This window comes from Arachis hypogaea, chromosome 16 (assembly GCF_003086295.3).
Source record: "Arachis hypogaea cultivar Tifrunner chromosome 16, arahy.Tifrunner.gnm2.J5K5, whole genome shotgun sequence".
Classification (NCBI taxonomy): Eukaryota; Viridiplantae; Streptophyta; class Magnoliopsida; order Fabales; family Fabaceae; genus Arachis; species Arachis hypogaea.
The window spans coordinates 14,342,084-14,404,616 of NC_092051.1; the positions used below are offsets into that span (position 1 = coordinate 14,342,084).

A 62,533-nucleotide genomic window follows, 5' to 3' on the forward strand; every position below is an offset into this window, starting at 1 on the left:
GTACTTTTGTCATACAGAAGGCATTTTACGTGGGTACAAGTTTAATTTCGATCTAGTGTGGGTACATATGTCAGCGTTTTCATCTTTTATGGGTACAAATAGTCATTTATTCTATTTTTAATTTATAAAAAATATTTAATTAATTTTAATATTTTTTATATTAAAAAAAAACTTAATTATAATGTTATATGTACTAATCAAACTAACCCATTTATATATACCACATGGTTATAGATTTATAGCTGATGAATATCCAAGAAGCTAAGGGAGTAGCTAGTGATCAGAGATTCTGAGAATGACACTGAATAACGCGGCGAGGTGCAATGATAAAAATTAAAATTGTCTTCAACGATTAATAATTAATCAATATATGGAGTGAGTGTAAAGTTTTGAGCTACACAGAAAATAATAGGGCCCAAGAAGAAGGGCGACACATCAATCTTTATCAATATCTACAAGTGCAACTGTGTAATTACATCAACATCTTCCATCCTTAAATTAATTTATGCAACCATCAGTTTATTTACTGTTGTTGATAATCTTATATTCATATACCACTATTTTTCTTACTTATGGTTTGTGTCAATCTGGATAATGTATGTTACCAATAATTGAAATAATTTAGTTTCTAAATATTATTATATACTATATATATTGCACAAAGCAAAGCCAAATAAATGGATACCAAGATTTCGATTATAGCCCCACGTGCTATAATATATGCTATATATATATGTGACGTTGGTCTTGTATGCTAAATATTATATCTATTTCCTATTTTTGCGGAAAAATATTTCACCTTATGTATATACGATATTGAAAGGTCTATTAAAATAAAAGAAAAGTATTGCTAACTAATAATTTTTAACCTATAAAATAGTGGTAATTTATAATAAAAAACATTTAAAATTAGAAATAATAAAACATCCAAAATCTAGGATTTAATATCCAAAATCTAGGAATAAGAGGATATTTTAGAATAAAAACAGAAATGTAAAAGAAATCATCAACATATCCATATTTAACTGCGACGACTGGCAAAGTGTCTCTTCGTGTTGTTGATGGTTATGCCGGATATGACATTGAGAGATTTTTTCTTTGGTGTTTTTTTAGGAGTTGTTTGTCTGCTTTGGATATCTTTTTATATTTGCTCAATTCTACTGTGTTGAGTTTTTTTGTTTTAGAAAAAATATATCTAAAATTTAAGATTTAGAATTTAAAATTTATGATTAATTAGTATTAGAATTTAGTGTTTAGAATTAGATTAATATTTAGAATTTAAAATTTAAAATTTATAATTATTAATAATTTAAGATTTAAAATTTAGAGTGGACTCGGATGACTAAAAAAGGTCATGGAGGTATTGCTGATGGCCCCAGTGGCAGTAATAATGGCCAACAATAACAATGGTGAGTAGTGGTGAAAATAAGTGACTTGTAATAGTAGGTAAAATTGAGATGTTAGAAGAAATTTAAAACAAAATATAAATAAATATTAGATTCTTTAAGATTATTGACTGATGTTGATTGTTTTTTTTTTTTTGTTATCTATCTTAACCGTAAAATAAATAGGATGGAAGAAACCAAAATAAATGGCCATGAGGTATTTTATCTGTGCTCTCATACTATTTAGAATAATCATCCGAGTACTAGCGATAATAAATATCTTTCTAAAAACTTAAACTGATTTTAGAGTTCACTAAGACTCGAACTCTTGACCTTTCAAATCTAGAGCTCTAATACCATGCATGATATCACTCATCCCAAAAGTTTTGGGAAAAGCTAACACTAATGATTATATCTCTAATACTCTCTAAACTTCTATTATACACATTGTATAAATATTTCATTGACTCCTCATACTTTCCCATTTTTAAAATGTCAAATGTAAAATATCCCCCGGTCATGATTGCGGGGAAGTACGTACTTACGTACTAGTGAGTATTGACAGAGGACTAATAGTAGAACCTAAATAAATAAAATACGTATATTTTGATCAATACAATTAGGAATGATAATGAGTAAGGTAAAGACATAAAGTAGTGTTTGAATTTAACTTTAATTTTAATTCTATTATAGTTAACACGTGAGTAGGGGTGGCAAAACAGACTGGCCCGCCCCGCCCCGCCAAAGCCCGCCCAAATATGGGGCGGGCTGGCCCGCCCGCCAAACTGATATGGGCTCAACTTGCTAACCCGCCCCGCCAAAGGGCGGACTGGCGGGCCGGCCCGCCTCTTTTTTTTTTTAACCAAATTTTTTTTATGATAAAATTAAATTTAACGCACTAAGAACTAACAATTATTTTATTTTATAATAAAATTATTTCATCGAATTAGTTTTTTAATATATAGAGTAATATTCTAAATTAATTATTAATCCATAAAAAATTATAATTAAGCATAATAATTTTTTTTATTGAAATTAACAATAATAAAAATAACCTAACAAATAATAAGTCTCAACTCTCAAAGTCTCAAACTGTCAAACATAAGTGCATAATAATAACAAAACAAACATATAATCCACACATAAATCTTACTATAATTCAAACAAAACACAACATAATTCATAAATCAACAAGATACCCAAAAAAACTTTAAATCAACACACATAAATCAATTATCAACTTCTAAATCAACAAAATTTGAATCTGATCCAGAAGTTGAAACACCGCCTCGCCTAGCACCTTGAGGATTCACATCTTCACCTTCGCCTTCACCTACAATTAGAAGAATACCCGAATTTAGAACAAGATATAAATACTTAAATGTCATATAAATATTAAATTAGTAACTAACAATGTAATTACCATCAACAAATCCTTTATTCCAATTGCGAGTACAAATCACAGCCTCAACATTTTCTGACAACATTCGACTTCTATATTTGTTAATGACATGAGCTCCAATACTAAAGGCAGATTCCGATGCAACCGTAGTAATTGGAATACTCAATAAGTCACGTGCCATGATTGATAACTTCGGATAACGACTCTCATATAATTTTCACCATTCCAAAACATCTAAATCTTCAAAGCAATCCTTTGACAAAAGTGGCTCCTCCAAGTATGTATCAAGTGGATTCTTTCCACTAGAGACCTCAGCTTGATGGTTTCGTTTCATCAATTTCTATCAAAATAGAAATAATCACATCTTGTTAGGATAGAATAATGACAATTAATAAGAGAATTTAAATATGTTAGACATTAGTACATTACTTACGCCAACAATCGCAAGTCGCTTCTTGCTTGCACTTTCAGGGGTATGGGCCATGGATGAATATTGATTACTAGGTCTTTGTGCTTGAACAGTTGGAAGAGAATTTTTGTCATATTTTTCAAAAAGCTTATATAATTTCTTTTTCACATGTTCCACCTTCCCTTTTGCAGTCTCAACATCAATCTCTTCATACATAAGCTCTAAAGTAGAAATCTTAAGTCTAGGATCAAGAATAGCACCAAATGCAAGAATGACACTATACTTTTCCCAATACTTCTTAAATTTGTTCATCATCTTTTCTCCCATGCTCCTTAGAAGCTCATCTTCACTTCTCAAACTTCCCATCAAAACACATTGAATATGATAGACTTGTAGAAAATACAAATTTGAAGTAGAGTAAGATGTGCCAGAAATCAAATTAGTAATTTCATAAAAGGGGTATAAAAATTCACATATCTTTTCAGCTCTCCCCCATTCATCAACCGAAGGACAATACTTATAAGCAGGCACGGACCCACCTTCATGAATGGGGGGGCACTTGCCCCCAGTGACATTTGATATTTTTAAACTCAAAAAAAAAAAAAAAAATATATATATATATATATAATATGCCCCCACTTTAAATTTTAAATGACCCCACTACAAATAAACTAAGCCCAATTATTAAAAGTCTAAGCCCATTTTATTTTTTTATGATTTTGACTATTAGTTAACCTAATTAAATTTAGTCTTCTTCTGTTTTTAAATCCTAGCCGTCACTCATTTATTCTCTTAAACCCTTTTCTTAGTTTCATATTTTCAATCTTCTTTTTCTATTCCTTGTCTAGTGGTCATCTTCTCTTCATCAAAAGGTAAATTTTAAATTCTCTATTTTATTTTATATAGCTCTCTATGACTCTATGTATCTTTCAATTTCATTGTTTCTCTTTTTGATATTTTCAATTGCAAATTTTAATTCAAACAATTATAGTTTAAGTATTAATCTATTTTTTATTCTTTTCATGAATTTATATATTTTATTTTATTCTCAATTTAGTGATCCTTATTATTTATTTGTTTATCTTTCGTTCTATTCTATTATATGTAATTAGATTGCATATAAATTTTTAAAGTGAATTGATCAATTTACTAATTTAGAATATATATTTTTATTTTTAGAAATAGTAATGGAGAAATATTTCAAAAGAAAGCTACCACTAGAATCTGAAGTCACTCCATTAGTCTCTTCTAATAAAAAGAAGTTCTTAGAATTCAATGTGGAAAGTCTGGTAGCTGATCCTGGACAACGACCCAAAATTTCAAATTATGATCCAAATGACAGAGATGAAGTTAGACGAGCTTATTTGCAAAAAGGTCCTTGTCAACCAAGAGAACATGATTTTGCACAAACATATTTTGGAACTTCTCTCCGTAGATTTAATGCTGATTGGTTTGATGAATTTGGCAATTGGTTGGAATATAGTATTTCAAAAGATGCTGTATTTTGTCTTTGTTGCTATCTTATGAAACCTGATGGTGCGAGTGGTGATGCTTTTGTAAAAGAGGGCTTTTCAAATTGGAAAAAGAAGGAGCGATTACAAACACATGTTGGAAATCATGATAGTGCTCATAATCAAGCTCGAAGAAAATGCGAAGCACTCATGAAGCAAAAACAACATATTGAAGTTGTTTTTCAAAAGCATTCAGACCAAGCTAAAAGAGATTACCGAACTCACTTAACAGCAACAATTGAGTGCATTAGGTTCTTATTGCGACAAGGATTGGCCTTTCGTGGTGATGATGAATCGCACAATTCAAATAATCAAGGTAATTTTTTGGAGCTTCTTGACTTTCTTGCTCAACATAATACAGAGATTGATCGTGTTTTCAAAAATGCTCGTGGAAACCTTAAGCTAGTAGCACCTAAAATTCAAAAAGATATTGTTAGAGCTGCTGCAAGTGAAACTACTAAAGTTATTATTGATGATCTTGGAGATGATTTATTTGCTGTTTTAGTTGATGAAGCTCGAGACATCTCTGTTAAAGAGCAAATGGCTGTTTGTTTGCGGTATGTGAACAAAGAAGGGATTGTAATGGAGCGATTTCTTGGCCTTGTCCATGTTTCTAGCACAAATGCGTTGTCATTAAAAGTAGCTTTGGAATCTTTATTAACAAAGCATAATTTAAGTTTAGCAAGAATACGTGGACAAGGTTACGATGGAGCTACTAATATGCAGGGAGAATTTAATGGCTTAAAAAGTTTGATCTTGAAAGAAAATGCTTGTGCTTTTTATGTTCATTGTTTTGCTCACCAACTTCAATTAGCACTTGTGGTTGTTGCAAAGAAACAGGTCGAAATTGCACTACTTTTTAATTTGCTTGCTAGTTTGTGCAATATTGTTGGAGCTTCTTGTAAACGTAAAGACATGCTTCGTGAAAGTCAAATGCAAAAGACAATTGTTGCATTACAAAATGGAGATGTTTCTAGTGGGCGTGGCTTAAATCAAGAAACAACATTGAAAAGGGCAGGTGATACTCGATGGGGCTCACATTATGGTACAATACTTAGCTTGATTTCTATTTTTTCTTCCGTGGTAGAAGTTCTTGAAGTTATTGAGGAAGATGGAAATAATCCTGAACAAAGAGCTGAAGCATGCCAATTATTGAATCATATTCAATCTTTTGAATTTGTATTCAATTTACATTTGATGAAAAGTATATTAGGAGTTACTAATGAGTTGTCTCAAGCTCTACAAAGAAGTGATCAAGACATTATAAATGCTATGACATTGGTTAAAGTGTCCAAGCAACGATTGCAAAGTATAAGAGACGATGGTTGGTCCTCTTTGCTCAACGAAGTTTTACTATTTTGTGATAGTCACAATATTCTTGCTCCAAATATGAATGATATATTTGTAACACAAGGAAGATCAAGGCGCAAAATCCAAAAGGTCTCAAACTTGCATCATTTTCAAGTTGAATTATTTTATCAAGTGATTGATAGACAACTTCAAGAGCTTAACAATCGTTTTACAGAGGTAAATACTGAGCTACTTCTTTGTATAGCTTGTTTGAATCCAAGTGACTCATTTTTTGCATTTGATAAGGAGAAGTTGCTTCGTTTAGCTGAATTTTATCCACATGAATTCTCTTCTACTCAAATTTTGGCACTTGATAGTCAACTTGAGAATTTTATATTGGATATGCGTCTTGATGATCAATTCTCAAATATAAATGGAATCAGTGGACTATCTCAAAAGTTAGTTGAGACAAAAAAGCATATTGTTTATCCATTGGTATTTCTTCTGTTGAAATTAGCTTTGATTCTACCTGTGGCAACAGCATCAGTTGAAAGAACATTTTCTGCTATGAATATCATAAAGAGTCGACTTCGTAATCGAATGGGAGATGAGTGGTTGAATGATTGTTTGGTTACATATATAGAAAGAGAGACATTCAATCAAGTTGATAATGAAACAATTATTCAACATTTTCAAAATATGAAAACAAGAAGAGAAGTACCTTCAAGATTTGAAGCGAAGAAAGTTAGCAGCTAATGTAATTTTTGGTTTTTTTTGTATTCGAATAATTAATGTGCACTTTTATATTTTTAAATTTAAATTAATATATATTTTGATAATAATGTGTATTATTTTTGCCCCCCCACCATAAATTTTCTGGGTCCGTCACTGCTTATAAGCATGGTCGGTTGCCTTCAAATACTCAAAGGCCTTCCGATACTTGATAGCACTTTCGAGCATAATGTACGTAGAATTCCATCGAGTAGTAACATCTAGATGCAACCCACTTGTAAAAGTCAAACCCTGAATCGCTGAAACACATTCTTTAAACCTTATCATTCTACTCTCCGATCCCCTTACATATTTCACACTTTTCCTAATCTTATCCAATGCATCATGAGCAATTTTTAATCCATCTTGCACAATAAGATTCAAGATATGAGTAGAACAACGAATATGAAAGAACTCCCCATCACACAACAACCAATCATGCATATTTAATGTACTTTTCAAATGATCTTGGCATGTATCATTAGCAGATGCGTTATCTAGTGTAAGAGTCATAATCTTCTTTTCAATTCCCCATTCATTTAAAAGCTCAAAAATCTTGGAAGACAATTCAAATCCCGTGTGAGGAGGAGGCATATGACAAAAACTCAAAATTTTACTTTGCGATTTCCAATTCAAATCAACAAAGTGAGCAGTTAGGCATAAATAACCCTCTGTAGTGATGGATGTCCACAAATCAGAAGTCAAACAAACTCTATTAGGAATGGCTAATAAAGTACTTTTAAGCTTATCTTTTTCCCTTAAGTAAATTTTCAGCACATCCTCCTTAAGAGTATTTCTAGTAATTAGGCCTAGAGTTGGACTGATGTATTTTACCCAATTCCTAAATTTCTGATTATCAACAATAGAAAAGGGAACATCACAATCAATCACAAAGGCAGCAAATATCTCACGCGATACATGATTATCTATCTTGAGAGCCCCCATTTTATTTTGCATTTCTATCAAAGTTTGACCAATATCCTCGAAGTCTATTTTCACGCACCTGTCCAAATGACGCTTAAGTGTCGATGTCCCATATTGTTTACCACCAGCCTTAAACTTCTGTTTGCATCCATCACATTGAGCACGATCTATTCCATCATCACCAGGTCCAAGCTTTGTGAAATATCTCCACACATCAGATGTTGTTGCCTTCGTCTTTTTCTTTTTAATATCTTCAGTCGTTTCAGATCTTTCCATATTTTCAGGATTTTGTGTTGCATTCCCACCATCAACTTCCATAGAGACAGAATTATCCATTGCAGAATCAACAGCTCAATCTAAATAATCTCAATACATAAAAATATTTAAATCAGTCAAAAATATTCAAACAATAATCAAACATAATCAATAAGTAATTCAGTACTAACTAAATAATACCCAGTTGCAGAAACATAATCAAATCAGGCTGAAAAATAATATTCAAACATAATCAAACAATAATACCCAGTTGCAGAAAACTCAAATCAGGCTGAAAAACAATATTCAAACATAATCAAACAATAATACCCAGTTGCAGAAAACTCAAATCAGGCAGAAAAACAATATTCAAACATAATCAAACAATAATACCCAGTTGCAGAAAACTCAAATCAGGCTGAACAAATTGACATGGAAAAATAATAACAATAATAAGTAATAACAGTAACTGATCTTGACTCTTGAGAATGACGATGTGAGGAATCAGAAAATCATTTTTGCTAAGATAAACATCATCATCAGATTTGTCACATACATATTCACTTATTCAGCAACTGTAAAATGTAAATCACTTACTAATAGTAATGGCAGAGCCGTCGAGCAGAAAGAGGAGGAGAGAGGAGCGATTCCAGGAGTCCGCCAGTCACAGAACCGCCGAGCAGAGGCGCCGACGAGACAAAGCTGCCGACGACAACAGGAGGAGAGAAAGGAAGGCGAAAGGCAGAGGCGCCAGAGAGGAGCGAGTGAGGAGGGAGCCGGGCTGCTGAGGAGTGAGGAGGAGCGAGTGAGGAGGGAGTGGGTCAGCGAACGCCAAAAGGGATGAAGGTTAAAGGTCTGGCTGTCTGGGGTGTGGGTGTGGCTGAGCTGAGTGACCGGCGTTACTGCATTAAGTCGGGTGTGGCCGTGTGGGTGTGGCTGAGCAGGAGGCACCGAGGCGAGGCAGTTCCGCAGTCCGCAGTAGCACCGTGTGGGTGTGGGTGTCACGGGTCTGGGTCTACCGAGGAGTGAGAACAGACGAGGGAGCTAAGCTGTTGAAGGATGAAGCCGGGGGTCAGGGTCCGTCGGTCTGAGGTCTCGCCATCTCTGGCATCTCAGGGAGTCAGGGTCAGCCGGTCAGGGAAGCTGGGAAGGAGGAGAAGGGACGAAGGGTTAGGGGGGCTAGGGCCGGCTGTTTGTGGGAAGGAGGAGAAGGAAAACCTAATTTTCCTATTTATATATCACTTGCAAATTTACGGAATTACCCTTAAAAAAAAATATGTCAGCCCGCCCCGCCCCGCCTTGGCCCGCGGTTTTGGCGGTGCGGTTTTGGCGAGTTCAAAATCTCGCCCCGACCCGCCGTTTTTGGCGGCTTGACCCGACAGATTCGGCCCGTTTCGCCACCCCTACACGTGAGAGTTCGATTTTATCTGTGAAATTTTATAAATATGTAATATTATTATATAATTTAATGAGTATGTAAATTAAAAATTTAATACAAATAATATAATTATTTTATAAAATAATACAATCGTCTCATAAATAATATAATTATTAAATGTTTAAGTTTATATAAAAGTTTTTATTTAAATTAATAATACAAATATAAATAAAATATTATATTGATATATCACTAAAATAGAATTAATTTTTATATAAATAAAAGTATTAAATTAATAATTAATGACTTTGGCTCAATAGTAAATAGCTTTTATACTAAATGAGAGGTTTTTGGTTTAACATCTATTTATAGAGATGTTCAAATTCAAACCGATACAATTAAATCGCTTATCTAATTCAATTCAAACCGAAAATTTAAATTTGATTGGATTCTATTTTTTGCAAACCGTATGGATCAAATCGGATTTCAGATCTACTTCGCAAAACCGATCCAATCCAATTTAAACCACATAATGTGCTATAATATTATTATTTTATTATTATATTTACAATTTTACTTATAATATACTTAGTTTGTTATATATTTTTATATTATTCATGTATTATTATTATTATTATTCAATAAATATTTTATAATCAAAATAATTTTTATTTTTTTTATTTTAACTAACTTATACTTCTATTTTTATTATTATATTATTGTTAGTTTTTTAAAATATTGTTGAGACTTATTATATTATTTTTAATTATTTAAAATTTGATGTTGAGACTTGTTATATATATTTAATTTTTGGGTAAAGTATATTTTTTGTCCCTGAAGTTTTAGAAAAGTTTCAAAAATACCCCCAAGTTTTATTTTGTTTCAATTTTGTTCCAAAAATTTTCGATTTGCATCAGATATACCCCTAACGGCTAATTTTACAAAAAATTTAAGACCAATTCAACAACAATTTCATAAGAACAACCCTTAATACAAGCAAATCAAACATAATTTTCATGCATTATTGTTAGAACGGTCTTAATTTTTTTTGAAAATTTAGCCGTCGAGGGTATATTTGATGCAAATCAAAAACTTCTGGGACAAAATTGAAACAAAATAAAACTTAGGGATATTTTTGAAACTTTTATTAAACTTTAGGAATAAAAAGTATACTTTACCCTTAATTTTTTTAATTTATAAAACATCAAATCAAATCCAATCAAAACCACTTGAAATTGGATCGGATTATTTTTTAAATCATCTAATCTAAATCGTACCGCAAGTAAAATTAGTGTTCAAATCAAATGAGTTTTTGACTTAAAACCGATCCAAACCATACCACGAACACTCCTAGTTGCTACCCCTAAATACAATACAATTGATGGAATATGTTATGAGAGAGTTATTATTCATGGGTGACCAGGGGCGGAGCCTCGTACATTTCAAGGGGACAATGCCCTTTGCCTTTAAAATTTTTTATGTATATAGTCTTTTAATTTTTACATTGCCTCTTTTTAATTTTATTTTTCTCCCTTTTAAAGTTATATTTTTTTAGAGTAAATGCCGAAAACGATCACTGAATTTTAAATCGCTATCCAATTTGGTCTTCCACTTTAATAAGTGACTAACTAAATCCTTGAAACTCCAAAATATGCATCTCTATTAGTCCCTTAGAGAAGTGCTGTCTAAACGTCGATGACATGGAACGTGAAGTGGCAGATGGGCATTGGATGAAACAACGTTGTTGAGAGAGGGACGCCCTAAGCATGTGAGAATAACATCGTTTCAACATCTTCTCCTCTTAGAATAAATTATTCACACTGGTCCCCCCATTATCAACGTTTCTCCACCTTCCTCCGCGCACATGGCGTACATAAACTCACTCAAGGAAATCGGCCACTCTTTCCACCTCTTTATTCAGCAAGACAGGGAATTAGCGGTAGGAGGCGACGCTGCCTCTCCTCTGCCTTCTCCTCCGGTAAAGGCTCACCTAACGAAACACGCTTCTCCTCTGTCTTCTCTGCCTACTCCAATTCTGGCTCCCACCTCCACTTCCACTCCAACGAAGAATACGATGATGGCGAAAATCCTCATGCTCTCCACGACCACGACTTGTTCGGTCATTCTTCCCCTCTCCATGCGGATCTCCTGCCATTCGAGGAGGGAGATCATGAGCTTCCATGGATCGGGATGGGGATAGAAAGCATGCAGATGAATTTCATGAAGAAGCAACCAACAGCTTTAATTGTGTACCAACAGAGGCCAAAAATCATGAAATCGTATATATAGGTGAATCATCTTCTTCGTATCAACTCTATCCGCAGCTCTACGATCCATATGGTGCTCTTTCACCCTCCGCCTATGATGGATCTTATCTGCCATAACATTCCCACCACCTTTCTCCGCTAAGCCGTTACTGCCACCACCTTCCCCTCCAAGAGCTTTCCTGTGGAATTTTCTCAACTTCTTCGACGATGACGGCAATGAAAAGTACTATCCTCAAACACAGTACACTCCATTCGTGACTCCAGGGAGGTTCGAAAGGAGGAGGAAATCTCGATTTGGAAGATGAAGATTACTAGCACGAGGTCATCAAGAAAGTCCATGGCGATCACAAGTTCATTGACGCTCCTGCTTCTGTATCTGAATCTGCAGCTTGAGCAAGAGCTTAACAATTGGACTTTCCAATTCTCTAGTTGGATAAGTGCTCAGAAAGATTATGTGAGAGCATTGAATAATTGACTGATGAAATGTCTACTGTATAAACAAGAAGAAACATCTGATGGCATAGTTCCCTTTTTGTTATATGTAACCGGTGGTCGAAGAAGAGAAGACAAGAATTTGGAGATAAGAATTTTATAATGGAGGATGGACTGATTTGGATATTATTAAGTAATTTTGGGTACCAATTTGAATCACATTCAATCTTCGTACACATCTGCATACAGCTAAACGTTCCATGTCATTGACATTTAAATGATACTTCTCTAAGGGACTAATAGAGATATACGTTTTGGAGTTTTAGAGATTTAATTGGTTATTTATTAAAGTGGGGAACTAAATTGAGTAGTAATTTAAAATTTATAGACCATTTTGGATATTTATTCTATATTTTTATAGAGAAATTCTCCACATACAAGCGTTTTCCCATACAAGTCATTTATTTCTTTTTCTTTTTCTTTTTCCATGCCTCCTCTTTTTCTTCTCCTTCTTCTTCTTTTTCCGTGCCTCTTCTTCTTCTTCGTTTTTGAAGTGTTTCATCTTCATTGTCGTGTTTCTTCTCGTTCTTCTTTTGATTTTGCAACATTATGTATTTTTTTCTTTGTTTGATTTTTTCCTCCCAAAAAGAATTATGAGAATATGAAATAAGAAAATGAAGAAGAAGAAGCAGCAGAAGATGAGGAGGAGAAAGAGGAAGAGTTCTGAATTATGCATAAGGCGTACTTCAACGAATTTTGGGTGTATTTTAAATCCTTTGGGTGTATTTTTGTAATCCTTTGGGTGTATTTTTGTAATCCTTTGGGTGTATTTCTATAATCATTTGGGTGAATTCCTGTAACCGTTTGAGTGTATTTCTGTAACTATTTGGGTGTATTTATGTAATCGGTTGGGTGTATTTCTGTAATCGTTTGGGTGTATTTCTGAAGTTCCATTATCTTCAAAACGATTTCAAAGATTGATTTCAGAAACCATGAAAATCGAGAAAAAAACGAAGCAAGAATACCAGCGATAAACGCAGATAAAACAACAAATGAAAAGGCAAAGAGAGAACGCACGAAGGAGATCAAATTTGGCAAGAAACTCATTTTCATGGAGGAAGAAGAAGAAGAGTAGGAGAAGGAGAAGAAGAAGGAAGAGGAGGAGGAGAAGGAGGAACGCGAAGCACGCCATGAAAATCGTATATGGGTCAGCGTGCTTTTTGTTAAGTTTCTCCCAACTTATATGACTTGTAAACCAAATGACTTGTATGTGTAGCACTCCTCATTTTTATATTAGCCTCCCTGTAGAAACTAATCTAACTCCTATCCTATTGGTGACACCATTATATTATTGCACCAACTTCATCATGCGATGAACAGAAGCAACAGATCAAAGTTAACACTTAAGAATCAAGACTCAAATTTGAATATTGATCGAGACTTTGAAATGTATAAGAGCATTATGATTATAATTAATCACTAATTCACACACACAAAAAATATGAGGAGACTTTAATTAATTAACATGTGCTAGAGTATATGTTAGGTTATCATTTGAGTTTTTTTATGAAAATATGTAAAGTTTAAGTTTCTAACATATATGTTATGTATTTATTAAAATAAAAAATTTAAAATTTTTTTACAAATAATAAGCTTAATATGTGTTCTAAGACACATTTTAGTTATTGTCTAAAAATAATAAAGATAATAAAGATAAAAAAATGTTATAATATGTATTGTAAAACATAAAAGATACAATTACCTAATTCAAATATAATTTTACTTCAAATTAAAATCATTTCAGCAATAACACCACTATCACTACTATTATTATTATCGATTTTTAACTTGGCTTAAATCATTAAAATTAACAACTCCAATTCAATTATCAGTTACACAATTCAAATTATAAAAAATGAACAATTTTTTTATATAAAAAATGAAAGTAAGAGGAAGGTTGAAGATTGAAGCAATGGAGAGAATAGAGTAGGCGCAATTTAGAAAAAAAAATGACGATTCCATAATGAAGGAAAGATAGAGGCGAGGAAGGCAACACAATAGAAGTGAGAAGATGAAGAAAGACAAAGGCAAGTTAGACAACAATGGGGATGGTAATGGCGAAAGACAAGACAGAGCAGAAGAGACGAAGAGGAAAAATATTCTGAAAGAGGAGTAAGGGAAGAGGAAGACAAACTTATAAGGTGACGTGAAGAAGAGGAAGACATATTGGTGAAGACAAAAGGAAGGAGAAGAGGGCGACAATGGCGCAGTAAGTGGTAACAAAGGAAAAGGACAATGGTGAAGTAAGAAACAAAAAATAGAGAAGGAGAAAAGAGGGATTAGAGTTATAGATAAATTTGACATTTAAAAAAAATTAGAGTAAAAATATAAAAAATATTGTCTAATAAATTGTTCATCTATGTATGTCTCAACACTTTGGTAGAATGCTAAATACATGTATTTAATATTTATTTGTATATCATTATGTCTATCAGAATTTATATCTCAACAACTAAGTTTTTAATATTTTACAGTAATATCTTAATTTGTTTATAACATCTTAACTTGTCATTATAAGATTAAATTATATCAATAGTGCATATTTTCATTACAAAACATATTAATCTTTTATCGTCACATTCGATATTGTTGTATCAAATATATCCGTGACTACAATATTGTTGAGGTATAATATTCTCTCTTTGACAATGACTATATTTTTTTTCCAAAAACAAAGACTTTTAGTTTCATCATAGAAAAAATACAGCTATCCAAAATTAAGGACAAAAAGTTAAAAAAGGTGGTGGTTACCCAATTAACTTACTAAAGAATAGTAAAGTAGTAATAAAAAACAACTCAAATAGGAAGATGGGTAAAAGGCATGAATCTAGGGCAGAAATCCAAACAAATGTGATAGAGCTGCTGCAGCAGATTTATGGATGCGCAAATAACCTCCTCTGGCAACTAGTTCCTACTCTCAAAAACCCATAGGTTTCTTGCTTTCCATGAGTTCTAGCAAATAATCGCTGCAAGGTTCAGCAATCGATCCGCTTCAGCCTGTCTCTCAAGCTTTTTCGTCAATTCCTGCCACCATTGGAAGAAATGGTCACTGATTAGATTAAGAAGAAGCCGGTAAAGTGGACTTCTTCTCCAAATCTCTTGCACTTTGTTGCATTCAATTAAACAGTGAGTGATGGATTTTGATTGCATGTGACATAGAGGACATCTTAGATTGGTGTTTGGGAATCTGCTATGTGTAAGCTCCAGGACTAGGATACGATCATAGAGGCACTTTCAAAGAAAAATATGTGCACTGAGCGAGATCTTCATCTTCCATAGCTACTGCCACACCTGCTTTTGCTGCATATGGTTTGGGCAATGCTCTAAAAGAGGGTGAAAGAAGAGGTAAGTAACGTTGTAGCCTGAAAATGTGTCATACACCTTAGATTTATTGAGGCTCCATTGAATAAAATCTTCTCCATCTCTAGGTTGAATTAAGCATATTCTTCTTTCGATTTCGGGGGGGAAATATTTACCACCAAGTGGTGGTTCCATGATTTATTTGGCCTCATCAGATCTTTAACCCATAAAATATGGCTCAATGATTCTATGGATTGTGACAGGAGGATACGATAGGGATATGGTGGAGGCAACCAAAGATCTTCAAAAACTCGGATGGAGCTATCAGAGCCAACTCTCTAATTCAAGCATTTTTCAACAACCGTGCGACCTTTTATGATGCTATGCCATCCCCAAGAAAGTAGATTACCTATTTCTGCATTCATCACATCTCCATACTTGAAGTATTTACCTTTCAGTATTTTAGTTAGGATAGAATTAGTCTGATTAGCGATCCGTCAACACTGTTTTCCTAATTAGGCTAGGTTCTGCGTCCTCAAGTCTTTAAGGCCCAACCCCCTCCTTCTTAGGTCTTGACGTTTTGTCCCAACCAACCCAAACCATTCATTGCTCTGTTCCTCTTTGTCCCCACCAATACTGAGTAAGGATTCTATGAATATCCGTAATGAGTGAGTCTGGTAATCTAAAGCAAGAGGGATTGTATATTGAAACTGCTTTCCCAACTGCCCTTAGTAAAATATTTCTGCTCCCATTTGATATTAGATTATTCTGCCATCCTTGAATCTTTTTCTAAACCTTTTCCTTAATTAAGCTGAAAGTGGCCTTTTTCGATTTATTAACTAAGGAATGAAGGCCCAGGTACTTGTCCTGCGCTTCGATGTGCCCAATATTGAGGTTGGCTGCCAGCTGGGTTCGGACATGATTTGCGGTATTGTTACTGAAAAAAATTGAGGATTTATTAAGGTTTACCTTTTGTCCACTAACTCTCTCATAGTCATTTAGAATGTTTAGGATATGCTCATAAGAATACTCTGTAGCCTAGGAAAATAGAATTGAGTCATCATAAAAAAAAGGTGGCTAATAGTAGGGCTTCTTTTGTTCACTTGGATCCCATGAATTCTACTGCTTAATTCCGCTTTGCGTAGCAAGAAGAAAAGTCCTTCTGCACAAAATAGGAAAAGATAGGGGGATAGAGGATCACCTTGACAGATACCTCTATTTGGTTTGAAATAACCAAAGGGTTTTCCTTTCACAACGACAAAATAAGAAATAGTAGTCACTAACTCACAAATCCAACTTATCCACCTCTCATTAAACCCGAATTTGCTGAGGATGAACCATAGAAAATGCCACTAAACTCTATCATAGGCTTTGCTCATATCTAATTTGATTGTCATTTCATGTTGTAGACCTGACTTTTTATTCTTCAAATAGTGCATACATTCATGAGCAATCGAAATATTGTCTAATATTAGGTGGCCTTTAAGAAAAGCACTTTGAGTAAGGCTAATCAGTTTATTCATACAATCCTAGAGTCTATGAACTACAACTTTAGAAATAATTTTGTAAACGACTTTAGATAAACTGATAGGCCTAACCTATGTCATATTAGAAGCATTTGAAATCTTTGGAATGAGGCAGATGTGAGTATAATTAAATCAATACAGAATTCTTTCCCCTTGAAAGAAGCTACAGACTGCCCTAAAGACGTCTGCACTTACAATATCCCAGTAAAACTAAAAGAACTTGGTAGCCATGCCATCTTCACTCGGGGTACTCTGCGGGTGGATACTGAAGGTGGCACGCTTGACTTCCTCAATGGTGACCAGTCTTTGTAACCTACAGTTCATGGAAGCTGTAACCTTAGGTTCAAAGTCCGTGAATAAAGATTCCAAATCAGCATGAGCTATCAAAGAGAAATTGTCTCGAAAGTAATCATTCGCCACTGGTGCAATAGATGAGTTAGACGAGGCTATTTTCCTATTCGGACCATTCATCCTCTAAATTCTATTTCTCTGAGATCTGGTTCTAAACTTTCGGTGAAAAAATTAGTATTCCTGTCCTCCTTCTTTAGCCACTTGATTCTCGATTTTTCCTTCCAATACATTTCTTCTTAGATAACAGTTGCTTCTAATTTCAGTTCTAGCTCCTGAATATCCTCTCCTCCACTGATGCCGACCCCCCGTAACTCCTCAAGTCTTCTTTTAATCTCATCAATCACTTTGAAGTTGGAGCTGCCTGTTTACTGCCATAACACTAATTGATGTCTGCACAATTTTAGTTTCTGGGCTAAAATGTACATAGCCGACCCATCAATTTCTGTTTCCCAAGTTGATCGAATGGTCTCCCTAACCTCCACCTTGTCACACTATCTTTCCTAGAACTTGAATCGCTGTTTAGTTCGTTCCATTCACGGGTTCGTGTCTAGAATAAGAGGGGCGTGATATGACCCTATTTCTAATAACCTCAGTACCACTGCATTTGGATATTGATGAGTCCATTCTTCGCTGCCAAGGAACTTATCTAGCCTTTCCATAATTAGGTTCTCATTTTTCCTTCTATTACTCCAAGTGAAAGGCCTACCCATCATTCTAAGATCGACTAAAGAATTATCTCCAATAAAGTCAGTGAAGGCGGAGAAGACCTGGTGAGGTTTAACACCACCATCAACCTTTTCTGATTGGTTTGTGTTGGCATTGAAATCTCCTAAAATCACTAGTCTTTTCCCCAATTGCTAGATCAAAACCGAGATCTCTGTAAATTGGTTGTGTATGACTTGATCGTTGGCGCTCAGATGAACCCCCCACCAAACTCCAATTTTCATTCAATGCCAAGTCCTTAACATTTGCAGCTATGAAAAATTCTGAATGTCTAATTATGCTTACCTCATATACATCCTTCCAAGCCAAAGCAAGCCCTCCTGTCGTACCTATTGGATTCACCAAAAACTAGTTTGAAAATCCACATTGTCTCAACTTCCGTTCCACCAAATGAGGTTGGTTTTTGGATTTACAAATGAAACCAACCTCGGAAAAGTGGGATTGGTTATTCCCTTTCAGATTATGGACTGTCAAGGGTCTCCCCAATCTCTAACAGTTCCATGTAAGACTCTCATGGTGCCGTGGTGCCATTTGGCGGCTGGCACCCGTCACCTCTACATGTTGCATCTGGCTATTTTTCGGACAAAAATTTTTCTACCCATGTTCATTTTCCTTCCCATTTGTTCTTCTTTTGACACCACTAATTGAATGGATTCACTGTACCCCTTCGCGCTATCTATTTCAACTTTATGCTTTTATTCAACCCTGTTTTCGAAGCATGAGGCAAATTTGAAATTGAAATTTTATCTAGTACCATGATCGAGTCCTCTGCATTTGAGCCTTTCTGATGGCTCTTTCCACCAGCACTACTTTCTTGAATATTAGCCATTTGACCATCATCTGTTTTAATTATCTCGCCCCTTGTTTGCTCCTTCACACTGAGGCTAGAGAAACCATTAATTAGCCACTCAGAAGCCGGTCCTTCTTGGTTTAGATTCATTTAATCCTGCAGAACTAGGATCAGAACTGCTCCTCTCATTCCTCCCTACTCGTCTACTAACTTGATCCGCACGGACCCAATCACCAATGTGGTATTGGTTCATTGTCCCTCTTTTGAATCCCATATCAAAGCATTGTAATCTTTTGATTCTTGACCCAGAAGAGCACAATACATACAAAACTTACCGATTTTTTCATATCTCAACCCAATTTTCACAGAGCTTTTATCTGGTCCCATGATCCTCAGGCTATCGTTGATTCTCCTAGCTATCTCTATCAATCTCTACCTTTTCTTTAATAATTCTTGACTACTTACCTCATACATCAAAGAAGTCTATATCAATTATGTTACCCAGCTTGTCGCAGATCTTCCTTCCCACTTCTATAGTTTTGAGTTTCTCTGGGAGCCCCCATAGTTGTGCCCATATCGAAAAAATTCTAACCTTATTTGCATCAGGATTATCATTCTCTGACTATCTTTGCATATGAAGAATATAGCCTTTAAAAAATTAAGGTGAACCCTTTTCAATTCAAATTGCCTCCACTTTATTGTAAAAAAAAAAAGAAAAAAAAATTAGAATTGGTTGTTTCTGAGGTCAGCAACTCTAAATCTTTGTGGTCTTCCCCATATTGCATTGAAAGCATTGTCCAAAGTTTTCACTAAAAAATTTTTTTCTGTAAAGAGCCTTTGAACGAGGCTCTTTGAACAAGCATCAATGCCTTCTGATACATCCTTCTCTTCCAACTGCACCCAATCATCCTCCTCCTGTCTGCTGTCCATATTAAGTTACTGGCTAGAAATACGATCTTCTGACATTTGAGGTCAGAAAAATCCTACTAAATCAGTCACAGCCGTTATAAGAAGATCTATTCAAATCATCACAGAAGTCCTAAGAGAGCACAATAAAATCCTACAAAAGAACACTTCCTGATAATGACCATATGACTTGTTATTATTATTAAAGATAAGTTATACCAACAATAATTATGTTGTTACTGTAAATACGAATATATTGCAACAATTTTCTATTGTTGTTAATTACTATATATGATGTATTATACTAGTAATAATTGTTTACCGTCACAAATGAGATTAGTCCAAAATAGTGACTACTAAAAAAAGTTAATAGTTATATGAATGGGAACATATTTACCAACAAAATATAAGTCACTAAAAATATAATTATTTTTATATAAAAATAATATTTTAAAATATTTGATAATTCATATTATCTATTAATTTATAATATCATCTTTACTTAAAAATATTTTTATTGGAATAATCATCTTAGAAAAAGTTTACTAAAAATCTAAATTCTAATAAAATGCTACAATTTTCTATTGTACCTATTGTATAGTTTATATAATATATACCAGTAATAATTGTTGTCGCTTAAATATAAGGGTAAAATTGGTTTAAAGTGGTGACAATTTTTGAACGTCGCTACTATATAAACATTTTAGTCAATAAAATATTTGTGTAGTAAATGAATATTTTTTTTTTGTTTATCTAAATGGTATTTCTCAATCCGACAAGTTAAAGACTAATTTGTCGTGAATTTGAATTCTATTTAAAAGTCTATTGCTGATCAATGAGTTGCTGCATGTATAAGACGGAGTTCGAACTCTTAACACTTACTTAAGCATACGAGTAAACCGACCATTCCGCGAATCTAAGTTGGTTTGTAGTGAATGAATATGGATGTGACGGTGAAGGATAAGGGCCGTAAATATAGAGAACTTTAAGAAAAACAAAGATGGAGATATCGGGTAAAAAAAAAATCAAGATAGAAAGTGATAATTGAGGAAATGGCCGTCGTCGATCCACATGCAGGTTCGTCGGCTAATGATAGCCAATAATTCAGATTTTATTTAAAAAAAAAATCATATGGCTTCCCATAACCTTTCTTCCACTTTTTAATTTTAAAATGAAAGAGATGCATGTCATGAATAACTATAATGAAGAAAAAGTATATTACAGTAATATAGAAGTGTATGTCTCTAGTGTGGAATTTCTCAAATAGGTGAATTGGATTTATTACAAAAAAAAAACATATAATATAAAATTTGACACTGATTTTTATGTTTAAAAATTAAATATTTTTAAAGTTAAAATCGAATTCGATTGTTGTTTCTAAAAAATAAAAAATTAAAATCAGTCTCTTCGATTTTTGTTTTTAAAAAAATTTAAAATTAAAATTGAACTCTCTAAGTTTATACTTTTTTTTTGCTTTTTTACGGACAATGAATAGTCATCGACTACCGATAAAGGGTAGAAGAATGCAACCTATTATGGATAATAATACATGTCACATCATTTTTATCCATATAAAATTTTTTTTATTTTGTTTTATGAATTACAATCATATATATTAAGTGTATATTAAAATTAGTCATTAATATTAATTATTAATATAAAATATATATTAAAAACAAATTAAATTATACATATATATTAGTTGATTTTGGTGACTAATTTTAATATAAACATAGTATTTTTTCATGAAATAATATATGATATGTTGATGGGGTTTTGCGTTGTGTGCTTCACTAGGTCAACAACAATGTTCCCCTTTCTGATTCTTTTGAGTTGCACATTATTCTATTCATTTTTTAAATTTAATAGTGACTTCTTAATAATTAATTAAGCCTTGTATTTTATGGATTATGGGAAGGTCTTACAAGAAGCTAAAAGAAAAAGCAAGAAGAAAAGTGCACATAAGAGAGAGGGGGTTGCATTGCATCACAGCGTTCGTTACCTCCAATTGTGCTTTAGCTTTATAAAAGATTGTTGTATTAATAAGTATATTAACATATTTATAAATTTTTTATTTGATAAATATATAATAATAACTAATGTGATGCAGTTCATTAAATATTTTTTAGTTTATATAAAAAAGTTATGATGAACTCAAATCATACAAATAAGAGAATAATTTTTTTATAAATTATATTAATAAAAAATATTTAAAAAAATAAAATTTGTATATCAATTTTCTTCTAATTTTCATTTTCATTTTCATTATAATAAATATTAAAAGTATTATTTATATATATTAAAATTAGTCATTATATATTTATATATAAATATATATTTTTTAATTTTTTTTAATTTATATTTTATATTTTAACATATATTTTATATAAATAACTGATTTTAATTATTAAGTCTAGTGTACATATAGTATAATTAAATACATATATACACGATGACATACATGAGTAAGCTAAAGTATAATGCTTTAATTTGTTCGTTCCCTTTCTTTTTCTTTTCTTCTTTTTTCCGTTTTTCCTTTTTGGCTTTTGATTATTTAAAATTAAGAAGCTAATCAAAACAGAACATTTTATTTCTCGGTTTAATTCGTTGTCACATGGCGCATTCCGCGTAGATAGATCATATAATTTTTTTTTTCAATTCTCTAATATAGCAAATAAACATTGATAATGATATATATATAATTCAGCCAAATCAGTAATAAGTAGCATTGTCATCGCAAATTCATAGTTGAGTAAGCAAAACTTTTATTAATTATCTGTGTTACAAGATGATTATTAATGAGTAAAACGTTTGGTCAATGGGCTTTTATATGCACCGTCGTAGTTTGATCACAAAATATAATAATACATTAATACCTGTCCTATTAACAACTTTTAACCGACAAATACAACAATCCATAAGATAAGATATGGATGCTTCCGCGATTATGTTTCATTCTTTTGTCAAAAATATTTTTCAGTTAAAATAAAATAATATCTTTTATAATCATAAAATTACTTATTTAAAAATTTAAATTGATAAAAAAAATAATATAAATATCATATTTCTAATATTTTTTAAATAATTTTTTTGAGTTTATTTATTTTTTGTATAGACTTTTTTTTTGTTTGTCTTTTAAATATAGAATTCTGATACTATATCATAAAATTATTTATTCTAAAAGGTAAAACTATTCAAAAGAGACAACATGAATTATTATATTTCTAATATTTACATACATACTTATATAAATTTTTACAAATATATATATTTTTTTTAAATTACTGTTATAAGTTTTCTCAGAATCTAACAAGAGTAGCGTCTCAGAAAAATTAATTTACATCTTTCGGTTAATAAATTTTATTCATATATTTACCTATTTAACTGTGTTCACTTGTATAAGTCTATATATTATAAGATTAATTCATTATTTTTCTTCATCATCTTGCTTTTTATCGTTAAAATAAAATAAGTGTAATAATATATTGTAACAACGGAAAACAAAATCAGAGGGAGAGAAAAAAAAAAGAGTAGCACTATACTTATTACAAGCATTTAACCGTTTGAAATTTGAATAGATTTAACGCTAATTAATCAAAGAAGTACAAGGAAGGAAATTTAGTGATATGTTCAAAGAAATGTTGCACATGTGTCATGACCATACATGCCGGTGGGATGGTTGTGAAGTTAATGACATTAATAAACTGATTGACAAATTATTATTATTAAGTGATGAATCAACTAATGCGCCCAAATTGTTAGTTGTCCACAATTAAAGCTTTCCTTAATAACGTGGTAGTTTAATTATTATTGATAAAAATGATAGTACTATAGCTAGCTAGATTAACCCTATCTATAATGATATTTCAAAAACGGTTAGGGCATGATAAGTAACAGAAAATTTTCCAAACCTTGCATCTATCGGCTACTATGTGTGTGTGTCAACTTAACCAATTTGGTCACATATTATTTTGAATAATTTAGCAGCATTAATTATTATTACTTCATATAGTAACATAGCTTTAATAATCATTTAACCGCATTTAGACAATAAAAGACTTGCATTGCTGACCCAAGCTAGCTCAATCAATATCACCTTAGGGTTGTGGTGCGAATTCAAAATATATTTTGTTTGTCATTTTTTTTTATCTATTGTTATTTTTGTCGAATTTAAATTATATTTAGATTCAATTTAATTCGATTTAAAATTATATAATTTAATTAAAATACATATTTTATAATGAAATTAAAAATAAAATAATATATTTTATAGTGTATGAATCAGAATGAATTAAATTTTGTTACTCCAAAATAAATTAGGATAAATTGAGTTGACTAGACATGTAATTAATATATATAATTTTATAAATTTTATATAACAAATTAATAAATATTATATATATTTATATCAAAATAAACTATTTTAAAAGTAAAATATTATTATATAATATAAAAACTATTATTTGAAAAGACAAATAACAACCTAAGAAGTAAAAAGGTACTACATTAATTGTCCAAGAAAATAATGAAAATTATTATATTGTGCATTATTTATTTATGTACTTTTGTTTTTGGATTAAAAGAAAAAAAAAAGGAGAAGAAATATATGGTTGTTTGTTTCCACGTAATGATGGAACTTTTCAAAGAAATAATGACATGGATGAATTTTGCACATAAAGGTCGAAGAGTAAAGAATACATAGAATCCCACTTTATTTTTCTTCTTCCTCTTTTATTATTTCTCTCAGGACACGAGTTTCAGCACTAAGCACTAACCAAAGCGGAGTATTCCAATTCCGCTTTTCACAGACATCAAGAATGGCCAGAAATTCTTGTGTCTGCTATTCTGGCTAGTAACATATAATTAGAATTGTTACGTTTTATAATTTTGATTTGAATGAATGAATGAATATTGGATGCTTCAGTTACAAGCATATAGTATGGATTATTTGATTTTATAATATGAATGAAAATTGATGGTCCACCATCCTTATAAGAGACATGAATGTACTACTGTTTATTAACCCCATTCTCACACAAAATGAACCTTCCCTATTTTAATTTAATTTAACCCGTTCCAATTTTACTATGATATTAAATGATTAAATTAGTATAAGGAGGGTCATTGACTAAGACTTATTTTGATGGGTCCATACTCCATAGTCCATGGTCCTCTTAATCTCTTATATTATTTATTTCAACTCCTTTTCTTAGCTGCCACTTTCATTTTCTTTCCCTTCACTTCATTCATAGTGGAAGAATAATAATGGGAAGACACTCTTGCTGTTACAAGCAGAAGCTTCGGAAGGGTCTATGGTCTCCTGAAGAGGATGAAAAGCTTCTGAGGCATATCACTAAGTACGGTCATGGATGTTGGAGCTCTGTTCCTAAGCAAGCAGGTTAGTAGTACATACTCATAATATGTATGATACATAGATACATGTTGTTAAGGTTTGTTGTTAATGTTGTTGTTGGTGACAGGTTTGCAGAGGTGTGGTAAGAGTTGCAGGCTTAGGTGGATCAATTACTTAAGGCCTGATTTAAAGAGAGGTACATTTTCTCAGGAGGAAGAAAATCTCATCATTGAACTTCATGCTGTGTTAGGGAATAGGTAATAATTTAATAGTAACTAAATTTACAACAATCTATCTCCTCAGTCCTTGTTTGTTTTCTGTTAATTTGTTGTGTTCCATCTTCCATGCATGTATCAGATGGTCTCAGATTGCGGCGCAGCTTCCGGGGAGGACAGACAATGAAATCAAGAATCTGTGGAATTCATGCTTGAAGAAGAAGCTGAGGCAAAGAGGCATAGACCCTGTTACACACAAGCCATTATCTGAATTGTCAGAGGAGAAGAGCCAGATACAAGAGAAAGCATTGTCCAATGATAATGAATTGAACTTGTTGAGATCAGAGAGTTCCAATAAGTCTGATGGAGCTTCTTCCTATGATCATCAACAACAACAACAACAACAACAACAACAAGGATTTGTTCCAACATCAGAGATGGAAGGTTCTTCTTCCACTAACAAGGACATTTTCCTTGACACTACAACAAGGTTCATGGCTAACACTTGCTCAGATTTTATGGGCAACTACAACATGAGTTATGCATCATCATCTTCCAATGTCACTGTCACCGACAACAATTGGTTCACACAAACATCAAGGCCTTCTTTTGATATCAACTCAGATTTCACCTCATCATCATCATTCCTACCTGGTTCCTTTTGCTACAAGCCAGAATCTCTCAAGAACACCAACATGCTTTCTTCTTCTTCTTCTTCATGGGGATTGATCACAGATTGCAGCATGGAAGAAGCAGAAGAGGCAAAGTGGTCTGAGTATCTTCACAATCAAATGTTGATGCTTGCAGCTGTTCAGAACAACAACAACAACAACAACAACAACAACCAAGCTTCTTTATGCAATGAGATAAAGCCTCTTCCTTCAACCACCACAGTAACAACAACACCACCACCACATTTGGTTCCTGATACTTTAGGGGCTATCATGTTACCTCATTCCAAGAATCAACATCACCATACATCACAAACTTCTTCTACCACCACCTTTTCCAAGGATATCCAGAACCTAACAGCAGCCTTTGGACATATATAATCATATCACCCTCCTCTCCTCTTCTTAATTTTACACAAACACACAGAAAAAGAAAAAGAAGATTCCATTGGGTTGGTGTTTAATTTCTTAGTACAGGTGTGTGTGTGCAACCACAGATTTTTGGATTTGTACATAGGTTCTGTCACAAAACAAAAAAAGAAAGAACATTTCTTTCTTATCTTTCACCCTCTTCTTCAACTTGGTAATATTTGTGAGCCAAAACCAATTTGTCTTTCTTTCTTTCTTTCTTTCTTTCTTTTTTAACTTGTGGGGTGGTGTGGGTAGAAATTTGAGGAATAAGGATTGCTCTGCTTCTTCTTTCTACTCTTTTGTTTTCATACACTGTAAGTGCATTATTATATATATATATTACAATGGTTCATTTCCATATCTATGCCATCACAAATGTTTATTGCTGCAAGGCAAGTTCAGTTTTCTTTCCATTCTTTGGGACAGATATTAGTTATTTTTGCCCATAGAATTTTTCTTTCTTTCTTTCTGTTTTTTTTACTGTGTCTCTATGTGATATTTTTATCTTATCACTAACACACCTGACTTTGATCCTACTGAAAATGAAACTAAAAACTAAACTTTTGCTGCCAATCATTTTCATCACACAAGAATAATTTATTCATGGCAATAATAGCCTTCCCACTTTCCCATCTATGCAAGTTTCTTGCTGTTACATACATTACATGCTTCTCTTCTTGATGAAATTAACTAACTCTTATCATATTAAAAATGATGATATGCATAAGGATTAAACTTTAGAAAATAATTGCATAGTTGCATAGTTGGGCTTAATTAAGGGCTTAATTAAACTCACGGCCCATTGGGCTACTTCATACTCCTTCTAAGCCCGTATAAGACATGCATAGTTGCATACTATCAACACCAAAAAAAAAACGGTAAGAACCTTCTAGTAATGTTTCAGCTGAAACACCTTGATATCTTAATTATTTTCATAATTAGATTATAATTGCACATACACTAATAAATAATTGTATCGTGTATGTCTAGTAAGTAGTAATAAATACTTATAAAACTTAATTAAGTTTTTTTTTTGAAAAAAGAATTTAAATAATAAATATTTATATTAAAAATAATTTATAAAATAAATTATTTTGTGTTTATTTTTTAGTTTTAAAAATATTTATTTAAAAAAAATGATAAAAGATTTTTTTTTACAAAAAAATATTTTTAAATTTTTTTATAAATACTTAAATAATTTTTTAAAAAGTTATAATTTAATTTTAAAAATTATACTAAATATTAATTCTATAACTTTTTATAAATTAAAAATAAAAAAAGGGTTACAAACTGGCCCTTAAGTCAGATAGTTCAATCATATGAACATGCAACATTAACTTATAACAAGAGACTAATGCTAGATCAGAAATTAAAGCGCCATTTGTTTATTTTAATTTTCTTTTTTTTTTTTTGGAAAGAAATTGTTAGTGTGACTTGTAGCTTTATGACGGCACCACAAAAAAAAAAAAAAAAGCACATTGGTTTGAATGTTTGATTCGCGGAATGGTAAAGATAAGACCAAACTTAGAACAATTAAAGGACTTGGTCATTGGAATTTTTTATTTTTCTTTTCTCTTACCACAAGGCTAGGGACACGAGGACATTCGAGATTTCACATAATTATTATTTATATTAATTAATATTAATATGTCAATATCATCATCAATTCCATGACCAACTTAGCTTCAGCTTACTACTATATATAATATTCCCCAGATATGACTTTTAATCTTTTATATTAATCTGATCTTCATGTCGCAAATGAGGATCATATGGTTTGCACTTTCCTTCACCGTCCTAGAACCTTTACGGCATTTTTTAGACATTTATTTATGGAGTTTATAAACTTGAAACTTAATTATAAAATAAAAAGATAAAAAAACGAAGGTCTTGTAATTAAAGTTGCTAATTGGTGGATGGATTTGAAGCACATTTTATCAGGTAATTGGTGGAGGAGTAGATAATTTGTAATGACGACCATTTTAATTAGCATCAATTTTTATTATATTCTTATCATCTTATAAGCAATAAGTGCTAGAAAATTTAATCCTATTTTGTGGCTATATACATCATAAACAAGTAGAATCATATTTTATTTTATATTTTGATTTCAGTGATAATATATGTATAAGTGTTTTTTAATTAAAGAATAAATGACCATTTCTATCCATGAGAGATGAAAACGCTGACATTCGTACCCATGATAGCCGGAAACTAGACTTGTACCCATGAGAGATGCTGTCCGTGTGACAAAAGTGACCCGCCTTGGATCTGAGCTTGGTTCGTTGCTTTCCGAACCTACGTGGCACATCCACCCCCCCCAAAACCTATCTGACGTGGAATCGAACGTTGAATATCAAAAGGGATAGGCTGAACTCACGAAATCAAAACCCTAGGTAGCTTCCCCCCTCCCCAATACAAACCAGGATCCAGAGAGTCGAAGGTTGTTGAATGTCAATGAGTGTGACGTTGAATCTCAATCGAAGCTTGGTTCGTACCTCTCTCAATGTCTTTCCGCAGAGTTACCCCTGCTCCAAGTGATGGCAGTGGCAGTTCTTCGTCAAGTTCAAAGAAGAAGAAGGTGAAGAAGCTGGACGGCAGATGCTTCTGTGGAAGAGAGGTTGCGTTGATGGAGTCTGGCACCGTTACGAACCCTAATCGATGGTTCATCAGATGTCCTCTATGGGCAGTAAGGGCAGACGCTGTTGGAGTTCAGGTGAGAAAGTTTTGTTTGCATTTGAGTTGACGAATCGGTGCATTTGTGTTGTTTTGGCAGACAAGAGACTGCAAATACTTTGTATGGGTTGATGAAATCGAAGAAGGATGGGAGGGCATAGCAAGGTGTTTGGCCAGAAGACAGTCAGGGAGTTCTTATCCAAGGCATGATGATGGGCTCGTTATCACTGAACCTGGGGAAAATCACGAAGCATCAGCAACCCTGACGAGAGGGATAGACAAACTTAGGGTTGAAATTAGGGGTGAAATTAGGGGTATTAGACTGTTGCTTTTATGGTTAGCGCTGGCTGTTTCATTTTGTTTGATGTTTCTGCTGTATTTCTTTCTGAAAATGTAAAATTTTATGGAATTAGGGTCTTTGTAAATCATGAGAGTATGAATGTATCTCCTGTTTTTGATATAGACACTTTGATTCTGTTGCTGCTGTGTTACTTCTATATGAGAACTTTTATTGGTACTCAGTTGTATATATATGCACATGCAATTATATTTTCTATTTAAGGAATCAGAGTTAAGCTCAATATGTGACGTAGAGACCTGATGGTTGTGGGGATGAAGTATAAAACCAGGAAAGCTAACTCAAAAAGTGGACTAACCATGATATAAACCAAAAAACATAGTTAAATACAGCAAAAGTAGCATGTCACAGGCAGAACAACCAAAACAGGAATGCTGCCTACTCCAACATAGTGTAATAAACCAACCATTGCCCCAAAATTAGTACATCAGTAATGGCAGTTACATCAGAATAGCAACAAAACATAAGCAACACAGTCTATGACATTGGTGTTGAGTTACTGCTCCCGCTGGAGATTCCAATTTTTGCTCCGCTTGATGCACCTCTCCTGCCTCGACCTCTTCCTTCACCCCTGCCTCTAGCATCCATTGTAGGAATGAACTGCCCGAACCTTGTGGTTGTCCCTGCACTAGCTCCCTGCAGTGGATTTCCTGGGGTTGTTTGAGAGTTGTGTGTGGAAGGGGTTGTGGTTGGATTCATCGGAGATGGTGCAGAAGCTTATGGGGTATGTGCAGAGGGGGGTGGTCGCTTGACACTTCTCCTTTTATGTTGTTTCTTGGCTGCTCCAGTTGTTGTTGTATCATGGGGTTGTGTTGCTGCTGGATGTGGCATCGGGGGTGGAGGCTGGATTCGAAAGAACAACCAGTTTACCAGCATGAATCGTTAAACAAATGTAATTAACAAACTGAATCAAGTAACTAACTAACCTGTGAAGTCTGGGCTGCTGTGGAACCGTTTCCCACCTCAGTTGCTGCTGCTTCAGCCTCGGCAGCCTCTAATGTCTCCTCATAGTACATCTTAGCCAACATGTCTTCATCCTCATCACTTGCAGGGACTTGTGGGGCAGCACTCCCTTCACCCATTGCTTCCTTTCTCTTCTTACAGCTTCGCTTGTTATGACCAGCCTACGTAAAACAGGAACTAGTTAATAGGTGCAAATGAACCTAAAGTGGTACAGGAACTACTTAAATTGGGACACATGAACTTAAACAACGAATTATAGTACACTGCACACACCTGCAGGCAGTATTTGCATACGATGGTGCCAATCCTCCTCTTAGTTCTATGAGGATCACTCTTGTCCTTAGGGGCATCATTTCTTTTGTCTCTTTTCATTGAAGGTCTTCCAATTGGCTTTCTGTACCTGGGGGGCAGAATTGGTAGGGTGTCAACATGCTCCAAGAACTCTTGGCTTGGAACTGGGCGCATTGAAGTCTGATATGCAGCATTATAAGCACCCATAGTTAGCCAGTTATGTGCATACTCTTCAGGTCTTCTATTCTGGTAAGCTAAAGCAGCACATGCATGTCTACAAGGTAGCCCAGTCAACTGCCACAGTCTACAACTACATGTACCTTTGCCCAAGTCCACACTGACCTTCATGGGTAGACATTGGACTTCATACACATTTCCCGCGTCATCTCCGGTTGGAAGGGGTCTCCATTTGTTGCTCTCTCTCTTCTCTCTTTCTAATCTGCTTTGTTGGGTTGGGGCTAACCTCCCACTGTACCCAATCAATGCCTTTTTGTTTCTTGCCATGATTCGCATGACGTAGCACCTCACTTCTTCCAACATGGTTATGATAGGCTTCCCCCGCATCTTTTTAACCTTGGCATTAAACACCTCGCAGTTATTATTGGTGTAGTTGTCCATCTTAGGATACTCGCTAAAGTGTGCTCTACTCCACTGTTTTGGACTAATCTTGTCCAAGTATTCCCAAGCCCCTATGTTGATCTTCTTCAGCTTATCCATTGCAGCATTGAAATCTTGTGTCGTAGAGGCCTTAGCACATGACCACATACACTTCTTCAGCTGCAAGTCACCCCATTTCTTGCGAAAGTTTTGCCATATATGCATGGCACAGAACCTGTGGTTGGCGTTTGGATACATTTCTTGGACTGCAGGAATTAACCCCTGCAGATAACCATGAACATGACCAGAATTCAACTATCACCCTAATAATGGCAACAACAATTCTCACACAATAACAATATTTCAGTAACAATCCTTCTACAGTTGAACAATTTTCAGTCTTCAATGACCATAAACAACATTCAGAAAAAAATATACATAGTTCCACACCCTAAACCACACTAATCAGTCCTCCACACTAAGCATCTAAACCTAGTTCTCTAATGAAGCATAAAAAAATATACATAGCAGAATTAAAACACATGTGCACAATTAAAACATACATACCTTCTGCATGTCCGGCATGAAGTTAAACCCGTTCGCCTAAAAGTCTCCCACATCATCTTGAAGGATATCTAAAAACCACTTCCAGCTGTCCTTGTTTTCTGATTCAACAATTGCATATGCAATGGGGTAGATGTGGTTATTTGCATCCTGCCCTATAGCTGTTAATAACTGACCCCCATAATACCCTCTAAGAAATGTGCCATCCAACCCTATGAATGGTCTACAACCACCTACAAAACCCTTCTTGCAAGCCTCAAAACATACATAGATTCTAAGAAAAATGGGATTTGAATAAGGCATGGGATTTGTGTGAATCCTAACTGTAGACCCAGGGTTAGTCTTTAGAATTTCATTAGCATAGTCTCGAAGAATTGCATACTGTGCTGCCTCAGATCCCTCAATCCTCTCCTTCGCCTTCTTCAAAGATCTATAAATCTTTCTCTCATTGATAAGTATATCATACTCAACTCTGAAGAACTGGTCAGCCTCTCTCACACTCAAGTTTGGCTGAAGTCTTATTCTTTCTTCTAGCTCATCAATCACCCATTTACCATCTGCTGACTTGCAGTGATTGTCCCTACTGCAAGTGTGTTCGTTGACAAAGGTCTTGACCTGATAACTGGCTGGAAATGTTCTATTGGCACAGTATATCTGCCAAGGAAAATCTTCATCATAGCATATGGCCTTCGACCTTGTAGAGTCACAGCGTGCAAAGAAAATGCTTCTTCCGATGTTTATATTAAATTTCCGGACTGCTTTCCTAAACTGATTTAGAGTCTCAAATTCCATTCCACCTTCCAACCTCACCTGGCTAACAGGGGCATCAGCATTGCTCTGAGGAAAGGCTGTGGTGTCATCAGAATCTTCATCACTAGGTATGCTACGCAAGTCCTCTGACTCATAGCAATGATACCCAGCGTTGTCATCAGAAAAATCTTCCTGATCAACTGGGACATAGAAGGTTGGAGGCTTGTCTGGATCAGGATTAGGGATGAATGTCTGTCCTGTAGGAGGGGGCCTCTTTGTTGATCTTCTCCTGTTCTTTTTTCTCTGACCCTCAGCCTCATCTGAAGCATTGGTTTCATTATTCTGGGGAGTCCTGTTGGAGTCAGAAGGTGGGGCTGACTCAGGGATTTCTTGTGAAAGTAGATTTCTGTAAGGATGTGGGATGTACTGGGTGACCTGCTCTGGTGCAATATGGTCAGATACATTGGCCTGAGAGGGAATGAATTGGTCTGTATCATCAGACTGCCAAGGTTGCTGTGAAGCTTCAGATACATTGGCATCATGGGGAGGGACTGGGTCTGTCCCATGAGTTTCAGATGGTTGCTGCTCTACCTCAAGAGGTGGCTGTGAAGGTTGGGAATGAGTTGATGGTGGTTCATCCGGCTGGACAGGTGTTGGAGGAGGTTGGAAAATGTTATTTGGTTCCTGTGTTGCTACAGGAGCTGGGCTGTTCTCTTAATGGGCCTGTAACATGGGCTCTGGGCCAGCACTTTCTTGGGCCTGCTTTTCAAGTTGGACACTACCAACTATCTCAGCATCGTCATCATCTTCCACTACTGCTAATCTTCTTCTAGGAGTCTTCTTTGGAGTTGGTACCCTTTTAGCACAGACCTTTCTTCTCCCCTTTGATGGAGTCAATTCCTTAACCTCCACTACAACAGGCTGATCCACAGGATGCTCCGTATACAAATTAATTCTATTTCCATTCTTCATGGCTGCCTCATACATCCTAACTACATCCATATCAGCCCTTAGCAGCCTCAACCCATCATGAAGCTCCTTCCCAGGTTCTAGCCAGTAAAACTCAGAAATGGACGTATAACCAATGTCCTTCAGCAAGTCAGAGATGAAAAAACCATTGAGGGTATCAACGTTTATCCTCTCTATCTCCGTCACTTCTCCACCAATGTAGCTAACCTTACCAACTGGCTCTCTCTCAAACCTTCCTCTATGATGAATTGATAGTGTTATGTGGATGGTGGCCATCCCTGTAAGTAAAATTTAACAAACCAATAAACACACATTCTCTGTAACTGATGCTAACACAAACCCTAAAACTACTATCTACCAATTCTGAAGGAAATACAGTAACTCATACGGTTTCATTAGCCAGTAACGTCTGCCTAACCACTTGCAACGACATATCAAATTATTCATTGGTGGGAAACGACATACCTGTGTAATTCTTCAAAGGAATTGACCACCTCGTGTCGAATACCAAAGGAATGGTAAAAGCCCCTCCTTGCTACTCGATTCGGCGTACTCTGCTCGTCTTCTCCAGCTTCGAATGAACCAACAGTCACGATGAACCTCTGTTAGGGCTCCACTACTTCTCGCGGGAACTGACGTTTCTTTTTCCTATCCCTTTTGATATTCAACATTCAATTCCACGTCAGATAGGCTTTGGGGGGTGGATGTGCCACGTAGGTTCGGAAAGCAACGAACCAAGCTCAGATCCAAGGCGGGTCACTTTTGTCACACAGACAGCATCTCTCATGGGTACAAGTCTAGTTTCCGGCTATCATGGGTACGAATGTCAGCGTTTTCATCTCTCATGGGTAGAAATGGTCATTTATTCTTTAATTAAATTGGCACAAGTTTTATGAAAAAAATGTACACATTAGTCATAATTTTTTTTTACTTCTACAGTATATAAATTTTTTTATATATAATACAGAAATTTATTAATATAGTACAAAAATTTTATATATAATACAAAAATTTATATATATATACAAATTTATTGATATAGTATAAAAATTTTTACACATAATATATAAATATTTGTATATAGCATATAAATTTTTGCTACGAATATATTTTGTTAGTTAGGTGAGTCAATATTTTAGATATATAGTCTTCCAAAAATTTCTGTACTATACACAAAAAAATTATGTGTTATACATTAAGATTTTTGTATTGTACACTAAAATTTATGTGATGTACATATTCTGAGTAAATTCCCAAAATGGTCTTCTAGATTGGGCCCGTGCACCAATGTTGCCCCTTAGTTTCCAATTGTTCTAAATGTACCCTCAAGTTTGAGTTCCGTGCAAAATACATGTCCTTTTACCCAATTCCGGCATGACTCAGCAGTCGGAGCACTGACCTGGCGGTGCCACCTCCACGTAAGACGTCCAAAATGGCCAGCTGATGTGGAATACGTTCAAAATTCCCCAATTTAGTCCTTGGCACCAATCATAAACCCTAACGTAGTTCTTCCTTCTTCCTTTATAAATCTCTTCGCTATCCTGCTATAGCGCTTCTGTTTCTACTTATTCTTGCTCTGATTCTTCTTCTTCCTTCTCTTCCACCATGAGTGACAGTCACGTTTCAGGAAGGTCGAATCGCTCCTCTGCCACCAGAAATAGGAAAAGAAACAATGTGCATAGCCGGCATTCACCAGTTCCAGAGTGGTGCGGTTGTGGGTGTAAGCCTGTCCTTCGGTGGTCAGGGACGGAGATGCATCCTAATAAGCCGTTCTTCGGTGTCCAAATTATAATGAGTCCACTAACTATCTAAAATTTCAAGCGTTGGTTATTTGAGGTGGTTGTTTGCTAAGGTTGATGTATATTTGCAGACTAGTAGAAAGAATAGGTGTGGATTATTTGTCTGGGCAGATTCTGTACAAGATGAGGTGCTGGTGAAATCTGATGAAGAAGATGAGCATGGTGAGATGAAGATGAACATTGCTTGGAATGTGGGTAAACTGAAAGCAGATGTAAAAAATATAAAAGTGATGGTCCAAGTACTTGGTTTAGAGGTTTTCGTATTATTTGTGTTTGTGTTAGTGTTGCTGTTGAATGTTTGATTAGACTCAGAACTGCACACAGAACCATGATGTTAATGTAATCCATTTTATAAACATTGTAATTAATATAAGATTGGTTTTGATGCATTGAATGATTGTGCTCTTTGGTAGGTTGTTTCTATGCTTTTGTTATTGTAAACGTAATTGAACACCCAATTATCTCATAGATAAGCAACAATAATGAAAGCTAACATAAAGCATCATTCATAACTGATTGATAATAACATTAGTTCATATAAGGTTCTGCAATAATGCAGTGATGACAATAACAATAAAAAAGATACCGAGCATTGTTTCAGCTATTTTCCAGCAACCTAATTAGCATTAAAAAGTTACAGAGGTGTCTATGAATCACCATGAGCAAAATAAAAACAAAGAAAAGATTGTCATAATTGTTTCACAAAAAAACATAGACTTTCAGAGTGACAACCTAAAGCTATGGACATAATCACTTCTTTCTTGGCAGTTTGAATCCTGGGGTGGGCACATGCTTGAGGAAGTTGGCCAACCATGTTGCAGTTGCATCACTAGCTCCCTACATTAGATTCAATGATGCAGAGCCTGTTGGAGGAGGTGACCTTCTTCTAAGTGGCAATTTTGCAGGTCTTGTTGGTGTCTTCCTCTTAAGTGGATGCTCCTGTAGTACAAACAATAAGTAACAATAAATAGTCCTAGAAAATAAGTAACATGAAACATTATGGTACAATAAGTAACAATAAACAGTCCTACAATAAGTAACATGAAACATTATAGTACAATACCTTTTGGAAATATTCTGCTTCAGAGTATGAGGGCTGAGATAGATCAATCTCAGCCTGTTGGACATCCACTTCCACAAGAGGGGCAGGATCAGTTGTAGCAGCAGTAACAGTAGCAGACGCTGTTGCAGTTGCAGAGGCACTTGCAATGTGAGTTGCATTAGAATACACTAGTATTGTGACCCATAATAACCCCCGCATTGTGTTTTAATTTCCTCCCCATAATAGCCCCTCACATTGTGTTTTCAGCACCATAATAGTCCCTAACTTATGTTATCGTGCAACTAAACAAGTCCTTGTCACGTATCAGTAGCAGGTTACATAATACAGTGCATCCAATGTAATAAGAATAGAAATCAAAGGCATAAACAGTCACATACCTTTTGCATATCAGAAATAAAATACCAACCATGTGTCTTGTAATCTCCCAAGTCTTCGTGCAATAGTTCAAGGAACCATTTCCAGTTCGTGGTGTTTTCAACTTCCACAATTGCCCATGCAATGACGTATATGTGATGGTTAGCATCCTGTGCAATAGCTGAAAGAATCTGGCTTCCAAATCCAGTCTTCAGGAAAGCACCATCAAGTCCAATGAGCGGACGACAGCCAGCCCTGAATCCATTCTTGCAGCCACTTAAACACACATACATCTTCTCAAGAATCCCCTCACCGTTTGGCTGCGGAATGGTGCAAATCTGAACAGTCAAACTCAGGTTGGTTTTCAAAAGTGTCTCTCCATAGTCCCTTGCCTTTTCATCACTATATACAAGATTTCTAGCATTAGATAGTGCCCTTGAAATTGAATTCCTATTCAATGACAAATCATACTTTGTCTTGAAGAAGGTATTTGCATCACAATGTCTGAAGTTGGGATACTTTCTCACTTTTCTTTTGTGCAACCTACCCCAGTAGCAGACCTCAGGCAATACCTCCTGTTCACTTTGGTTTGAGTTGGTTTCGGGGTGCTTAGTCTTCTTTTTTAGTTTTTGTTCAGTGGGCACCTTAACTGAGGCTTTAACCCCCTGCTACCTAGGTCGACTAACATTAACAGTAGGAGACTTTCTGGCATTTGGGTTGGCACCATTGTGTGGGACAGCTATGGTATTTTCCTTTGCTTGCTCTCCAATGTCCCTTACTTGATCATCAACGTATGCCATAACCTCCTTCCTTGCAGAAGTTCAGGTGATGAAACCTCATGTTCAATGAAGATATCAACAAGACCCTGGTTTCGTGAACCCATCCGACACATCTCTCTTAAGTCTGCATCAGTGTTTAACTTTCTTAAACCCTCTCCTATGCTCTTTCCAGGTACAAGCCACCAAAATTCTTTCATTCTGTCATAACCTAGCTCCTTATAATAGTTTATCAGATAAAATACATCCAACCTATCCACCTTAACATCACCGAGGCAGTTTCTATTATCAGGATAGTACCCCATCTTTCCATCAACACCCTTTTCGAAAGTTTCTCCATGATGAAACATAATGTCCAGAACTTCATCAATCTTCAAGATATATAAATAAACAAATTAAACACATGCAGCACTAACTTTTGACCATAACTAAACAACTGTATCATTAGAGAAAAGATTTCCTGTTTGATACATAAAAAAAAAAGATCAATCCAAACCCCATGCAAACATAGTAACCACAAAAAACCTAACAACATAGAAATCTCAACAAAACACCAAACGAAGATGAAATCACCTCAATCAACAACTCAAGTAAAGAGCCTTCAATGAAAACCCAAAAAAAAAAATTTAATTTCAACTCGTCACTGCATTGCTAACCTTGTTGATGCTCACGATGATGGTACCCTCTGGTTCACCAACTTCATACGGTTGGCGTCCTTCCTTCTCCTGCCAATGAACTCAGAAAATCGCTAACGAGAACGTGCCCTACTGTGACTGCATTCTCTGGACAAAGAAGAGAAGAAACGTTTGAAGAGAAGTAGAAGAAAGACTAACGAATGATCAACCCTTCCCCAAGAAACTTTTCAATACCCCAACATGACAATACGACACCGTTCTGATTCATTCACCCCCTACAAGCAAAACGACGTCGTTCGGGCGGCCTACATAGAGGTGGTACTGCTAGGTCAGCGCTCCGGCTGCTGAGTCATGCCGAAATTGCGTAGAAGGACTTGTATTTCACACGGAGCTTGGCGTGAGGGCAGAAGTTGGCTAATTAAGAAATCAATATAGAGAATGCGTTGAGAGTATAGTTCTTAACCAGCTAAGATCTGCCTTGTCAATTTAGAAAAGTTGTCACAAAATTTAGAAATAATAAGACTGGGAGTATGAGTCCCAGGTCGTCTCCCAACGAGTTGCAGGAAAGGGTGCTAACTTATTAATCAGGAATGTTCGTGAGAGTTTGAATTTGGATAATGAGCAATTAAATAATTATAATTTAAAGCAATAAAACTAAGAATGATTATTAATATTCTAATAAAAAGCCTTGACTGGGAGAATGATTAATTGAAAGTTCTATCCTTGTTGGGATCTCTTAAGTGTAGTATTAAAAAGGTTGTTGTTTTCACTTAGTTAACTCTTACTAAATAAAGGAAAGTCAAGTGATTGAGCTAACTCTTATTCGCAAATCCTAGTCCTCTCCCTTGGGAAGGTCTAGCGTTAGTAAATACAGAACTAGCCAACAGTTTCCAGTTAAACAGCACTTAAGCCTTCCAACTCAAGTGTCTCTTTTTAATCAACCCTCCCATGTCAAGTATGGAGTCTAATCCATTGACATGAATATAACGCTCATAAAAATAATAGAAGAAGACATGATAAATTAAATAAAATAGGGATTCAAAAATAATTAAAAATAAAAGTAATCCTTTGCACTAACAATTCATGAAAATAATCCAATTACTACTCTAAGCAAGAATTAAGAATATGTTATAAATAAATAAAAGAGTAAGTAAAGAAACAAACTAGAATAGTATCTTCAACAGAGGTAATGACTTCTTCAATATCCAAGAGCAAAAGCAATAAACTATAAATGTAAAGAGAACCTAGAGGGGAAGTAATCATCTCTAAATTCAGATCTAAAAACCTAAAACTATCCTAATGAGAGTATGTGAAGTTGTGTCAAGTTGCGTGTTGAGTCTCTGCATGTTCCTTGGCTTTATTCTGTGTTTCTGGACCGAAAACTGGGTCAAAATGCGGCCCGAAATCGCCCCCAGCGTTTTCTGTTAATTCTGCAGATCGCGCAGGTCACGCGTACGCGTCATCCACGCATTCGCGTCATTCAGCGATTTTCCTTGTCACGCGAGCGCGTCATTCACGCGTTCGCGTCATTCGTGCAGACTCCAATCCACGCGTACGCGTCAGGTACGCGCTCGCGTCGCTGCGATTTTCTCGATTCCGCGCGCTCGCGTGAGCCATGCGTGCGCGTCAATGTTCGTTGGTCATCTCCTTAGTTTCTTGTGTTCCTTCCATTTTTGCAAGCTTCCTCTCCATTTTCTAAGCCATTCCTGCCCTATGAAGCCTGAAACACTTAACACACGGATCATGGCATCGAATGGTATAAAGGAGAATTAAAATATACTAATTAAAGATCTCTAGGAAGCAAGTTTTCAACCATAAAACAGTATTAGGAAGGAATTATAAAATCATGCAATTAGTATGAATAAGTAATTAAAGGCTTGATGAAACCACTCAATTAAACACAAGATAAACCATAAAATAGCGATTTATCAACCTCCCCACACTTAAACATTAGCATGTTCTCATGCTTAGCTTAAGGAGAGTAAAATAAATGAGTAGGGAAAAGTAAGACTCATGCAATGCAATGCAACCTATGTATATGAATGCAACTATATGATTTTGTCTACTTGGTTAAAATAAATAAGTTCTTCAAGACAAAAATAACTCAAACTCCACTAATTCAAACTATACAGTAAAGACAAGTAAACTTGTAAGAAGATAGCTCATGAAAGCAGGGAACATAGAATTAAGCATTGAACCCTCATTGGTGGTGTATATGCACTCTAGTCTCGCTAGTGTATAGGGTAATCACTCTACTCTTCTCTAATCATGCTTTCTAAATCTTGTTCTTCACCTAACCAATCAACAAGCATTTAATGCACCAATGCAAACATCATGAGGTCTTTTCAAGGTTGTAATGGGGCTAAGGTAAAGGTGAGGGTATATATATGGCTAAGTGAGCTATAAATTAAATCCTTGATTAACCTAAGCTCTTACCTATATACACATTCTATATACTTTAAATTCATGCCTAGCTACCCAAAATTCTCACTTTTGCATTACATACTCATGCATCAACTTTTCTTTTAATTTTTATCACATATGCATTGATCTTTTCATTAACTTAACTTAGCATTCGGGTAATTTTGTTCCCTTATTTAATTACTTAATTACTTGAGTACTTTTGGATTTTTTTTTAGCATAAAAATAAACATAACATTATCAATGCACATGGATTTTCAATTTTTCTAGTTTTACATGAATAAGTACCCAAATTTCTATTATTTTATTATGACACATTCCCTTATTAACCCATGTTCCCACAATTTTCCCACACTTAATTGACACATAATTTCTATCTTAAGCTAACCAAAGATTCAATTGGGATATTTAATTGTTTTTCCGCTTAAGGCTAGTAATGTGGTAAAATATAGAATAAATGGGATTTAAAAGGCTCAAAGTGGCTAACAAAGATAAATGGAAGGGTATGCTATTTTGGGATAAGTGAGCTAAAATAATTAATGGCCTCAATCATACGCATGCATATAACACATTAAACATTGGACATATAGGATGGAACAAAATAAAGATTACAATCATAGAGAAGTAAACACACAAGAATAATATTTATGGTTAAATAATGTAACCATGTCATTAGGCTCAAGTCTATCGGGTTGTGTGTTCTTAGCTTTTTAAACTATGTTCCAAATACAACTTCTAACAATTTTAACACAAAAATTTTGATTTAAGTTAGTAAAAATTTTCAAAAATAGGATCTTAAAAAGAAACTTATTAATTTTTCAACCAAATAGAACATGCATGGAATTAAGCTATTACTATGCAATTTATCCTATCCTAACAAAAGAAAAAACTAAATATCCTAGTTTATTGGTGTTAAGAAAAGAGAAATTACCTCCGAAAGTCAGGTACTGACCGACCTCCCTACACTTAAAGCTTTGCATCGTCCTTGGTGCCATCTGTCAGGAACAAAGGGGGGCTGGTAGCAGCATCTCCACCATCGGGACCGTCATGGCTCCCTGTGCTGGTAAATGAAGTGGAGTCCGAAGTGTCTGGATTTTCTTCAGGTGGGTGGTTACCAATAATCAGCTCCTCGAGGTATGTAAATCGGCGCTTGTTACGACACTCCCTTTGCTTTCCTTTCTGCTCAAGCTGGTCTAACTTTTGAATTATCTGTAGGAGTAGCTAATTTATTGAAGGTACTTGTGATGTGGTAGGAGAAGAGATATCTTCTGTCGGTTTTGTGCTCCGGTTGATAGTGGCTGCTGGAGGTCTGATATATTTTTCGTTAGGGACGTACTGATCATCCCGTGGAATCATGGCTTTGGTGTCCCCAGCTCTATAGGAGACTTCGACTGCTGAGACTAGATCTGAAACCAAGGCAGGAAAAGGTAAGTTGTCCGCAATTTGTACGTGTCCCATAGCATTTCGGATGTGTCTCGATAAGTTTAGAGGCTGGTCTGTAAGGATACACTAGAGTAAAACAGCCATATCTGCAGTGAAGGAGGACTCATGAGTGCTCGAAAAGACGTAATGGGACATGATCTGTGCCCATACTCGAGCCTCCAAGGTGAGTGCTGAAGCCAATATGCCCTTAGGTCGGGACCGATGGTATCCGTAGATCCATATGCTGCCAGGTTGTGTGATAACTCTGAGAATGGCGTCTCAGTCAAATTGGTATGTCTGGCGCTTGAGTGAGGCTTCTTGGAATGCGTCTAATCCTTCTGGAGCAGGAGAAAGATTTAAAGCTCGCTGAATGGCTTCTTCAGTTATGGGGACTTGCTTCTGACAGACATAGACAAACTATAGGGTTGGCATGTGAAAATTGGAGTAGAATTCAACTACTCATGATAGATTAACCTGCTGTGGCTGTCTCCGTAGAAATCTCCATTGTCTTCGTTCAATTCGGGGCTCAACAAATTCAGCAATATTGGTCGGGAGGATAAGAAGGTACTCATTGTTATAATTCCTCTCAGCCAGGATGGGGAACATCTGCTCACAGTAGCGGTTAGTGAACCGCGCAGTATCCTTTGCTGGAAAGGCTTTCTCTTTTTCATTGACCTTGATGATCCTCTTGATTAGTTTTGTTGAGGGTTTCACCGCTGTTGAAGATGGCTCTGCCATTAGTGCCCTTTTTGTTCCTTTCCTTGTTGGTGGTTTGGGAGTAGCTTTCTCTTTACCCTTTTTGGTGGCCATCCTGAAAGGAAAAAGGTAAGTACTTTTAAAACTTCAAGGGTTAGAGCAAGAAAGATGACAGGATGCGTGATAATCAATGCACGGTAAAGAAGGATGTCGTTAACACATAGTCATGACTACATGTGAGAAGTTCATCACTGGAAATATAACAAGTGCAGGTGATGACAATTAAATGCAAGATGTTTATTGGCATGCTGGCAAAGGCATGAGTAGCATAGATCAAGCATTAAATGTCTAAGTTAGATTATCAACTCTTTCAAACTAACAACCTGTTTGTATTGACAATTATATTTAAACAATAAAATATAAAAGGAGTTTTGTGAAAAATAGGCATTAGAGTAGTAGAATGACATAAAAGTAATGCATGATGCCATACGGGCTTTTTCACAAATACTTAGCATGTATGGTAAATATGCTATGGAAAATATTAAATTGAATATGCAAGCAACCCTTTAGAAAGTAATATTTAATTGTCAAACAATTTCACAATAATCCACAAATAAAATATAGAAGAAAATAATCACCCAAATAAATTTCTAATACCAATTATAGGAATAAAAAGAAAAGAAAAGAAAGAAAAGGAAAATATAGATAATGAAAGTGAAAAGAAAAAGAAGAAGAAAACATAAATAAAAATAATAAAGGAAAAGTAAAAAGAAAAGAAAGAAAGAAAAGAACCTTGATAATGGATGTGAAAAATAGGGAAGGGAAAAATGAAGAGTGAGAAAAAATAAAGAAGGAAGAAGAAAGAAGAAAGAAATAAGAAGGGAAAGAAAAGATTTGGATTTGGGGAAGAAAAGATAAGATAGCAGGCGCTGATCTGGATGAGCTGTGTGTCGCATGTGACGTGGACGCGTGGATCACGCGATCGCGTGGTGGATGATAAGTTCAAGTGACGCGGACGCATGGTTCACGTGATTGCGTGGCCTGATTTGTGCTATTGGCGCGAGTGCAGCCTCGCGTACGCACAACTCTCTGTTTTAAATGCATTTTGCCAAAAATCTGGTTGACGCGTACACGTGGGTGATGCAGTCGTGTGAATGGCCATATTTTGAAAAACGACGCGGACGCGTGGGGCACGCGATCGCGTGATAGGGCTTGTGCTTCTAGCACCATTTCAGCCCAGCTCCATCATAACTCTCTGCCATACACCTTTTTACGTCAATTTTGCAGGGCCACGCGTTCGCGTGGTGACGCGGTCGCGTGGGAGGCTCTTTTTCAGAATGACGCAGACGCGTCATTGACGCGGACGCGTCATTGACGCGGACGCGTCATTGACGCGGTCACGTGGGCATGCTTGTGCCTAAGGCACGCCTCCAGCCACGCTCTCGCGTGACTCTCTGCTTCCTTTCTTCTCGTGTCCAAGGCATATATATGACGCGGACGCGTCAGCGATGCTTACGCGTCGCGTGCATTTTGTTTATGCAGTATGCAAATGCAAATGCAGGCTATATGCAGCTATATGCAGAGATTATGAGAAGAGTCATTAACAAAAATAAAAATAGAATAAAGTAAAATAAAACTAAGACTGAAACTGAACGATCATACCATGGTGGGTTGTCTCCCACCTAGCACTTTGCTTTTACGTCCTTAAGTTGGACGTTCTTTAGGCTCATTCTGCTTTTGTTTGTGGGTCTTCCAAGAGGAAAACCTCTAGTTCTTTGTGATCCTTAATCTTTTCTCCATGGTAAAGCTTCAGGCGATGTCCATTGACCTTGATTAATTTAGAGTTAGAAGGATGACGCAGGTGAAAAACTCCGTATGGCTCTACCTTTTCTACTCTATAGGGACCTTCCCATCTTGATCTTAGTTTTCCTGGCATAAGCCTCAGCCTGGAGTTATATAGAAGAACTAACTCTCCTGGTCTGAATTCTCTCCTTTTTATGTGCTTGTCATGGACAGCCTTCATCTTTTCTTTGTATCGCCTGGAGTTGTCATATGCTTCTAGGCGAAGATTCTCCAATTCTGCTAGTTGCAGCTTCCTTTCAGCACCAGCTTCTTCAAAATTCATATTTCACTCCCTCACAGCCCATAAAGCCTTGTGTTCCACCTCCACTGGAAGGTGGCAAGCCTTTTCGTATACCAAGCGGAAGGGGCTCATCCCAATTGGTGTCTTGTATGATGTTCTATATGCCCAGAGTGCATCTTGTAGCCTGGCACTCCAGTCTTTCCTATGAGGTTTTACTATCTTCTCCAAAATGCGTTTAATCTCCCTGTTAGACACTTCTGCTTGTCCATTGGTTTGGGGATGATAAGCTGTTGCTACTTTATGAACAATCCCATGTTTTTTCAGTAATCCTGTCAGTCTCCTGTTACAAAAGTGAGTGCCTTGATCACTCACGATTGCTCGTGGTGACCCAAAGTGACAAATAATATGGTTTCTAACAAAGGAAACAACAGTGTTAGCATCATCAGTACGGGTAGGAATTACTTTCACCCATTTAGAAACGTAATCTACAGCTAACAATATATAAAGGTAACCATTAGAGTTTGGAAAGGGTCCCATGAAGTCAATGCCCCAAACATAAAAAATTTCACAGAAAAGCATAATCTGTTGAGGCATCTCATCCCTCTTGGATATATTATCAAACCTTTGGCATGGGGAACAAGATTTACAAAATTCAGCAGCATCTTTAAAAAGAGTAGGCCACCAGAATCCACAGTCTAAGATTTTTCTAGCTGTTCTTTGAGGGCCAAAATATCCTCCACTCTCAGAAGAGTGGCATGCCTCTAAAATGGACTAAAATTCTGATTGTGGTACACATCTTCTAATTATCTGGTCAGCACCACACCTCCACAAATATGGATCATCCCATATAAAATATTTAGACTCTCTTTTCAGCTTGTCCCTTTGATGCTTAGTAAATTTGGGAGGGAAAGTATGACTAACTAGATAATTAGCTACAGGTGCATACCAAGGAACTACTTTAGATACTGCTTGAAAACTATCAAATGGGAAAGTATCATTGATAGGGGTGGAGTCATGCTTAATGTGCTCAAGGCGACTCAAGTGGTCTGCCACTAAATTCTGGTTACCACTCCTATCCTTAATTTCTAAATCAAATTCTTGCAACAACAGTATCCAACGTATTAGCCTTGGTTTGGACTCATTTTTAGCTAATGAATATTTCAGAGCTGCATGGTCTGAGTACACTACCACCTTAGTACCAAGTAAATAGGCTCAAAATTTATCAAGAGCAAAAACAATAGCAAGAAGCTCTTTTTCAGTAGTCGTATAATTAGACTGAGCAGCGTCTAAAGTCTTAGACGCATAAGCAATTACAAAAGGGTCTTTACTTTCGTGCTGAGCCAACGCCGCTCCTACTGCATGGTTGGAGGCATCACACATAATTTTAAATGGCTGGCTCCAGTCTGGTCCTCTCACAATTGGAGCTTGGGTCAGGGTGATCTTCAGCTTATCAAACGCTTTCATGCAATCTTCACTGAATTCGAACTCAATATCTTTCTGCAGCAGTCTGGATAAAGGCAATGCTACCTTACTGAAGTCCTTAATGAATCTCCTGTAAAAACCTGCGTGGCCAAGGAACGAATGGACTTCCCTCACAGAGGAGGGGTAAGGTAAACTAGAAATGACATCTACCTTTGCTGGATCTACAGAAATACCAGTATTAGACACAACATGTCCTAGTACAATTTCTTGTTTTACCATAAAATGACATTTTTCAAAATTCAATAAAAGGTTTGTACTAACACATCTGTCTAATACTCTAGATAAACTATCCAAGCAAAGGCTAAATGAATCACCATATACGCTAAAATCATCCATAAAAACTTCCATACAGTTCTCAATAAGATTTGAAAAGATGCTCATCATGCATCTTTGGAAAGTAGCCGGTGCATTACATAAGCCAAAAGGCATCCTTTTATAAGCATACGTTCCAAAGGAACATGTAAAAGTGGTCTTCTCCTGATCCTCAGGAGCTATATGAATTTGAAAGTAGCCTGTATAACCATCTAAAAAATAATAATGGGATTTACCTGACAAGCGATCGAGCATCTGATCAATAAATGGCAAGGGGTAGTGATCCTTACGAGTGGCATGGTTGAGACGCCTACAGTCAATGCAAACCCTCCAAGAATTCTGCACTCTAGTTGTCAGGAGCTCTCCATGCTCATTCTTTATTGTTGTGACTCTAGACTTTTTGGGCACCACTTGTACTGGACTGACCCATTCACTATCTGAGATGGGGTAAATGATATCTGCTTCAAGTAGTCTGGTCACTTCTTTCTTGACAACTTCTAAGATGGTGGGATTCAATCTTTTTTGAGGCTGACGGACATGTTTTGATTCCTCTTCTAAATATATTCTGCGCTCACAAACTTGAGGACTGATGCCTACTATATCCGCCAAGCTCCATCCAATTGATTTCTTATGTTTTCTCAGCACACTGAGCAGTTGTTCTTCTTGTTGAGAAGTGAGTTCCCTTGCAATGATAACTGGGAACTTCTGATTATCCTCAAGGTAAGCATACTTGAGGTGTGGAGGAAGGGGCTTTAATTCCAATTTCTGCTCATGGCTAGGCTCTGGATCATTCGAGGCTAGTGATAATGGCAAAGTGTCTGCATTGTGTTCAGAGGGTGTCCCCACACTTGGACCTTGCTCCATGTGCTTCTCTTCTATTTCTTCTTGGTGAACTTCAGCTACAATTTCATCAATGATGTCGCACTGGAAGATAGAATAATCTTCCGGAGGGTGCTTCATAGCTTCATTTAAACTGAAACTCGCTGCTCTGCCATCTATCTCAAAGGAATAAGTTCCTGAGAATGCATCCAGCTTAAACTTTGAAGTCTTTAGGAATGATCTTCCAAGCAGGATTGATGATGGTCTTCCTGAGTCATTAGGGGGCATTTCTAGGATATAGAAGTCAATAAAAAATGTGAGCCCCTTAATGCTCACTAATACATCTTCAGCAATTCCAACTACTGTAATAATGCTCTTATCTGCTAACACAAAACGAACTGCCGATAAGGGAGGGAGCCTCAAGGTATCATATATAGATAATGGAATTATACTAACACACGCTCCTAAGTCACACATGTAATCAGAAAATATTACACCTCCAATGGTACAGTTAACCATGCATGGACCTGGATCACTACATTTTTCAGGTATACCTCCCATTAAAGCAGATATAGAACTACTTAAAGGAATAGTTTCTAACTCATTAATTTTATCTTTATGAATGCATAAATCCTTTAGAAACTTTGCGTATTTAGGTACCTTCTGAATGACATAAAAAAGGGGAACAATTACCTCAACCTTTTTGAATATTTCTACCATTTTGGGATCAAGTTCCATCTGCTTCCTGGATTTCTTTGCAGGGTGTGGAAAAGGGATAGGGATGGCGTCCTGTACAGCTTCAGCTTCCTTTGGTTCTCTGTTCCTTGGTTGAACTGCTTCTTCTTCAACTATGTCTTGTACATCCTCTTCCTCTTCAGCATCGTCCACTTCCACCACATTCTCAGTTGGGGCGTGTTCTGGTGGGCTTGTCTCCTCATGGTTCCTCTCTTGCAGTGTGGTTTCAGACCTCAAGGTGATGGCATTGATGCCACCTTTGGGATTAGGTAGGGGTTGAGAAGGAATTCCACTAGAGCTTGAGGGTTGGTTGGTGGAATTAGGTAATGAATCTATCCTAGAGGCGAGAGCTTGTAAAGTGGCATTCAAACCATTTAAAGTAGAGTTCAGCTGCGTCTGCATGTCTTGTTGTCCTTGTGCAAGAGAACAAAGCATCTCATCATTTGATGAGGAATTAGGATAGGTGATCTGAGGAACTTGTTGTTGGTTATGCTGGGATCCTTGAAATTATCTTAGGTGAAGTGCTCTGTAAGGCTAGTTCTGATTCTACTGTCTGTTGTTGTTATTCCACCTCTGGTTTCCATTGTTATCTCTACCTCCTCTGTTATAGTTGTCCCTCCAGCCATAGTTGGAATTATCTCTCCATCCCTGGTTGGAGTTGTCCTGCGATCCTTGGTTATAGCTTCCACCTGGGTTGTAATTGCCGCCTTGTTGATTGTATCCTTGATTCGGGCGGTCATAGAAGTTATGAATAGCTGCCACAGTGTTGTCTTCTTGTTGGAGTTGCGGATATTCATCAGTATAATGACTATAATCAGCACAGATTCCGCATACTCTCTGTGGGACTAACTGTTGGCTCTGTTGTAGTGGGTGAGGCTGAGCTTGTTGTTGTTGGTTCAACTGCATTTGCTTCAGTAGGTTGGTCATTTCACATATACTCTGTGTAAGAGCAGTAGTTTCAATGCTAGAGAAAACCTCAGAAATAGCTTTTGAGTGGCTGTGCCTGTGCCTGTGATTCCTAGTGGACTCAGCTAGGTCGCTGATCAGTTGCCATGCTTCATCTGCGGTCTTGTACTTTTTCATAGAATCATTACTAGCACCATCCAGTGTAGTTTTATCCTGAGACTTCATGCCTTGTGTGAAGTAGCTGATCAACACCAGTCTGTCGATCATGTGATGGGGGCATGCGTCTAGAAGGTTCTTAAAGCGCTCCCAGTACTCATAAAGAGTCTCTAATTCTCCTTGAACAATGCAGGAGATCTCTTTCCTCAGTCTATCTGTGACTTCAGCTGGAAAGTATTTTTCCAAAAATTCTCTCCTGAGCGTATCCCAGTTGGTAACAGTCGCTTCAAGTTGGGAGTAGTACCACTCCCTCACCTTTCCCTCAAGAGAAAATGGGAAGGCGGTTAATAGAATAGAAGTTTCATCTGCACCATTACGCCTAACAGTAGAACATGCTGTCTGGAAATCCCTTAGGTGCTTGATAGGCTCTTGAGCAGGTAAGCCTTGAAACTTGGGCATCAAGTTGATTAGTGCAGTTTTTAGTTCAAAATCTGCAGCCAGAGTTGGATGATGCACTTGATACGGCTGCAGTGTAAAATCTGGGGCTCCAGCCTCCTGGAGAGTAATTCTCCTAGGTGCTGCCATTCTATCTGCACGTGAATTAACTGAATCAGTAGTAAAGGAGCTTGTTTCGCTCTCAGATGGCGGTTCAGATTCGCCCTCAGATGAGACTGGTGAATTGATAACAAACACTTCACCACCCTCAGAGGCTATCATGTGTCGAGCTCGCCTAATACGTAAAAGAGTTCTTTCAATTTCAGGATCAAATGCAGCTAAGCTCGGATCAGGCAGTGAACGTGTCATTCAATGAGAAAAACATATAGCTCATGGTAAAAAAAATAAAATAAAATACGCAAATAAAATAAAATATATACACTAATTAATAATTCAGAAACTGACGTGAGGGCAGAAGTCGGCTAATTAAGAAATCAATATAGAGAATGCGTTGAGAGTATAGTTCTTAACCAGCTAAGATCCGCCTTGTTAATTTAGAAAAGTTGTCACGAAATTTAGAAATAATAAGACTGGGAGTATGAGTCCCAGGTCGTCTCCCAACGAGTTGCAGGAAAGGGTGCTAAGTTATTAATCAGGAATGTTCGTCAGAGTTTGAGTTTGGATAATGAGCAATTAAATAATTATAATTTAAAGCAATAAAACTAAGAATGATTATTAATATTCTAATAAAAAGCCTTGATTGGGGGAATCATTAATTGGAAGTTCTATCCTTGTTGGGATTTCTTAAGTGTAGTATTAAAAAGGTTGTTGTTTTCACTTAGTTAACCCTTACTAAATAAAGGAAACTCAAGTGATTGAGCTAACTCTTATTCGCAAATCCTAGTCCTCTCCCTTAGGAAGGTCTAGCGTTAGTAAATACAGAACTAGCAAACAATTTTCAGTTAAACAGCACTTAAGCCTTCCAACTCAAGTGTCTCCTTTTAATCAACCCCCCATGTCAAGTATGGAGTCTACTCCATTGACATGAATATAACGCTGATAAAAATAATAGAAGAAGACATGATAAATTAAATAAAATAGGGATTCAAAAATAATTAAAAATAAAAGTAATCCTTTGCACTAACAATTCATGAAAATAATCCAATTACTACTATAAGCAAGAATTAAGAATATGTTATAAATAAATAAAAGAGTAAGTAAAGAAACAAACTAGAATAGTATCTTCAACGGAGGTAATGACTTCTTCAATATCCAAGAGCAAAAGCAATAAACTATGAATGTAAAGAGAACCTAGAGAGGAAGTAATCCTCTCTAAATTCAGATCTAAAAACCTAAAACTATCCTAATGAGAGTATGTGAAGTTGTGTCAAGTTGCGTGTTGAGTCTCTGCATGTTTCCTTGCTTTATTCTGTGTTTCTGGGCCGAAAAATGGGTCAAAACGCGGCCCGAAATCGCCCCCAGTGTTTTCTGTTAATTCTGCAGATCGCGCAGGTCACGCGTACGCGTTGTCCACGCATTCGCGTCATTCAGCGATTTTCCTTGTCACACGAGCGCGTCATTCACGCGTTCGCGTCATTCTTGCAGACTCCAATCCACGCGTACGCGTCAGGCACACGCTCGCGTCGCTGCGATTTTCTCCATTCCGCGTGCTCGCATGAGCCATGCGCGCGCGTCAGTGTTCGCTGGTCATCTCCTTAGTTTCTTGTGTTCCTTCCATTTTTGCAAGCTTCCTCTCCATTTTCTAAGCCATTCCTGCCCTATGAAGCCTGAAACACTTAACACACGAATCACGGCATCGAATGGTATAAAGGAGAATTAAAATATACTAATTAAAGATCTCTAGGAAGCAAGTTTTTAACCATAAAACAGTATTAGGAAGGAATTATAAAATCATGCAATTAGTATGAATAAGTAAGTAAAGGCTTGATGAAACCACTCAATTAAACACAAGATAAACCATAAAATAGTGGTTTATCAGAGCTCAAATTGGAGGGTACATTTAGAGCAATTGGAAACTAAGGGGCAATATTGGTGCACGTGCCCTATCTGGGAGACCATTTTGGGGATTTACTCTACGTATTCTATTACAAAAATGCTATTTGTATACCAAAATCAATCACTAAAATCCGCCACCAATGCATTTGTGTATAAATATATGTGTGGTTTAATTTATTTTTAATGTGTATTTGTATCCAGCATGTATTTTATACTGGTGGCTGATTTTGATATACATGTAGCATAATTCTTTTTGTTAGTTGGGTGTCAATGTTTAGGGTATATGGTCTTTCAAAAATTTTTATACTTAACATTGAAATTTTTGTGTTGTGTGTATTTTATTAGTTAGGTATCAATATTTTGGGCATATGATTTTTCAAAAAATTTTATACTGTATAATAAAATTTCTGTGTCGTGTACCAAAATTTATATGTTATGTGCTTTGGAATTTATGTGTTCTAATTTTTTAAACATATATAAAATAAAGAAGAAAATAAAGACATCCAGTACAATGATAATGATAATAGTAAATGAGGATAGGAAGAAAAAAAAAAGAAAAATAAAAAATTAAACAACAACAATAATAAAAAGAAGAAGAAAAAAAATAACAGTAATAATAACAACGATAATAATAATTTGGTTAAAATTTTGGTTTAAAAAACGTTTAGAGGCTTAATTTTAATGTTTTGATTTATATATCTAAGAATCTCACTGTTAGTTTAAATAATAAAAAAATCAAAATTATTTATTGATTTTGACTTTAATAAAAATAAAATCAAATACTATTCTATTTTATTTGATCTTCGTCTCAAATAAAAATTTAGTTATAATAGAGCTTTATGTATTGACTCCAAAATATCATCACTTTGTAACCTTTACCTATAATAAAGATTCGAAATATTTTAGTTGAAAAAAGAAAACACAAAACATAACAAATTAAAATGGTGATAAAAAATTGTGTCAAGTTAACAATAAAATATTTTAATTATAATCATAAATTTAAATATATTTTTGTTCTTAGATATCTTTCTTAACATAAATGGTCTTAAAATTAAAAAAAAAAATCTAAGAACTCACAATTATAAATTAATTAAAGTTCTCCCTCGCGCGCGGGTATTGAAAATTAACAAGATTATTAGATAAATAATAAATTGGTTAAATATCAGATTCAACTTGGTGTTCTTCTAGAAATAAAGGGGGGAAATTAAGAAGGAATTTGTAGTGAAATAGTCATTTTAGTTTTACGAATTATGAATTTGGCAGCCTTGATTATTGGAATACACTACAAGAGATAAGGGTTTAGCCACGAAAGAAATTGTGGCTAAACTCTAAGATAACCGTAACAACCATACATTGGCCACGAAAGAATATTTGTGGCTAATTGGGGGGTCGCATTTTCAATTTGCCACGATTTTAGCGTTATTAGCCACAACTTTAAACATCGTGGAGACCTTCAAAGAGCCACAGTTTGTATATCATTGTCCACGCATAATGCCGTGGCTAAATAAGAATAATCAAATCGAAAAATATAATTCTACTACACTTCATCCTAATTTGTGCAGGCCGGGTTTTTCAGTCACATTTTTTTGTGGCTAATGTTGGGTTATTTAATCATATTTTCATAGCTAACTCACTCTATTTTTCACATACAATCCAAAACTAATTTGTGCTAATTTGCTCTAATTTGCTCTAATTGAACAATTTTATTAAATTAAAATTATATTTATATATATTACATTAATAACAAAAATCGAACTTTTTAAATATATAATATCTAACATTTTGCCATAAAAAAATACTAATAAGAATTCAGTATAATAATAATAATAATACAAGTCTAAAATTATATATAATAAAAAATAAAAAAAATTAACATAAATAAAATAAATTCTAATTCCTTCTAAAATAAATATATTTAAAATTTCAACTATTACTTATTAAATACATCAATTAAATGTCTTGCATATCAATGGATAAACTAAACACTTTATCACTGTATTTTGATAACAAAAATTTGTACAGAGCTGCTATATCCATAGCTTTTTCTCTAAAGTTTCAACAAACTTCTCTAAATTTATCACACGTCCTACATTTTCAGCACCAAAGACCTTTCCAATTTACAGCGTTGCTCTACAAGCCATTACACTCAGAAATCGTATCAATAAATTTACGTCATTATCTCGACTTTGTCCATGCCCATCAAGTTCCATAATGTCTTTTTCATCCTTTTTCAAATATCAAACTTGAATTGTCGTCCTTTTGCCCGTTGTAATTTCTCCCATAGAAGTGTCTACAACTGAATACAAAATTGAATAAAAGAAATAAACTAAATATTAGAACTCAAAAAATCACGTAAAAAAAATTAAAATTTCATATACCTTTGATATTCGCAACTGAAGGGTCATTATAATCTTTTCTGGTAGGTACAGTTGGCTGAGACTTATTTCGCCCAAATCTTCTACAAATTCTTCATTGTTGTTGATATTCTGTGTTATCGTAGTTATGCTAAAAGGGCCTCTTTTGAATGATTACGTTTTTGCTTCACAAAAAAATTTACTAAAAAAAACTAACAAATAACAAAGAAAAAATCGGTATTTTGAGTTTGAAGGGATACCCTATCATATGATAGGGTTCATATAGTGTGGTTAAAGAGAGTGCTTTCAAGGTGCTGCAGAAAAGTAGGAGTTAAAAGACAACGTGAATGATGGGAAGTTATATTGAAATTTATCCGTGATTATTTTAACTTTCAGCCAAAAGCTACTTAAAGAAGTTAAGCGCACACTAAAATTTTAAATCTTAAAAATTCAGCTTGACCAATGTTGTTTAGATCGTTTTTTAACTTTCTTTAATTTTAAAAATATTTTTTTCCATCCCACTGTTTATTATCTACTAAATATACCTTAAATTATATTATTTTTAATACAATAGTTATTTATTTATTTTTTAATGGTCAAATATGATTAAAAATTTAAATTTAAATTTTGATTCTATAATATTTTTATCTTTAATTTTTATTATAATAACAATAAATAACAAAAAAAACTACTTTAGTAAATATATGACCCTCACAATCTCTCATTTTATGCTGTTGATAGTTGATGATTCCAACAATACACTATCATTTAATTATTTACCTATTATACACGGAACAATATAATAAGAGTTATACATTAAGTAAATTTTGTAAATATTTTTACCTGAAAAATTTAATGTTTAATAAATTTTAATTACTAAATTAGTTACTAAAATTTTATTACATTAGATAAATTAATTATCACATAAAATTATTATAAGAAATTTTATAAATTAATTTCTTTGTTACTTAATAAAATTTCAAACTTTTATACAAGTGACTCATAAATTAATTAGTATTAATTTTTTTATAACTGATAATAATTGTAAAATAATTAATTAATGGAATATACCAATTAAATAATAGTAAAAATAAAAAATTTAATTCATAATTTCACAAAATAATTTTTAAAAAGATAATTATATATATAATAAGAGTACAGTACTCACAAAAATATATAGTGAGTACTAAACTATGTAAATAAAGACTAATTTTTTTTAACTTATTCTCATTTTTTTAAATTCAAAAAATGATAAAATAATTTATTTTTAATAAAAACTGAAAAAAATTTTATACTTTCAAATTATTGAACTTTTTATTATTTATTCAAATTATATTATTTTAGCTAAATAAATTTTATTTTTATAATTAACTCAAATATTATAATATTATCTTTATTTTTATAATTTTTTATTTTATCTAAATTTATTTTTTTATATTTTTAGATTTAATTTCATAAATGTGTTAATGTTAGAATATTAAAAAAATGATACTATACATTAATAAATTTATTTAAAAAATTAATTTATATAAGACAAGATAACCATGACACGTTAATGTAAGCAGGAAATACAGCTACGAACAATATTCTTCGTAGCAAAGGTTAAATTTTAGCCACTATCACAATGTTTCGTGATAAATAAAAGACACGCTCATTTATTTTTATCACAATTTAGTATTTGTAGTTAAAATTTGGTGGCTAAACACCGTTTTTGTGGTAGTGATATTTGGTGCTCCCATCCCTAGGGTCCCACATTTGAGTTGTGTGCTTCTCAAAATTAAGCACCTAGCTTTCCTCTTTATTTATAAATTACATAGCACCACATAAAATATTTATCTTTCAATTTTCGGTCAATTATTCTCTCCATCGATCTAGCTAGCTACTTACCACGCCCAATTCTGTCGCCTTAATCACCTATCATCACAAGTCCATATCTATCTATTATTATTAATGACCAATGTTATTTAGATATATTTGAAGATCAAAATAAAATATAAAATTTTAAAGAAGACATACCTTGAAGAAGTTTTATATAAAAAATTAGTTTAATAGATAAAAATGGTCTCATATTTATAGAGATTATAAAGTTTTTAATTGTAGACACTGTAAAATTTAATAGTTTAAATATTGAATAAAAAAATCTAATTATATATATATATATATATTTACCGATAGAAATTTATATGTAATTATTTTTGTGTGAAATTGTTAGTTGAGAGCCGTTAAATAATAATTTAATTAAATATATCAAATAATTTAATAATTTTTAACTAACAACTTCATATAAAGATATCTGTATGTGAATTTTCACCATATCTACTATTTCAAGATGCTTTTATAGTTTTTTTTTTGTCATCAATAGTAACACTTATTATTGTGTCCTCATTTTATATCAAATTCTTGGTGTTATGTATAATAATTATAATTATATATGGTGTAGAATAATAGTAAAGTGTGACATAATTATTGTTATGAATGGAAGTATTATACAATGAGTGATGAAATGTCATGGTTAAAGGAAAGTATTGTCGTTTTCTGTGTATGGCTTTGAAAGTTCGAGTGTTTTCATCCGCCCGCGGTTGCTACATGCTGCTATATATATAGGAATAATTGAAAGAAGCATAGTGATGATGATATAATTTTCTTGAAAAGAAAATGCGTACTGCCAAATTAAATAAGAGACATCAAAGTCAAAAGGCAAAGAAACATGCATGTGTATTGTGAAACGTGACAATACTTAGATTCTTTTAGGCACCTACCTTGATATTTTGGACCAAAGATATGAAATGAAGCGTGAAAACTATTTCCAATAGTATGTAGCATAATAGAGTTGAGTGAGAGATTTTCATAACTATATTTTTTATCACTGCATTATATTGGCTGATTTTTTTTTATATGGAAAAAATATTGGTGTTTTTTTGGGAAATTGAATTATTTGATGTAATTACAGATGGGTGGATTTTGTAGGTGAAAAGTCAACACGTGGGAGGCGTGGTGCAGCACGTGGGGGACGTGGTGGACACGTGGCAGCATCCTGGCCAACACGTGGGGGCGTGTTGGACACGTGGCAGCGTATTGACCAACACGTGGGAGGCGTGGTGCAACACGTGGGGGCGTGTTGAATGAGTTTCACAATATTGTAATACACTTCAAATATCAATATTCAACCAAAACACCATCTTCATTTCCATATTAAAAATAATTTCTGCATTATATTATATTAAATTTAAACCACAATTTTCCTTTATGTTTATCATTTTCAGAAATTTTAATTTATAATAAGAATATTATTTCTTTTTTCCAGCTATATATTACAAGTTCAATACTGAACAAGTTGCCATTGTTTTTTATTGGTTTAATTACTCTGTTGGTCCCTATAGTTTCGTGAAATTTTCAATTAGGTCCCTATACTTTTTTTCTTTTTAATTGGGTCTCTGCACTAATTTTTTTTTTCAATTAAGTCCCTCTTAGTAATAATTAGCTTAATTTTATAGGGACCCAACTAAAAAAAATTGGTATAGAGACCTAAATAAAAGGAAAAAAATATAGGGACCCAATTAAAAAAAATATAATGCAAGGACTCAATTAAAAGGAAAAAAAATATAGGGACCTAATTAAAAATTTCACAAAACTATAGGGACCAACAGAATAATTAAATATTTTTTATTTTATAAAATTTAAACTTTATCATGTTAGAAAATTATTTAATTTTCTAATTTGTTTGTAGGCAATATATATATTAATTAATTATAATTATAAATTATGTTATTTTAAATTAAAGGACCTATATAACGCTAATCTCATTTATTGTTATAAATACTAAATTGAATAAATTATAATTATATTTGATTTAGAATTAAATGAAAATAAAATCAGATATTATCTTTTGGGGTTTAGATACTATTTTTATTTGGATTTTAGAATTTAATAAATATCATGCTCAAATATAAATAGTGACAGGGTCTCGGTTCTCAATATACTAAAGTCGCCTCAACAATTCTTTCCCATCAAATAAGTTATAATTCAACCACCCTAATAAGGATATAGAAGAAGTTTTTGTTGAGGAAGACTGAGACAACTCTTCTATTAATTTTTATTTTATATGAGTAAAGGTATATTTTTGCATTATAATATATATAATTTTTGGTGATTTAATATGAATAATTTAGATTATAAAATAATTTATTCCAATAATATCATGCATGTATGCAAACATAATGTAGAGTGATGCTCCTCGTTAACTTTTTTTCTGCACTCGTCTAATTAATATAATTCTCTTTAATTAATATAAAGAAAAGAAAAATTAATCTTGTGTTATATCATTTTAAAAAAGCATGTGCTAAAAATAATTGTTATACAATTTTTTATTCTTAATTGATTGATCTAACCCTAAAGAAATTAAAGACTACTAGACGAATTTCATATTGATAAGAAATTTACACAGTACTTGTATATTATTGTTATGCAATCTGTGAACATTATTTCTTATAAGGGAAAATGTAATGACTAAGTAAAACAAGATGAGTGAGTGACCATGAAATTTGGTGTGATAGTGTTATCAATGATCTTCAATAATGTATTGCATTGCATTGTGCATGTCACGTCTTAGTTGCCACACACAATATCTCGGACCCATCAAACGGTGATTTTGACAAATAAAGCACGTGTTAATTAATTAATTAGTTCATCTTGGTAATTAATTTGATTAGTTCACAAATTGTATATATAATTATCATTTTAATGAAATATATAATAGAAAATGAATGAGCAAGCACTCTAGTTAAAATGTTGGATCATTTTAGTTCCTTTGGAGGCTCTATGTTTCTAGCAAATCATAATGTGGAAAATGCTTAATTTATAATATGAGTAGTTTAATTTTACTTGATTACTTCATTGTAATAAATGACAAACTCAAAAAATGGCGAGATTACCAAAGGTTTTCACAATGGCTGTGTCCAAAGATAGTGAAATGATGAGACTTTTCATCCTATTTAAAAAATGTTTACTAAACACAAAATAAGATTGGATCAAATGAAACTTAAGTGTATAAATTTATGACGTGTAAACAATCTAATGGCAGAAACCTATCCACACCAACCGTCCGGCCCCCTTTCTTAAAAACAAATCATCATTAATCACTAAATCAACGGTCGGTAAGCCTCCCAGTATTTCTAAACTTTATCCCACCAAAAAAATTCATTTTAAAAACTCATAAGTTTTGTCAAAATACTGGGTAATTTCTTTACTTTATCCTTAAATGCTTTATATTAAGTAAAGAGTATTATATTTTTTGTTAATTAAATAAAACTTTTTATTATATTTTATAGTAATAATTAAAATTTAAAATTTAGAATATAATTTAATAAAAATTTAAAATTTTTATTTTTATTTTTAATAATAAATTAACTTTTAAAAAATGAAAAAAAAAACCTTAAACGACTCTTGACAATTATCTCGAAAGACAATGAGGCCCTTAACAAAAAAAAAAAACCAAACCCAATCTCTAAACTTTATTTTTATGAGACTAATTAGCTCATGTGCCAAAAAGTATCAATGTTTTTTTTTTTTTGTACAGAGACTAACCAGTCCTAAAAAAACAGAAATCGAGTTGAATATTTTTTTTGGAAACTTTGTAATCTTTTCAAAATAATTATTAGAGATCGAATAGAGTATTCACTCTTAAAAAATACCACTTTTTTCCTAAATGTATTAACATTTGTCAATTTCTCCTTATAATTAAGTGGTAGAGAAGAATAAAACGAAGGCTTAAATCTCAATTTCAAGCCGTTACATTGTTGACATGATGACAATTATTTATATTTAAAAGAGAAAAAAAAGGAAAAAAAAAAAGAAAAGAAAAAGAAGTGGGTGGCTGATGAAAACCAAAACCTAGAAAATGAAGAATATAAATATGAGGAGTAAACACCCAATCCGGTCCCTGTCCAATATTCATAAGGACAAAGCGATCCCTGTCCAAAATAAAGGTACGTCCCGGCCCCTGTCTTTGCATTCCGTGAGACATAGCGGTCCTTCTGTGCCTTCTGGCGTTGAAAACAACCGGAATAAGCATACGTGTCACTTAACGGTGATGAGCTGGCTGCCAAGTGTCCTTGAAGTGCCAAGCTGTCAATTTAAAAATGGACAGGGGTCGATGTGTCCCTTTCTCCCAAATAAAAACGCTGTCGTTTTGTGTGGGATGGGAGGTTCAAATACTGCGCTGCTTCACTATATACTCTGGAAATGTATCACTATGTTTGACTGTAAACCCTAGAACAGCATGGTTCATAGTGAAGAACGTGGGTCGACATCAAATCGGCGAAGTGGGAGAGATGAAAACGAATCAAGTTGGAGTTTGAAGGTTACTGGGAGTGTGGGATCAAGGTGGAAGAAGAAGTGGGTTGCCCCAGAGTGTAATTGTGGAATTTATGCAATTTTGTTCATGTCTGGAACCGATATGAACCCAAACAGACTATTCTTTCGATGCCCATATTTCAAGGTAGGTTTATTAACAATTAAAATTTTGTTCACTTTGTTTCTCATTGATGGTCATACTTCAAGGTAGGTTTATCAAGAATTAAAATTATGTTCATTCTGTTTTTCAATAGATTCATAATAAAGAATATTATTTTGTAGACTCCAACACCTCATTGCAAATACTTTTATTGGCTTGATGATTATGTTGCATCATTCAATGAGGATGCTACGAAGACTCTTTTGTTCGGAGGTTTGAAGCTGAATCAGAATCATAAAGAAGATCATTTTTCTGCAGATGATAACAAAGTTAGGGAGCTAGAGGAAAGATTGGTTGGCTTAGAAATTGATTTGAAGAAAGCTAGATTGAATTTTAGTCAAATTAGATGCAGTAGTGTTGGATGTGTTATGTTGGCATTTGTTGCTGGAATTGTAGTTAGAAACCTGTTTAGTGGTGTAGTTTAGAGAGATCAAATGTTGCTTCTGGAGTACTGTGAAACATGGTGATCTTGGTTGTTAAGTTGGTTAGGGTATGGCATTTGTTGCTATTGATCACTTTTGATGAATGAATATAAATATAATTAAGCTCGTTTTGTTTTTATATGTTCATTTATTCAATTTTAAAGACTGCAGTAGTATACATGATTTTGTAATAAAATAAGAAATTATGAATTTGTTGAACAAAGTAAGAAGCCATCTGTTGAAAATTGAAACTTAAGACATGAAAACATAATAATAGAATAAGGGAATAATCATAACAGCCCTTAATAATATAGTTATCCAAAAGAGTATTCAACCAACTATATCACTGGTTGCATGTCTTAGCATCTAATTACATAATAACAAAAGCAAGGGCAACACAAGGTCCCTAATCAACATAGTTGTCGTAGCAAGTAATCTGATAACCAAAATAAACACAGTGTCCGCAAGTTATTGTCCAAATTATCTATTCTTCCTAGTTTCAAACTTTTAAACTATATCAACTACTCAATTCTTGTCAGGAGGCCTAATCCCTGGAGTGGGGATGAACTTAAAAAGTCTTGATGCAGTTCCTGATGTTGCTGCAGCCATGGTCTCAGCTGATACTCCTGTTGATACACCTTGGTTCGTTGGAGCAGTGGGTCTCACAATTGGTTGCTTCTCCCTAAAGCATGGTGCAGAGTTGGTGTTGAATTTTGTTGCAGGCTATCCTCAGAGAAGATCATAGCAAAGGTCATAATTAAATTAAATAGAGATTACTAATTTTAACTTAGGACCATGTTTTACCTCATCTGCTTGGGGTGCAGATTGGGAGACATTAATTTCCTCCCCTTGACCATGGTTCACTGATTGTCCTGTTGCAGATGTTTTGGGAAACTTCTTTTTGTTCTTTTTTGCCTTAGCCTATCATAAATGGTAACTGTTAGGATAACAAATAAATTAATGTTATGCCAAATAAAGACCCTAAATTAGCATAAACTCACAGCAGCATCTAATGTAGTTTTCTCAGCATTGGCAGTTGACTTGTTCTGTCCTGTTTGCTGAACCTGTTTAATCATCAAATCACAAGATTGGAACACAAGAAGGCTCAACTAATTAGTACACTTAATTCCTTAACTATATATATATATATATATATAAGACAGTTAGCATATTAAATATATTTTGAAAGTGAGTCATCACTTGTTGGATTATACCTGCTGAGTGTTAGCTTGGCTTGACTCTACAAATTGCAAAGGCACTTTTTTTGCCCTTCTCTCTTTCTTTGTCATAGGTTTCCAATTCGGGTCTTGAGGTGCATTGGTACAAGTCTTGTAGTAGTGTCCTAGCTTACCACACTTAGAGCAAGTGACCTGAAAGGTTTTTCTACATTTGTTTGGATTCATCTCTTTCTCAACCGGGTCTGATCTTCTCTTCATCTTTGGCCTATGAGCAGCTCTTTTGATTGGAGGAGGAAGAGTCTTAGCAGCATCCGATTGTACCCAGTACTCTTCACTATTAACCGGTTTGATGCAATGTGAGTATGTAGCTCTTACTGCTTCCATTGTCAGCCACTTATGCACAAAATTTTCAGGCCTAAGGCCCATCTTAGACATGGCTGCCACTGCATGTCTACAAGGC

The 62,533-nt window shown here is 34.5% G+C and overlaps 3 protein-coding genes across 3 annotated transcripts; 2 read left to right on the forward strand and 1 right to left on the reverse strand.

Moving 5' to 3' along the window:
* The first annotated feature begins 4,383 nt into the window (after window positions 1–4,383).
* LOC112756715 (uncharacterized) lies at window positions 4,384–6,753 on the forward strand. The gene has a single exon (XM_072220384.1). The coding sequence runs from the start codon at window positions 4,384–4,386 to the stop codon at window positions 6,751–6,753; it is 2,370 nt and encodes a 789-aa protein (XP_072076485.1).
* A 17,630-nt stretch (window positions 6,754–24,383) lies between these two features.
* LOC112758440 (uncharacterized) lies at window positions 24,384–26,688 on the forward strand. The gene is made up of 3 exons (XM_025807118.3): window positions 24,384–25,078; window positions 25,161–25,290; window positions 25,391–26,688. The coding sequence occupies exons 1-3, from the start codon at window positions 24,946–24,948 to the stop codon at window positions 26,298–26,300; spliced, it is 1,173 nt and encodes a 390-aa protein (XP_025662903.1). The 5' UTR covers window positions 24,384–24,945; the 3' UTR covers window positions 26,301–26,688.
* A 3,393-nt stretch (window positions 26,689–30,081) lies between these two features.
* LOC112756717 (uncharacterized) lies at window positions 30,082–31,800 on the reverse strand. Its single transcript, XM_025805338.1, has 4 exons — window positions 31,783–31,800; window positions 30,601–31,497; window positions 30,291–30,488; window positions 30,082–30,207 (listed from the first exon to the last, which is right to left on the reverse strand). The coding sequence occupies exons 1-4, from the start codon at window positions 31,798–31,800 to the stop codon at window positions 30,082–30,084; spliced, it is 1,239 nt and encodes a 412-aa protein (XP_025661123.1).
* Between the last annotated feature and the right edge of the window lie 30,733 nt (window positions 31,801–62,533).

Bases quoted from the DNA above. Each gene is read 5' to 3' on its own strand.
- LOC112756715 (XM_072220384.1), top strand. From the start codon at position 4,384: ATGGAGAAATATTTCAAAAGAAAGCTACCACTAGAATCTGAAGTCACT.
- LOC112756717 (XM_025805338.1), bottom strand. The intron at 30,489-30,600 runs GTGTGTGCAGTG...TGTTTTACGTAG, and splicing joins TATGCAAATACTGCCTGCAG to GCTGGTCATAACAAGCGAAG. The intron at 30,208-30,290 runs GTTAGTTAGTTA...TTTCGAATCCAG, and splicing joins CAGCAGCCCAGACTTCACAG to CCTCCACCCCCGATGCCACA.
- LOC112758440 (XM_025807118.3), top strand. From the start codon at position 24,946: ATGGGAAGACACTCTTGCTGTTACAAGCAGAAGCTTCGGAAGGGTCTA. The intron at 25,079-25,160 runs GTTAGTAGTACA...TGTTGGTGACAG, and splicing joins CTCTGTTCCTAAGCAAGCAG to GTTTGCAGAGGTGTGGTAAG. The intron at 25,291-25,390 runs GTAATAATTTAA...TGCATGTATCAG, and splicing joins CATGCTGTGTTAGGGAATAG to ATGGTCTCAGATTGCGGCGC.